General features: G+C 42.2%; 2 protein-coding genes and 1 long non-coding RNA gene across 6 annotated transcripts in view; 2 read left to right on the plus strand and 1 right to left on the minus strand.

Moving 5' to 3' along the window:
- The window catches only part of LOC148125745 (uncharacterized), a 245,161-nt gene extending 218,372 nt beyond the window's left edge, over positions 1 to 26,789 (plus strand). The window contains exon 2 of the long non-coding RNA XR_015743667.1: positions 25,607 to 26,789. This is a non-coding gene — a long non-coding RNA (uncharacterized LOC148125745). The remainder of the gene's footprint in view (positions 1 to 25,606) is intronic.
- COMTD1 (catechol-O-methyltransferase domain containing 1) lies at positions 9,766 to 26,281 on the plus strand. Its single transcript, XM_087933833.1, has 7 exons — positions 9,766 to 9,942; positions 13,827 to 13,969; positions 17,564 to 17,669; positions 19,077 to 19,195; positions 21,105 to 21,159; positions 22,992 to 23,125; positions 24,910 to 26,281. The coding sequence occupies exons 1-7, from the start codon at positions 9,858 to 9,860 to the stop codon at positions 25,060 to 25,062; spliced, it is 795 nt and encodes a 264-aa protein (XP_087789959.1). The 5' UTR covers positions 9,766 to 9,857; the 3' UTR covers positions 25,063 to 26,281.
- A 6,833-nt stretch (positions 26,790 to 33,622) lies between the features above and the next one.
- On the minus strand, positions 33,623 to 50,340 carry VDAC2 (voltage dependent anion channel 2). 4 transcript variants are annotated; one of them, XM_026723690.2, is made up of 10 exons: positions 50,193 to 50,340; positions 47,151 to 47,212; positions 44,986 to 45,057; positions 42,571 to 42,620; positions 41,309 to 41,461; positions 41,172 to 41,224; positions 40,020 to 40,247; positions 38,575 to 38,725; positions 35,538 to 35,595; positions 33,623 to 34,187 (listed from the first exon to the last, which is right to left on the minus strand). In XM_026723690.2, the coding sequence occupies exons 2-10, from the start codon at positions 47,185 to 47,187 to the stop codon at positions 34,096 to 34,098; spliced, it is 894 nt and encodes a 297-aa protein (XP_026579475.1). In that variant the 5' UTR covers positions 47,188 to 47,212; positions 50,193 to 50,340; the 3' UTR covers positions 33,623 to 34,095. The 4 variants fall into 4 exon arrangements, with proteins under 4 accessions (XP_026579475.1, XP_026579476.1, XP_026579477.1 ...); XM_026723691.2 differs by having other exon boundaries at positions 49,971 to 50,293; XM_026723692.2 differs by lacking the exon at positions 47,151 to 47,212.
- Between the last annotated feature and the right edge of the window lie 14,862 nt (positions 50,341 to 65,202).

The following is a 65,202-nucleotide window of genomic DNA, read 5'->3' on the forward strand; positions in this document are numbered from 1 at the left end:
GCTCCCATGCCTTTAAATGTAACATTTCTTACTTATTGTGATAGCCTCCGTATACGTGTCTGTCTGTCCTTCCTTCCATGCATCCGTCCTTCCATCCATCCGTCCGTCCATCCATCCATCTCTCCAGGCCTGGTCAAAGAGATAATGAAACTGTTGTAGGAATTGTGGACAGTTGGTTTTGGATTAAAATTCCAAAGAATAAGTTCCAGGAATAAACATTTCTGATTCATGAATGCAGGGCGGGGGGGAACGAGCTGAAAACAGACAAACAATGCGGGGGAGGCATTCAGGAAGCTTTATTCATTGTGACAAGAATGAAAGTTCAGATTAGCAAGTTCCTTTCTCCCCTCGGCACACACAAACACAAAAGAATATGGAAGCAATTATGCACTCTGAAGATTTAAAAAAAAAACAGTTGTGTAGCATGCTAACGCTCAAGCACATATACTGACACACAAATTCGGAATATTCTAAGGGGGTGGTAGAAAGAAAGTAGAAAGAATGCTTTCTGTTAGTGAAAATTGGGAGGTGAAAAGTTAAACTGAGACGTAGGAGAAAAGACTTACAAAGCTTGTTTGATCAGTGGGGAAAAAAGGGGGTGTCACTTTCAAAGAGGGTCAAGCATCTCTGAGTCTTGGCCACTAGCCAAAGTCTTGGACTTGTAGCTGAAATTATATGTGACCGGATGTCACAAGCCAGGAAAATGTAGCATAGCGTTTGTTCGGAAGGAGCCAAGAAAATGGCTTCCTAGCTTCCGTCTACGTTCACGCCACACATTTAAGCAGGTGAACTAGCAACTACACTACCACAATACGCATTTTCGTTCAGTTGAGTTGTGCAGGGCCATTTTCTGTAGGGAATCGATTGGTTTTCTCAGTTGATCATTCGGTACGTGGTGTGAACCCAACAAAAAATGGTCCTAACCCCAGAATCAGGATTAGTGTGTTGGGTGAGCTCGGCCACCGACCATTTTTCTTTCTGAGGTACACATCTTCATTGTTTCCCGACATTCCTACCACCTACAACCACCCATTTAGCAGGTGGGAAAATTGTAACCAATCAGATTCTTCCTCTTAACTTTATACCAGAGGTGGGCTGCTGGGGGGGTTCGCAGGGGTTCAGGAGAGCCCCTAGCTAAGATTCTGTGCTTTAGAGAATCCCCAAATCCCACTCCTGGCTAGCCACACCCACCCCGCCCCACCCAGGAGTCCCCATGCGGCCTGTTTTGGATGCAGGTAAGAGCAGGGCCCACATGGAGGCTCGGGGAGGGTGAAAAACGGGCCTCCCAGAAGTTCGGGAAGGCTGGAAATGAGAGTCTCCGGAGCCCAGGGAGGCCATTTTCAGACTCACGGAGGCTCAAGAAAAGCCTCCGGAGCCCGGGGAGGGCAAAAACACATCCACTCTGCCGTAGTGCAGGAGGCCGACTAGGCCATGCCCACCATGGCCACGTCCACCCAGCAAGCGGGCAGAGAACCGGTTGCTCACATTTTTGAAGCCCACCCCTGTTTATATACACCATTCCATCTCAATCAGCCCCTTGCCAGGTACATTTCCGAAATCATCTTTGATCTACCGGCAACTTCCCAAATAAAGGAAACAATTAAAGGCATCTCACTGGCCTCGTCCATCACCAAACCTTGACTACAAACCAAAGTAAAAAAATCATTTTGTCTTTCCACAGTGTTGATAGAGTGTCCAGCCAGAAGGAGGAGGAGCAGGAGGAGGAGAGGAAAGAAGAGGAGGAGGAGGAAGGGGAAGGGGGAAAGGAAGAGGGAGGAGGAAGAAGAAGAGAAGGAGAAGGAGAAGAAGAAGAGGGAAAGGAACAGGAAGGAGGAGGAAGAGGAGGAGGACAGGAGGAGGAGGAGGAGGAGGAAGGGGAAGGGGGAAAGGAAGAGGAGGGAGGAGGGGAAGGGGAAGAGCAAGAGGAGAGGAGGAAGGGGAAGGGGAAGGGGGAAAGGAAGAGGAGGGAGGAGGAGAAGGGGAAGAGGAAGAGGAGAGGAGGAGGAGGAAGGGGAAGGGGGAAAGGAAGAGGAAGGAGGAGGAGGAGGAGGAGGAGGAGGAGGAGGAGGAGGAGGAGGAGGAGGAGGAGGAGGAGAAGAAGAAGAAGAGGAAGAGGAAGAGGAAGAGGAAGAGGAAGAAGAAGAAGAAGAAGAAGAAGAAGAAGAAGAAGAAGAAGAAGAAGAAGAAGAAGAAGAAGAAGAAGAAGAAGAAGAAGAAGAAGAAGAAGAAGAAGAAGAAGAAGAAGAAGAAGAAGAAGAAGAAGGAAGGGTTTTTGGAGGTCTTCTAGTCCAGCCCCCTGGTCAAGAAGAGAACCTATATACCATCTCAGACAAGTGACTGTCCAGTCTCTTCTTAAAAACCTCCCGGTGATGGAGCGCCCACAATTTCTGAAGGCAAGCCCTTCCACTGGTATCTATCAAGGATCTATCAATCAACCTATCAATGGCCCAACCTTCCAGCTTTGACTATCTTCAGTCATGATAGAGCCACAAAACCCGTGGAAGGATGGGTTTCAAACTTTGGTCGTGTGCTGCACAAGAACATACTTGCATCTTTTTCACCGTAATGAGCTTTATACAACCTCATGTTGGAAAAGGCAGTAAACAGCTTTTATTTGTATAGAATAGATCTCTCTCTCAAGAGAAAGAGAGAAGGTCTGGATGGGGAAACCAGATCTCATGGAAGTGAGCCAGGCTAATGAAGACTGGGAATGTTCTCTCCTGCATGTTGCTCATTTAATTCACTAAGGCTTTTGCAGAAAAGGAAGCCCGCAAGGTTGTGTTTCGTGGCTCGAAAAGCACCGTTGTAATGCACTTAGGAGTGTAAACGTGACATACGCAGAGCTGATGGAAAGCAAAACAGGCTTGTTTTTTAGCCCTGCAGGGAAAACAACGCCTCGTATATCTTCTCCCTGACAAAACAACTGCAAAAATAATTGAGAGCCTCGCAGAGACCATGGTGTTACCTCAGCATTATGGATTTTCATCAGACATCTTAATTGAGCAGATGACAAAACTTTGGCCCTCGCAGTTAAGATATAGCTTCCCGGGGAGAGGGGGGGAAACGGTATTTGTAGAAGAAGATTGTGGTCCAAGGTATGGATTCTTTTGAAGGCAAGCCCATCTTGGAAGAGAGGAAAGGGGGGTGACTTCTTCCCCCATTTATTTTGCCTCTTGAAGAAAGCCAAGGAAAGAAGATTTGGGGGACTCGAACTGTCCACTCCTAAATTCTTCAGTTTTTTTTCCAACACAAATTGTTATATTTAGAAACAGGTTTGGGCTCCAAAAATCTTAGCAACCGGTTCGCTGCTTGGTTGCTAGTGGGCCTCCTGCCCCACCGTGGGGAGGGCCTTTTTTGCCCTCCCGGGCTCCAGAGGCTTTCCTCAAAAACTCCGGGAGGGCGAAAATGGTTTCCTCAGGCTCTGGAGGCCCTCTGGAGGCCAGAAACATATCTTCCAGAACTTCCAGGAAGCCCAGTTTTTGCCTTCCTCAGGCTCCGGAGGCTTTCCTTGAGCCTCCGGAAGGACAAAAACAGCCTCCCCGGGCTCCGGAGGCTCTCTGGAGGCAGGAAACAGGCAAAAATGGGCTCCCCAGGCTCCGGAGGCCCTCTCCGGCCTTCCAAAACTTCCGTGAGGCCTGGTTTTTGCCCTCCTCGGGTTCCAGAGGCTTTCCTTGAGCCCCCAGGAGGACAAAAATAATAAGGGACTCTTATCGCTTATCTGACTGTGTTACCTTTTTGCCACACCCCAGGTCATCACTCAACCTTTTTGCCACACCCCAGGTCATCACCACTGACCCAGGTGCTCAATTGTCCAGGACCTCCAACCCCATGGGGTCCTGTCCACTATTAAACCATCTTTCCAAAGAGCTTCCAGGTCTCCAAGTGTCTTTCTCCCCACTTGGAACTGAACCCTGAGGGACATTTCTTCCAACACTACCCTCCGAAAATAAAAAAAAAATAAAAAAAAATAGGCTGACGACTTGATCATAAGCAGGCCAATATTTGCCTAACTCCGTTAACTGCTGATGAAGAGTCTATAATTCGCCAAAATTAAGCCTTGTTATTTTTCAACATTCTCATAGCATTTACAACTTACTTTCCACCTATTTGTTAGTTCTGTATTTGATTTTTATTTTACTTCAGTTTTACTCTTCTGCAGACCGCTGTCATTTCCATGCAAATCTCTGGGCATTCTATCACACAATGACTGAAATCATTTTATTCCTTTTAATTCCATTCATGCACAGTATTGATTTATATGTCAGATAGATAGATAGATAGATAGATAGATAGATAGATAGATAGATAGATAGATAGATAGATAGATAGATAGATGTCGTTAGCCTGGCCCTTAGCCATTCCAAGGCATCTAACTGAAATGTGTTTTCTTTGCTGCAATTACTGAGATTTACCACACGATGGAGCCAGATAGTTGCAAATCTGATTTACGGTCATTTATTTATTTTTTTTCTCCCACTCTCTTCCCCCAATTAGCTTTGGTTTGCAAGAATGTCGCTAATCTCTCTTTTGTACTTAGGATACTTTGGCTGTCAGATATTTTTAATTTTTATTTCTGGTTTTCTAGTTATTGAGAATAGGTCAAGCGATGTACAGACCTTGATGATAAAATCCATTTTTTTTGTCAACGAAAAAAGTTGGCCCCTCTGGAAATTGGGCCCAACATTTTTTTAAAAAAGAAAACCCTAATAAAACATAATTACGAAAATATACTAATGGGTGTGTGAGGAGAATGTATAGTTGAAGAACGTGATGTTTTATTTTTAAAAATCATTGTAATAAAGCTAATGCTGCATACACAAACACAAAAATATGAATTAGGCACACCCATTAATCAAGGCTGGCAAAAATCTTGCTGGCCACAAGATGTCAGGAAAAGCCAACTTTTTCTGTACTTGTGATTGCCTGGATTTTGACAGCTCTTCTAGTCCTGGTGAAGGAACATGCTTATAAATAATGTTTTTTTAATAATCTAACGGGCACGATCCAGCAAATATTAAATATTTAGCTGCCTCATTAGGTACATACAGAGAGAGGGAGAGGCAAATTCTTAAATATCTCATATTGAAATGTGGGGTTGGGAAGAACAGCTTTTGCCTGAGCCATATTCAAAACGCCACATAAATTACAAGATAATATCGAAAGAAAATGATTCAGCTTAGCCTGATGTCTGGGAAAAAAAGATATATTTTCTCCTATGAGGACTGTAAATTTCTCACCAGGGCCGTATTCCGATCTTTTAATTTTCCCTTCATCGATCATTTATAATTTTATGCAAAAACCCCTGTACAGGATCAGCTTTCAGGGATTAGAGTAATATATTGCATAAAAAGGTTATCAAATTTAAAAAAAAAAAAAGTAAGGAGGAGAGAAGGCTAGAAGACTGCAAGGCCTTAAAGTCCAGCTGGAAGGAAAAAAAAAAAGAAAATGAAAAGCAGAATGCAGCCATCCACAAAACCTCAGCTTAGCGTGAGGCAAAGATGTCGGCATTGGTGACCTGAGGTAATCTTCTTTCCAAAACAAGATTTGCCTCCGTTGGGGACACAGGAGGTCGATTTATAGCTCTGATCTCGGACTTCCGATGGTTCAAGAACAGGCTACTTTGAATGTGGCCATTTCTAATCTATATATATATATATAAAAAAAGCGAAATACCATTCATGCATCATCACAAAATCTCCAGAACCGTGAAGCCTACAAACTTGAAATTTGGCACGTATGTTTCTCTTGGCTTCTAGGGGCTCACTAAAAAAGGATTTTTCGAAATGACCATCAGAGCATTAATATTTCAGATAGTATTATTAACATGCTAAAAAGTTCTACTCCCCCTCCCCACCTGAAAAGAAATCTCTTCCAAAGGCAAAACACAACCAGAGGAGAGGAGTTTCAGAGCACCAAGAAGCTTTAGTACAGAACAGTTGAGCTAAGCCATGCCCAGGCTCCTTGCTGTCTCCTTGCTGACACAGCAAATACTCTTTCAATTTCCAAACAGCCCTCAACTCTCTCACACACTGACAGAATACCGATGGATGCTGGTAGGCAGAGGCAGATTTTTTTTCTTCCTTATTTTCCTCCCCCAAAACTTAAGCCCGACCACATAGTTTCGTAGTGAAGCATGGGTATAGAGCTAGTAGCAGATAAGGCAAGAGGCAATGTGATATAGTGGTTAGGGCAGCAGGCTTTATAAGCTGGGAGACTGTAAGTTCTAGAGCAATCCTTTGGGCCAGTCACTCTCTCTCAGACCTAAGGAAGAGGCAATGGCATACCCCTGCTGAAAACCCAGGCCAGGAAAACTTCAGGGACTAGAAAACTATCAGTGGTGACCAAAAAAAGGTGACCAACTAGGCCCATTTCAGATAAATGACTGTCCAATACAAAACCTTTGCCAGACCACTTCTCGAATACAGCTCATCCGCCTGGAACCCAGCACTGCATATCGGATATTAACACAATTGAGCAAGTCCAGAAGTATTTCACAAGAAGAGTACTACCCTCCTCTGCTCACAAACAGAATGCCCTATATCACCAGGCTCGAGATTTTGGGCTTGGACAACCTTGAACTATGCCGCCTGCAGTTGGATTTAAGCGAAGTACACAAAATTATCTGCTACAATGTCCTACCAGTCAATGACTACTTCAGCTTCAACCGCAACAATACAAGAGCGCACAACAGATACAAACTCAAGGTAAACCACCTGAGTCTTGATTGCAGAAAGTATGACTTCAGCAACAGAGTGGTCAATGCCTGGAACGCACTACCTGACTCTGTTGTTACATCCTCTAACCCCCACTCCTTTAACCTCAAACTATCCACTATTAACCTCACCCCGTTCCTAAGAGGTCTGTAAGGGGCGTGCATAAGCGCACCAGCATGCCTACCACCCCCTGTCCTTTGTTGTCCCCATTTACTCATACCTATTTCCTGTATTCTTACTAAATGTTTATACTTAAACCTATTATCTTATAAGCGATTGACAAACCAGATCAATAAATTAATAAAAAATAAAACAAACCGCTCCAAACTCCATGGCAGAAAATACGGCCACAGAGTGGTCAATGCCTGGAATGTTCTACTGGACTCCATGGTTACAGCCTCAACAACCCCTTGCAGCTTCAACCTCAACCACCCGCTTCCTAAGAGCTCCTTAAAGGGGGCGTGCATAAGCACACCATCGCGCCTACTATCCCAGTCTTACTGTCCCCGTTTATCTGTATTTACCCCCTTTGTCCTTGTTGATGTTCATACTTACACTTGTTACCTTGTCCATGCTTGACAAACAAATAAATAAAATAAATAAATCTCATCTTAAAAACCTCCAGTGATGGAGCCCCCAGGCCCATAAGCCATTCCACTGGTCACTTGTTCCCAGTGTCAGAATATTTCTCCTTAGTTTAGGTTGCTTCTCTCTTTGATACGCGTCCCTTAGTTACTTCTCATCCTGCCCACCAAAGCTTTGGAGAACATGTTTGTTAGGAATAACAAGGTTACCTAACGTAGTTTGGGTAAAATAATATATATAAACTATGATTGTAACTTTAAGTGTGTGTCACTTTAAATTGCAAAGCATGTAATTTTGGGTGCGGTGTGAAACCGCCATAAGAGGGAGCAAGAGAACTTGCTCGATTGCTGACGATTCCTGACGATTGCTGGTTTGATGGATTGATGGCTTGTTAACTGCATGTTCCCTGCTACTTCTGAGTTGCTGAACGTTGGAGGAAGAAAGAAGGTTTGACTTCTTCATATCTCTACTGCGAGGAGATATATTACTGGACTGATATTTGTAAGTTTTACTAACCTCTTTTTCGACACTGGAATTTGCAACTGAATAATCCCTGGACGGACTGAACTAGTGAATGATATATGGACTGTTTTGACTATGCTATAACTCTTACTGGAATAAACTATTTAACTAGCACAGTGTATCTGTTTTACTGAGTGCAAGCTACAAAAACGTTTATCTCACATATTTTGCCTGCCTGCCTGACTGCCGTGCAGATTCTGCTAGGGTGTATCCTTAACACTGTTCATCCCCACCTTGGCAGCCCTTCAAATTTCAGACCCCTGCTAGCATTTATTTTATTTATTTATTTGATTTGTCAATCGCTTACAAGATAACATGTATAAATATAAACATGAGTAAGAATACAGGAAATAGGTGCAAATAAATAATCATGTCTCCCCTAGTCCTCTCTCTTCTTTAGGCCAGACGCGCCCAATTCCTGAAAACATATTTTGCATCCAGTTTTGGTCACCACGTTACAACAACAACAACAAAAAAAAAACCACATATTGAGACTTCAGAACAAGTGCAAAGAAGAGCAATTAGATTCTTTAAAGGCCTGGAGGCTAAAACATAGGAAGAACGGTTGAAAGGGTTTGGGTTTGGCTTGTCTAAAGAAAAGAAGAATTAGGGGTGACATGATGGCAGTATTCTAGTATTTGAGGGGCTGCCACAAAGAGGGGGGGAGGGTCCACTTATTTTTCAAAGCACCTGAAAGCAGGATAAGAAACAACAGATGGAAACTAATCAAGGAGAGAAGCAACATGGAATTGACCTGGGAGAACAATTAACCCGTGGAACGTCTCGCCTTCAGAAGTTGCGGATGCTCCATCGATGAAGGTTTTTAGGAAGAGACTGGATTAGTCGCTTGTCTCAAATGGTGTAGGGTCTCCTTCTAGGGCAGGGGGTTGGACTAGATGACCTACAAGGTCCTGTAGGAAGTTAGCACCCACCCGTCTCTTAGAAAAATGAAATATCCTAGGAAATATTCAAAAGGCGGAAGATTTCTCCTAAAAAGAGTAGAAACTCAGAAGCAGAAACTCACTTCAGAAGCAGAAGCTCAACCCCCCCCCCGCCCCCCAACACACACACACCTTTGTTACTGGATGGGCCATTAGGGTCTGGGCCAGAGTATTCTACATAACAAAGGCCTCTACCCATCTCTCCACCAGGCCTGGGAAGATTGCATCAGCCAGCACTCAGGTGAAGCCGTGGGGTCCAGACAAACCCTAGGAAGTTTAGACTCCACCCCTGGGAGTCTGACAGCCAATGGGATACATTTCTTGCACAAGAACAGGAAACACTAAGGTGGGACCCTACAGAGGGCATATAGTTAAGGGTCTCTCCGCATCTCTGCCCTTCTTTTCCTGCACCCAACGCCTTGGAGCATGTGATCGTCTTTGGAGCTCCAAGCCACGTGGTCCTGCTGTCCACCATTAAACCCTCTTTCCAAACAGCCTCCATGTTTCCAGTGTCTTTCTTCCCTCCACTTGGACCCGAACCCAGAAGGATAATTCTTCCAACAACAAGTCCTTTCCAACTCTTGATTATCTGCTATCAACTTCTGCAACTTCAGGGACAAACACCCAGTTTGCCACCAAGTATCATCTTCGCATCCCACAAATAACAAAGTTGCATTCAGACGTTCTTTTTATAGGACCGGGACATCCCACCCAGAAGCCCCCTTCTGGGCTGCTTCCCCTTCCCCCTTTGGACCCAAGGCCAGTCCGGGGCACCCCAGATTCGGCTGGTTTCCCCCCTACACCCCACCCCGCAGCACACACACACACACACACACACACCACACACACGAGAGCCTGGTCAACGCCGCGGCGCAGGTTACTAGTCCTCATTGCGCAAACTGGGGGCGGGGTGGGGTTAAAATGCAGTCCTGGCTGAAATTCAAAGTCCCCGGGTTCAAGGAGCCGCCTGCAGGGGCCGCCCGCCAGCCCGGGACACGTGACGGGCAAGAGAGTCTTGCGAAAGCGGCCGAAAAGACATTTATCTGCCAGCGCGGAGCCGCTGCTTCCTCTTCTTCCCACCTGCTCGGGCGCGCGTATGGCTTTCTCCGGCCTGTCCCGCGAGACCCTCCTGGGGGTCACGGCGGCTGGCGGGGCGGCGCTGGCGGTGGGCTTCCTCGCGGGTAAGGCTGCACGTGTGTGGGGGGGGGACGACGGGGAACCCTCCTTTCCAGGTAGAAGGAGTCCCGGGCGCTCGCGGACACGGGTGGGAAGCGTCCAACCTGACGCTCCGCGTGGCTAGATAACCAGATCATCAGAGTTGAAAGGGACCTTGAACGTCATCTAGTCCAACCCTCTGCCCACTCAGGAAGAGGGTGGAAGAGGGGAGCCCCAGTGGGCGGGGATGGCAGTGGGGGCAAGAGGAACATCCCTGTTATATTGTAAGCTTTTGACATAGGTAGGTGAATAGATAGATAGATAGATAGATAGATAGATAGATAGATAGATAGATAGATAGATAGATAGATAGATAGATAGATGAAAAGATAGATAATGAATAGAGAGATGAAAAGATAGATAGATAGATAGATAGATAGATAGATAGATAGATAGATAGATAGATGAAAAGATAGATAATGAATAGAGAGATGAAAAGATAGATAGATAGATAGATAGATAGATAGATAGATAGATAGATAGATAGATAGATAGATGATAGACAGATGATAGAGAGAGAGAGAGAGAGAGAATCCCACCTCAGGAGGACTTTCCTGCCCCCGTGATGAGCTTCTCTCCCCCACCCACCACTACCCCCCCAGCTTCTCTGGGGTGCTCCGTGCACGACTTTGCTCGCCCCCCCGCCCTGCAGTAGTCATCGTCCGTGGGCCACCTGCTGGAGAAAGGAGGCGAGCAGGCATTTGTCCTCCTGCCGCCACCTAGGAGCGATCCGGGGGCATTGCAGCCTGGAGTTGGCCAAGCGCTGAAAAGCCCGGGGTGGGTTAGAAATGGGGAAGGGAAGGGGGTCGGGATTCAGGGACCCCTCCTCCACTTAAAATTGGGAGGGGGAGGAGGAGGAGGGGGAGGAAGAAAAAGAAAAAAGAAAAAGAAGAGAAGAAAGAAGAAGAGGGAAAGGAAGAGGAAAGAGGAGGAAGAAGAGGAGGAGGAGGAGGAGATTAGATTGCAGGGATCTCCAGCTTTTTTTAATTCTGCAGCCCTGGGGTCATCCAAGGTCATCCTAATTCTCTGGCTGGCAGAGAACTCTGGGAAAGGGTGTGTGTCTGTGTCTGTGTATAGGGGTCTCCTGCTTGGGGGGAGGGGTTGGACTAGATGACCTATAAGGTCCCTTCCAACTCCGTTATTCTGATTCTTGAGCCAGTTGAAGTCCGCCCTGTGTTAAAAGTTGGCAAGTTTGAAAAAAAAAATTCTGTAAGGGGATTTAAACACGGTAGGAATCTTCTTCCCTCCAGCATTTTCCAGTGCAGGAGGAAATTTAAAACACACACACACACACACACACACACTCCTGTCTCTGTCTTGAACTGTGCCGTGGACTTTCTTCATAACGACGTGATCCAGACAAGCTCAGTCACCCTTTGGAAGAGACCTAAGCGAACTTTAAAAGCTTAAGCGGCATAGGAGACCACTGAAAGATTAGTAAGGACAAATTGAGAAACTCCCCTACCGATGATAATATAAATCATAAAGATTCTGGATTGTGTAGAAATGGATAGGTTAACTCTAAAAATGAAAGAAAAAGAAGATTCAGAATATTTTATAACACGGGGACCTTGCTACAAATGGCTAGTTGATAGATAACAGAGGTTAGAGGAGTGGATTTATGTGAAATACGGGAGGTCAACCTATTTTCCAAGGCACCCGAAGGCCAGACAAGGAATAATGGATGGAAACTGATCCAGGAGAGATTCAACCTGGAAATAAGGAGAAACTTTCTGACAGTGAGAACAATCAACCCATGGAACAAAAGTTGCCTTCAGAAGTTGTGGGAGCTTCATCACTGGAAGCTTCCAAGAAGTGACTGGACTGCCATCTGTCAGAAATTGGGTAGGGTCTCCTGCTCGGGCAGGGGTGTTGGACTAGATGACCTAGATAGATAGATAGATAGAGTCCCTTCCAACTCTGTTCATCTGTTTGATATCTAACATGAGAAAGAAAAACTGATTGTTAAATATTTTGATGGCTGTATAATCAATGTCAATAGTATACAGATAGTATACTTTTTAACAACGATTGATATTATCTTATATACTGTATGTTTGTAGGTGCATGATTATAATGGTGTTTATATTTTAACCCTTCGGACACTTTAAAAAATGCACTGTTCAATATAGAAATGGAATTCGTGATACAAAACAACAAACATATTTATAATCTAGAGACACAGTAAGGTCAAATGGAAGGCGGCTTTAAAAATGTTGGAAGAAGTTTGAAGACAAACCACTCAGGTGTGTTTTTGCCAAGAAGGTTGTGTCTGAGTGGCCCTCAAAGCAGAATCAGATTGAAAGAAACTTGTGGGGGGGTTTGGGGGGGGGTATTTTTGTCTTAAGCAAGAGGTAGGAACAAACTTTTGAACAGGCTGGCTTTTCCTGGGGCAAGCTGGGATCAAAACGTCAAGGTGCTTTCACAAGTGAAGTGAAACCAGGTCTCTCTGCTTAGGAGGATTGGACTAGATTGGGCTAAGCCCCAATTAGTCTACTTAGTTCCCTAAGCCACAATAGAGGAGTTCAACCAACGTCCCATCCATCTTAATCTTCTGCTCAAAGTTTTCTCTTCTGGGCAGGAGGACGTGTTCACGGTACACGGTTTTTAAGCGCATAGAATAGAATAGAATAGAATAGAATAGAATAGAATAGAATATTGGAATGAAGAATAGAAATAGAATAGAATATTGGAATGAAGAATAGAATAGAAATAGAAATAGAATAGAATAGAATAGAATAGAATAGAATAGAATAGAATAGAATAGAATAGAATAGAATAGAATAGAATATTGGAATGAAGAATAGAATAGAAATAGAATAGAATATTGGAATGAAGAATAGAATAGAAATAGAAATAATAGAATAGAAATAGAATAGAATAGAATAGAATAGAATAGAATAGAATAGAATAGAATAGAATAGAATAGAATAGAATAGAATATTGGAATGAAGAATAGAATAGAAATAGAATAGAATATTGGAATGAAGAATAGAATAGAAATAGAAATAACAGAATAGAAATAGAAATAATAGAATAGAATAGAATAGAATATTGGAATGAAGAATAGAATAGAATATTGGAATATAGAATAGAATAGAATAGAATAGAATAGAATAGAATAGAATAGAATAGAATATTGGAATGAAGAATAGAATAGAAATAGAAATAATAGAATAGAATAGAAATAGAATAGAATATTGGAATGAAGAATAGAATAGAATAGGAATAGGAATAGAATAGAATCTATCTTTAGTGCATGGGTGCATCTAGCAAAAGATTCACACAGCCCACTAAGCTTGGTGTTCATTTTGGTTAGGTTTGAACAGCTTATTGAATGGACTCAATGAACTGCATGGCTACAACAGTGGAAAGTGAGTTAGTTTATTCCAAATTGCCATTTGTTTATTTTGACTTGTGCCTTGAGCAAGGGGTCAGACTAGAAGACTTCTGAGGTCTCTTCTGGCCCTATGATCTGTGACTTTGAACTCCCCCCACACCTGGTAAATTCAAAAACCAGAATATAAGTATGTTGTGTGAACAAAGGATTGATGTTCCCAACACCCACTTTCTTCTGAGCTTATTTTGATGTGTTCTTATCAAGCATTTCAAAGATTACAGATTAACAGAGTTGGAAGGGACCTTGTAGGTCATCTAGTCCACCCCCCTGCCCAAGCAGGGGACCCTATACCATTTCTGACTGATGGCAGTCCGGTCTCCTATTGAAAGCTTCCAGGGATGAAGCTCCCACAACTTCTGAAGGAAACTTCTGTTCCATGGGTCGAATCAAATATTAACACCTATTAAAAGTCATTATATGACTGAGGATGGATTGATTTGCTTTTGAAAGGCAGAAGATACCGCGGATCAGATTTGTTTGCCTTTGGCACCTCCGGCCATTCCTGTGGCTTCTTGCATGGGAGCGAAAACCTGCACAAATACATCTTGGATCATTCGGTACGAGAACACCCACTTTTGAAGAAGCTGAGATTGGTAAGTCCCAGTTGTTCAATGGATCGGGCGATGACCCAGGGCATGGCAGAAAGGCAACTCAGCCAGAGAATAAATATGGGTCCCTTTATTAGCTCCAACTTTGCCCCTAGTGTCCCAGTTACCCTCTGGTCTGGAGAAAAACTCTCCCATGAACCTGCAACAGCTGCAGATATCCCAGTCCAAAACATTGTAAACAGAAAACTTTAAACTATAAATCCAACAAGGCAAAATAAGGTAATTAAATCCAGCAGGGAAAGATAAGGAGTTCCAGAAATGAAGTAACATGGTGGTAGATCAAACCAGTTGGGAGGATGCCAGGAACTCAGATAACCGCAGCCAACACGAGATAAACTCAACATTTGTTCCCAGCAAACGCACCTTGCAACTGCCTCTCCTTTAAACTCCCTCCCCAGGTGTGCCTTGTGAAGGGAATCAGGGCCCTTTCCTCCCCCGTAAGCCATGCCACCCATGTTGCTCTCTTCTCCGTTCCTCCCTGTGTGCCCTAGGATGAAGAAGGAGTGGGCCTGGGTCTTTTTCTGAACTCCCTTGTTCTACCTCTCCCCTGGTCTGCCCAGCCTGACTTTTGCCCTTCCCCAGATTCCTCCACAGCCAATGAAGCCCCACTCCCACTCCCTGTCAACTGTTTGTCTTCCTCCTCGGATTGAGACTCTTGACGGCAGCATGACAGATCCGATCAGATTCTGATGGATCTTCCTCGGGGGTCAATCCAGGATTCATGAACCCCTCCAAATTAACTCCATCTTTTCTGTACTCGGGGGATCTTTCCAGCCCCTTGTGTGATGACCCGGGGCATGGCACAAAGGCAACAAAGTCACCAAAGCAGGTAAAGTCCCTTTAATATCTCTAACTTGACCCGCAAAGTCCAGTTATCTTTGGCTGGAAAAAAAACTCTCCCAAGTACAGTCTTTAAAGGGAAAAATTCAATCCAAACCCAAAGTACATATAAATTATAAATAAAAACCAACACAAACCACGGTTGCAGCAGTTAACGAGACAGGGCAGGATAAGGAATTGCAGACTTCCAAAAGATAACGAAACACACACAAGTTGGGAGGACACCAGAACCCTGATAAGACTTGACAAACAAAGATAATTCACGCTTTGCTTCCAGCAAGATGTTGTGTGCAAACACCCTTTTTAAACCCTGTGTTCCCAGCTGCAGCTAATGAAGGGGATCAGGGCCCTTTCCTCCCCCATAAGCCACGTAACTCACGTTGCTCCCTTCTCCATTCCTCCCTGCATGCCCTAGGATGAAGAGGGGGTGGGCCTGGGTCTTCCTCTGAATTCCCTCTCTACCGCTCCCCTGTTCTGCTCAGCCGGATTTTGCCCTTCCCCAGTTTCTTCCACAGCCAACAGAACCACACTCCCACTCCCTGTCAGCTGCTCGGCCTCCCCCTCCAAATCAGATTGCGACAGGGGCATGACACCTTGTGTGTGTGAGCAAGACACCCCAAATAATGTACAGCTAGTCCTCCAGTTACGACCGTTCGTTTAGTGACCGTTTGAAGTTACAATGGCACTGAGAAAAGGCACTCGTGGCCGTTTTTAACACTTGCAAACATTGCCGCCTCCCCATCAGCCAAAATTTGGATGCTCGGCTACTGACTCACCTGTATGATGGTTGCAGTATCCTGGGATCAAGCGATCCCCTTTTGCAACCTTCTGAGAAGCCGAGTTCCATTGGGGAAGCCAGATTCCACCGAACGGCCACGTTGCTAAATGAACACCGGCATGGATTCACGTAATAGCTGTGGCAGGAAAAGTTGTAAAATGGGGGACAAATTCATTTAACCTATGTTCTCACTTAGCAACAGAAATCCTGGGCTCAATTGTGGTCACAAGTAGAGGACTACCTCAACGTCCTAGAAAGGCTACAGAAAAGGAAGGCTCTTAAAGAAAAAAAAACGAAGCCAGAATAGATGATGGGAGGTTTCAGAAATAAGTTAATTCAGGGGTCTCCAACCTTGGCCCCTTTAAGACTTGTGGACTTCAACTCCCAGAATTCCCCAGCCAGCCATACGACTTGGCCCCTTTAAGACTTGTGGACTTCAACTCCCAGAATTCCCCAGCCAGCCAGCTACGACTTGGCCCCTTTAAGACTTGTGGACTTCAACTCCCAGAATTCCCCAGCCAGCCATACGACTTGGCCCCTTTAAGACTTGTGGACTTCAACTCCCAGGATTCCCCAGCCAGCCATACGACTTGGCCCCTTTAAGACTTGTGGACTTCAACTCCCAGGATTCCCCAGCCAGCCAGCTACGACTTGACCCCTTTAAGACTTGTGGACTTCAACTCCCAGAATTCCCCAGCCAGCCATATGACTTGGCCCCTTTAAGACTTGTGGACTTCAACTCCCAGAATTCCCCAGCCAGCCATATGACTTGGCCCCTTTAAGACTTGTGGATGTCAACTCCCAGAATTCCCCAGCCAGCCATACGACTTGGCCCCTTTAAGACTTGTGGACTTCAACTCCCAAAATTCTGGGAGTTGAAGTCCACAAGCCTGAAAAGTTGCCAGGGTTGGAGACCCCTGAATTAAATCATGGCAAGAGGGAGGCAGTGACAAATTGGCATTTCTACTTTATTTTGGGGGGTGGAGAGGCCTGTTGTATTAAAAAAAATAAAATCACAGCCAGGTGGATCTTGTCATCACCTATTTTGCACTCTCAGCACACAAGTTGAGGCAGGCTAAGCAACAGGTGCGTTTGGGTTGGCGAAAGCCAGCCCTTCGCTCTCGGCTCTTCTCCAGCTCTAACCTTCCCTGCAAAGTTTGTGCAAAGATTACAATTCTTGGATGAAAGCTCCTCAGAGGTGGGTATTCACCCGGTTCTGACCAGTTCTGGAGAACCGGTAGCGGAAATTTTGAGTAATTTGGAGAACCAGCAAATCCCACCTCTGACTGGCCACACCCCCATCTATTCTCCGCCTCCTATTGAGTCCCAGCTGATTGGCTGGGTCTTCTTTGGTTGCCCTACACAGGAGAACAGAGCTGGAAAGCAGGTTAGTGTGGTGGGGAGGGAATGGGGATTTTGTAGTAATCTTTCCCTGCCACGCCCACCAAGCAACACCCACAGAAATGGTAGTATAAAAATTTTTTGAATCCCACCCACCACTGAAGCTCATTCTTTCTCTAGGCTCTCCTTCAGAAGAGCTTCTGGGAAAAGTTGATGGAATAACCCCAAAATGAAGCCTGATATGTAATTAAAAGGAAAACAATTAACCTTGGGGTGGGGGGGAGTTAATTTTCCCAAGAAGTCACAAGAGAAAACCCGGACTGTTGCGGAAGACTCGAATCAATACCATGAAGACATGCATGCTCGCACACACCTTTTGCAAATTTATTTGCATGTTTATTTAATTAATTATTACATTTTTATGCCGCCTTGTCTCCCGCCATCAGGTGACTCTGGGCTTGAAAAGAAAACAACAGTCTCCTTCGAAATAAAACAGAAATAAAACAGCTGTATTTGTGTTCACCGCGTAGACTTAGCTTAACATTTTTTTTTATTGAGTTACAAGGTAAAATAAGATGCAGAAGAACTTCTCACATGCGCTCCTGTTTTGCTTTTTCTAGGCTGCATCTTCTACCCCTGGCAAAAAGCTGTGGATCTCTTGTGATCAGGCGCAGTTGGTAGCAAACCTGATCAGGCTTGTTGGAGCAAAAAAGGTAATTGAGATAGGTAAGTGAGATTGCCTACAACTGGGAAGATTCGGGATTTTGTCCCACAATAAACTGGCCACCCTGTAAGTCACAATCTAATCCAGGGGTCGCCAACCTTTTGGACCTCAGGGACCACCAAACTCATAATTTTAAATCCTGTGGACCGGAGACCCTGGGAAAATCCCCCCAAAAAGTCTGCAGGAAAATTCCCCAGCCCGTTTTCCTACCATTCAGTCATTCTTTATTTGGTATCGCAGGATGCCGTCTCCAGCTCCATTCTGAGGGGTAGAGAGAGAAAGAGAGAGAGAGAGACTTTTGGCTTCATGCAAGGAAAGCAGCAGAAGCAGCAGAAATCTTCTCTCCCCCAAACTCCGCCAGGAATAAGTCTTTGTGAGACTTGTGCTGATGCAGCCTCTTGGAGCAGGAGGCCTTGCAGGGTCCCAAAGACTCATTTCTGGCAGAGTTTGAGGGAGAGAAAGAAAGACTTTGGCTGCTTTCCTTGCGTGCAGCCAAAAGCAGAAGAAGAAAGAAGTGGAAAGCAGAGGCCCGGTGGCCAGGCCAGGTGCGTAGGGTGAGTGGGGCAAGTTGCCCCCCTCCGCCCTTTCCCCCCTCCCCTCACTACCTCGTGTTGTTCGCAATGCAAGCGACACAAGCCTTGTGTTCCCGTGGGCCACGTGGCCAGCACAGCCTTGTGTTCCAGCGCAGCCTGGATTAATTACTTTGCGGAGGGTGCTTTGTGGGTAACATTTCTCTGCAGACCACCAAAATTTTCTCGTGGATCACCAGGCCCATTGGTTGGCGACTACTGGTTTAGTGGTTGCTTCAAAGTTACAACGGTACTGAAAAGAGCGACTTATGACCAGTTCTCACATTTAAGACTGTAGTGGCACAGGAGTTAGAATGCAGTATTGCAGGCTGATTCTGCCCACTGCCAGCAGTATGATCCTGACTGGCTCAAGGTGAACTCAGCCTCCCGTCCTTCCGAGGTGGGTAAAACAAGGACCCAGATTGTTGGGGGAAAGAGGCTGACTCTGTAAGCCGCTTAGAGAGGGCTGGGAAGCACTGTAAAGTGGTATATAAGTCTAAGTGGTGTCGCGATTGTTATCCTGGTGATCATGAGGTCAAAACTCGGGCACACTGGCCTGTATTTTCGACTGTATTTCGATCCGCATTTGTGACCCTCCCAGCTGACTTCCAACCAGCAAAGCCAATGAGGGACACCGGATTTGCTTAACGACTACATGATTCACAGTGGTTCGCTTAACAACCACGGCAATAGAGGTTGTAAAATTGAGCACATCTCACTTTAAAAAAAAAAGGAAATTCTGCTCCCGACTGCGGTCATACGTTGAAGACTACCTGTATGTCTTTATTCATTCGGAAACCCAGAAACCCCTTCAACCGCGTTTTTGTAATTTCTCTGTAGGAGTTTCTGCTGGGTACAATACTTTAAGCATGGCGCTAGTCCTACCAGAAGATGGCAGAATTGTTGCCTGCGAGGTCAATGAAGATATGGCCAGTATCGGAAAGCCAGTGTGGAAAGAGGTAGCGTCAGTTTAATTTTGCACAGGGCTTGTTTTTTGTCTGCTGGAAACATTGTATTGGTAATTAGAACTTATAAAACTTACGCTAGAGCCATGTTGGTGAACCTATGGCACCCGTGCTAGAAGCCATTTCTTTCGGCACGCGAGAGATCACCTGGAAGAGACCCCACCGCCCAACGGCGGATTGTCGCATATCTGGCGGCGCATGCACAGGGGTGCGTGGGAGACGCGCACGCATGCACAGAGACACATAGCGCATGCAAGGGGGATCTCACACGCATGTGCCGGTGGTGTGGGGGGGCAGCGTGCATTGCATTCTGGGTGCTGGCACATGAGCGCACATAAGTGAGCGTGCGCGCAATTATTGGCATGGGAGACGAAAAAGGTTAGCCACCACTGTGCTATTTTATTAATTTTATTATTCCACTGTTGTTCAACCATTTGGCATCCCTGGTGCAATCGAGCGGGTTCAGAAGTACTTCACGAGAAAAGTCTTGCATTCTTCTGTACACACTCGAATTCTGTACACTGCTAGGCTCGAAATGTTCGGTTTGGATAACTTAGAACTGTGTCACTTGCGGCGAGACCTATTTCTATTCTTTTATTTATGTCAATGTAGTATTCAGAGATGTTTCTTTCTCTGTCTTCCATCTTTCACCTGCTTTATTATTCGTATATCCCTTATTTAACTCTTCACATCTGTATATATGAAAGTTTAATCCTTCGTTCTTTCATTGTTCAGTGTTTCAATATACAATTCTAATACCAATCACAATATCATTTCAACATACAAGGTAAAGGTTCCCCTCACACAAATGTGCTAGTTGTTCCCAGCTCTAGGAGGAAGTGCTCATCTCCGTTACAAAGCCGAAAAGCCAGCGCTGTCCGAAAACATTTCCATGGTCATGTGGCCGGCATGACTAAATGCCCGAACGCGCACAGAGCGCTGTTACCTTCCCACCAAAGGGGTCCCTATTTTTCTACTTGCATTTTTATGTGCTTTTGAACTGCTGGGTTGGCAGAAGCTGGGACAAGTAACGGGAGCTCACTCCATTACGTGGCGCTAGGGATTCGAACCGCTGACCTGCCAACCTTTCTGATCAACAAGCTCAACGTCTTAGCCACTGAGCCACTGCGTCCCTCATTTAAACATATAGGGTAGATCTATTCATATTCCTTCCATTCATCCCATCCATGTAATTCTACTATTAATACACATGCTGATATTAAAATATATTCTTTCGTTATTTAATTACTCATTGTTTAATTGTATTATTAATATTTATATTATAGATAGATAGATAGATAGATAGATAGATAGATAGATAGATAGATGATAGATAGATAGAGATAGATTAGATAGATAGATAGATAGATAGATAGATAGATAGATAGATAGGTAGGTAGGTAGATAGATAGATAGATAGATAGATAGATAGATAGATAGATAGATAGATAGATAGATAGATATAGATAGATGATAGATAGATAGATAGATAGATAGATAGATAGATAGATAGATAGATAGATAGATAGATGGATGATAGGAAAGAAGGAAAGAAATGGAGGGAGGGAGGAAGGAAGGAAGGAAAGAAAGAAAATTCTTTACTGGCCAAGTGTGGTTGGACACATAGGAAATTTGCCTCGGTGCAAATTTATACAATAATTATATAAATTATATATTATTATACATTAAATTTATATATTATATAAAATTATATAATATAATAATATTATTAATTTTATTATTTCACTACTAATCATTCTGTTCCTTTCTTGAAATGCCACCACATCAATGGATGGTCTGCACAAGCAAAACACACTCACACATACACACACACATATATATACACTAGATGGGGAGCATTTGGGACCTCATGGTATCTTTGACCTGTTTTCTTTCCTTCCAGGCTGGAGTTCTACGTAAGATCGATCTAAGGATAAAACCAGCCATTGAAACGTTAGGTAGGTAGAAGCAAAGGGTTCAACACTCCATCGCTTTGCTCCATCATACTCTCTCCCGCCCAGCCTCCTTGTTGCTAAGCGACACAGTTGTTAAATGAGTTTTGCCCCATTTTAGGACCTTTCTGGGTACAAGTTGTTAAGCAAAGCACCGCAAGATGGGTGGCAAATAAATTTAACCAATAAGTAATAAGCCAATTGAAGGAGAGACTTTCTGAATCACTAAGGTAGTCCTCGACTTACGACCACAATTGAGAGCAAAAAAGCTCCATTGCTGAGCGGAGCGTTGGTTAAGTGAATTTCGCCCCGTTTTATGATCTTTCTTGCCACAGCTGTTCAGGGAATCACTGCGTTTGTTAAGTGAATAACTCGTTTGTTAAGTGAATCTGGTTTTCCCTCATGGACTCGGCTTGTGAGAAGGCCGCCAAAAGAGATCACGTAACCCCGGGACACTGCGACCATCATAGAGATGAGCCAGTTGCCCAGCATCTGAATTTAGATGAGCGGTCGTCAACCGGTGAGCTGCAACCCACTGGTGCGCCGTGAAAAAAATTTTGGTGGGCCGCAGAGAAATCTCACCCCCAGAGCAGCCCCCCAAAGCAATGAATCCAGGCTGCGCGGAAACACAAGGCTGCGCCGCCCACATGGCCCGCAAGAACCCTCCCCGCCCACTCACTCCTTACCCTGAAAACTTGCCTGCTAAATTGCTATTTTTCCTTTTTCCGACCATCAGCTGTTCTTCTGTGCCAGGAGATTTAGATTAGCCAGGAAGCAGGAAATGGTTGGATTTCTTGCTTTCTAGCTAGTCTTTAGATCTTTGGTTCTGCTTTTAAGCGCAGCCAAACCTCCCTTAGGACTGAAATTTCTATTATTCAGTGCAGACTCACAGCAAGCAAATTTTATGTGACAGACTGAGCCAGCTGATGGCAGATAGATAGATCACTGAATGATTCTGTGAGCAACTCAAGCTGCCTGCCTGCTTTGCCTGATTTTGGGTAAAAGTTGCTCTTTTTTAATAAAAAAATTAAATATTGATATAAATATTTATAATATTTACATACAAGCCGTGCCCAGCCAGTCACATGACCACCAAGCCACACCCACAAATTAGGCCACATCCACAGAACCGGTTAGTGGTCCCTCGGTCTTAAAATTATGAGTTTGGTGGTCCCTGAGGTCCAAAAGGTTGACCACCCCTGATTTAGACTATGGGTAATGGTCGTAAGTGCAAAAAATGATCATGTCACTTTATTCAAAGACTCTGTAACTTTGAACAGTCACTAAGTAAACTGTTGTAAGTCGAGGACTAGCTGTAATGAGATAGATAGTTCCATTTTTAAAAAAAAAAATCAGAGAATTTAAAGTTCATGTCCATTAACCAGATTAGCAATGGAGCTTCGGTTCCATTGCCCAAACAGAAATTAAGATCTTTCAAATTCCATCTTTTTCACAGCCAGCATGAATTGGGTTAAAATGTTCCCTTTTCTCACTTGCATGGAATTATTTGACATTAGTGAAAGTGATGGAGGCCTTTTTGCTAATCCGTTTGATGTGATCAACCCTCCCTGAATTCTCCCAAGATGCAGCATTTAAGCGGGACACCCGAAGACTTAGCTGTAATCCCGGTGATCCCCATTGTTGGGTTGAATCAACCTTGAGCTAGTCAGGGTCGAACTGCTGGCAGTCGGCAGAATTCGCCTGCAATACTGCCTTTTAACCACTGCGGATAAGAGTACCACAGATAGTCTTACTACACAGGTAGACAGAAGGGAATATTTTGCATTAAAACAAAACAAAATCCTTCTCTGTTTGTGTGTGTGTGTGTGTGTGTGTAGAGGAACTTCTAGCCAATGGTGAAGCTGGAACATTCGACTTGGCTTTCATCCATGCTGACAAAGAGAGCTACAACGATTACTACGAAAAATGTTTACGGCTCATTAAAAAAGGGAAGATACTAGTGCTTGACAACGTAAGTACTTCCGAAAAAGTAGAATGTGTTGTGACTCCCACTTGGCCAGGAATGGCCCCTTGATTTTGGATCCCCGTGGAACCCCACCCAGACTCCTACCCCACAACCCATAACACATGAATAAGAACAGAGGGATAGAATTGAGATCACGTGAAGTTCTAGTACCGTTTTACAAAGCCTTAGTAAGGCCACACTCGGAATGCTGCATCCAGTTTTGGCAAAAAAAAAGAAAAAAGATGTTGAGACTCTAGAAAGCGTGCAGACAAGAGCAACCAAGATGATAAGGGGATTGGAGGATAAAATATAGGGAGAATGGCTGCAGGAATTGGGGTATGTCTCATTTAATGAAAAGAAGGTCCAGGGGTGACATGAGAACAGTGTTTCGATATCTCAGGGGCTGCCCCAAAGAAGAGGGAGTCAAGCTATTCTCCAAAGCACCTGAAGGCAGGACAAGAAGCAACGGATGGAAACTCATCAAGGAGAGAAGCAACTTAGAACTAAGGAGGAATTTCCTGACAGTGAGAACAATTAATCAGTGGAGTGGCTTCTCTCCAGGAGTTGTGGTTGCTCCAACACTGGAAGTTTTTTTTTAAAAAAAGAGACTGGACAGCCACTTGCCTGAAATGATACAGTTTTTCCTGCCTCAGCAGGGGGTTGGACTAGAAGACCTCCAAGGTCCCTTCCAGCTCCGTTTTATTTGGTATTTTGCCTTTGGCGACAATTCTGCTTTTGATTACTTTCACCCCAGGAAGGATTAAGGTTGTTGTGCAGCCCGCACAAACTTGGTAATAAACCTCCTCGACTGTATGGAATCTTTGCTTTGGCCTGGGAGGTCATAAAACACAGGTCCAATTGTAAACTTAGTTTCAGGTAAGGATAGGGCAAAGATAGCAGTGTTGTGGTTTGCCGGTGCAGACGGCAGTGGAATCGGACAGTGAGGAAGAAAGGGGACCAGTCAGGGAGTCTGGAGAGGACTCGGAGGAGGGTCCTGCGTCCTATGTAGAGATAGAACCAGGACCATCTGGGAGTGATGTGCTGACTCTGGAGCCACTGGAGTCTGGCAGCAGCAAGGCAAAGGAACAAGGGGAGCCTGTTCCCAGTGCGCATGTGCTCAGAGCTGCTGGAAGGTGAGAGCAGCTGAAATAAAAGGGGCGACTCGGGAGTAAGGCTGGGAGGTGATTGCCTGTCCCATCAGGGATAAAAGTCAGACCTCAATGACAAACTCTTTGCAGGAAGCAAAGTAGTTCAGTAATCTCCGAGTTCTTCGTGAAGCTCGGTACTCTGGTCAGTTGTTTCTGGGTTTTGGGGTTGGTGTATGATTAGCCTTAATTGGACTTCTGTTTCTTGGTAGCATTCTGCAGCACTGAAAAGCGTGCTCTTATCTGGAGGAACTGTGTCTAATGAGTCTTGGCTGGGAATGCAAGTAAATTCCCAGCGTCACATTAACAAAGGTTTTCTTTTTAAATTCAATTTGTGTTTTAATAAGTTTGACGGAGCCTGGGTCAGAACAAGCAGTTTGGAACAGACAGATTGTAGAGGCCCCAATTGCCTGCAACTCACTGAACTGGCCAGCACCGGTTTCCAGGTTCATGTGGTTGCAGCAGAATTTGGATATCCCAGTGGTTTAGTCCTGAGAAAAGAGGTAGCTATTTTAATGAGCCTCAGCCAAGAGTTGCATTGAGGTTTCCAGGCCTCCTCTGACGGTTCTCTCCTGTGTAACAGTGTTGTAATACGTGGTGTGAATCCTGCATGCTCTGTATGGTTTTCTCTCTTGTTTCCAACAGGTTTTCGTATCGGGGAAAGTACTTAAACCAGGCAAAAATGATCGCGCAGCCCAGCATGTTCATCAGCTAAATGAAAAAATCTTCCACGATCCCCGTGTGAACATAAGTATGATCCTGATTGGAAACGGGATAACTTTAGGGTTTAAGCTATAGTTAAGGAGGGAGAAGGAAGGAAGGTAGGAGGTGCTTGAGCACTCTCAGTCCTCAGGGATAATAATTTAGAGACGTGAAATGGTCTGTTTCATCCTTATTTCCTTAAATGTGTTTAGGGTTGCATTGTGTATTACACAATTTTTTTAAAAAAATGAAAGAAAGCCTAAAACGTCCTTTCAGTTTTACGCATCACTTTATTTATCTCAATTATTATTTACAAATAACTCCAGGTGGAAAAACATATCCAAGAGAGATTCCTCCTCTTTCTGTTTTGCCCACAACAACCCTGTGAGGTGAGTTGGGCTGACTAAGAGTAACTGGCCCAAAGTCACCCAGCTGGCTTTCATGGCTAAGGCAGGACTAAAACTCAGAGTCTCCCGTCCCAAAGGTGCTTTTATCAAGAGGCAGCTGGACTTTCTTGTTCTTTTTTCTTTTGAAGACGTTTCGCTCCTCCTCCAAGGAGCTTCTTCAGCTCTGACCCGGATGGTGGGAAAGGGAAGGATTTACGTTCCTTGCAGACAGTTGGTCATTTGCGTCCTTTTAGCAAGTTGAGGCCACTTGGAAGTTTATCTGTGTCCTCAGGTCATTTGCTGCTTTGGGTTTTTCTTTGAAGACGTTTTGCTTCTCCTCCAAGAAGCTTCCTCAACTCTGACAGGGTGGTGGGGAAGTTGGTCAGAGCTGAAGAAGCTTCTTGGAGGAGAAGCAAAATGTCTTCAAAAGAAAAAAAACAAGAAAATTGCCTCCTGAAAAAGCACCTCTGGGACAACCATGATCTGGATGACTTAAGAATCTTTTACCGACTCCCAGTCTCCTGCTTTTGACCTTAAGTCACCTTGATTGGAGTGGTGTATAAATAAATAAATGTACTATATAGAGATACATATATTTCTATTTTCATGTTTTGCAACATTTCGGCTTATTTTCTTTTGAGAGCGGGCATTCGAATTTCCTTTTTTAATGAGTGCCAGTGTGTGCACAGGAAAAAAAAATGGCAATGAAGATTCTCTTATATCCGTCTCACATTTCCTTGTGAAATTCGAGCTAGCATATGTGGGCTGAATGTTTCTGTTGACGGGCTCAAGGTTACCCAGTCACCTCCACAGTTGAGTGAAGGCAACAAGCCTTGGGTAGCTCTCCCAGGCCAATTCCAACATCGTAGCCACTATTCCATGCTTTTCCCTTTGTTACATCTTGTGCAACAGAATATTTAAAAAAAACAGCCGGAATTTGGTAGGTTCTCATTGCAAGAACCCATGTGAGATCTGGGGTTTCTGTACAAAATGCAATATATATATTTTATATGTATATTTTAACCTAAATGCAAAGAATTTTATGTTTACTTTTTAAAATTGTAGTATTGGTTCTCTTCACACATACACACACACACACACACACGCTCGCACATGAACGATGTGTCAGCTTTGGAAGCCACATTGAGACCCAATGCTCCCACATTTTGAGCCTGGGAAAATGGGAGGGAGAGTTTCTTGGAGTGAATGTAGTTAGACATAACGTTCTTTTTCTAATTCAAGGTCATGTTGTTTTGCACGCAAGTGAGAGGAAGTCTCAAGTTGGGACGGTTGGTGATTGGGGCATGTGATGTGATGATGGGTGCAGGGGATGGATTTGTAGTTTTTACTTATTGCAAGGAAGCCTGGAACTTTCACATTCAGGATTCCCCGGTTGTGCCAGTTTACTATCCAATTAAAACAGAACTTTTGAGAAGACGTCTGTCTCGGAGTTATTTCTTGGAGTGGAGGTTTTCTAGAACTCTGACACAATGATTACCTGCCAATGCCTTACCTGTAGTATGTCGGAGGCTGGCCATTGGCCAGAATATTTTTCCAATTCTTGACAGCCAGTTTCGTGGGGGTGTGGGGTGTGTGTGGCAGTGTGGCTGTACACCACGTTAATTTTCTACCTACAGGGGCGGGGGGTTCTGAAGCTGAGCATGGATGTTACCCCCTCAGCTAGAAAACTAAGCCATTACTTACTAATCTCCTTTTAATTACCCCATAATCCTTTGTGGGGTAGAGTCTGAGCAACTGAATGCAGCTGAGTGTTTACTTAGCCCTACCCACCAGGGTTAAGTTTTTATTTTAAAGAGACATAAAACATGATACAAAAGATCAGATGTGCCCGGCTTGTTAGATCCATCAAATTCCCCCAAATTCTGAAGTTAAATTTTAATTCACGTTAGTTAAATTCAGCACTCTCTTCCTGGCCCCATGCCACTTCTACACACAATATCTTGCTGCCTGCAGTTTTCAAGGACAACAAAAAAAATGTTTTTTAATGAGCCAAGGCATTCAACTGTCCGTTGTGTAGATGCAAGAATTCATACCCGAGATACAGATATAGATTAACAGGGTTGGAAGGGACCTTGTAGGTCATCTAGTCCAACCCCCTGCCCAAGCAGGAGACCCTGCACCATTTCTGACAGGTGGCAGTCCAGTCACTTCTTGGAAAGCTTCCAGTGATGAAGCTCCCACAACTTCCGAAAACAACTTCTGTTCCACTGGGTGATTGTTCTCACTATCAGAAAGTTTCTCTTTATTTCCAGGTTAAAACTCTCCTTGTTCAGTTTCCATCCATTATTCCTTGTCTGGCCTTCCGGTGCCTTGGAAAATAGGTTGACCTCTTCCTCCTCTCTGTGGCAGCCCCTCCCTCAAATATTGCAAGCTCCTATCCTGTCTCCCCGGCTGCTTCTCTTCACTAGACTAGCCAGGCCCAGTTCCTGCAACCGTTCATCGTATGTTTTAGCCTTCAATCCCCTCATCATCTTGGTTGCTCTTCTCTGCACTCATTCTAAAGTCTCCACTTCTTTTTTATAGTGTGGTGACCAAAACCGGATGCTCTATTCTAGGTGAGGTCTTACCAAGGCTTTATAGAGTGGTATTAGTACCTCACATGATCTTGATTGTATCCCTCTGTTAATGCAACTTAGGATTGCGTTAGCTTTTTTGGCTGCCGCCACACATTATTGGCTCCTATTTAGCTGGTCGTCCACTAAGACTCCAAGATCCCTCTCACAGTTACTGATATTAAGCCTGCTTTCACCCGGTCTACAGGTGTACTTTTGTTTTTTTTTATTTTTCTCTACATTGAATTTTATTTTGTTAGATAGAGATGCATGAATGTTTCCTAAGAAAGGAAGCCACTTTTCACATCACCAAAAGAGCTACAGTTGGACATAAAGTGATACAGCTGATCAGCCAGCTCGGTGTCGGGGAGCCAACACTACAAGACATCCTCGGGTCCGATTTTACAACATTTGTGTATTGCCCGAAACAAGTTCCAAAGTCGGAAGGGAAGTGCATGTTTCCAGAAATGCAGACAATTCCATAGTGTACGAAATGCGGTTTCAGTTCAGGAATTTATTTGCATAACATTGTATGAAGTTTCATTCAACTTGAGGCCTGCTCCAAAGATTTGCAAAGGCCTGACTCTGGAAAATAAACTCTGGAGAAACCTAGAAACAAATGGATCTGAACTTTCTGAACTGGACTGGACTTTCTAGAAAATCCAGTTAGTTCTTGAAAAAGCACCTCCATAGAATCACAGACAAAATGGACCTGAATGTGCTTCCTTCCTGCTTGACCCAGCCTGAAAACAACTCCTTTAGGCAGGGGTGAGATTCTGCTGGTTCGGACCGCTTTGAGTGAACTGGTAGTTCGAGTGATAGCGTGCTCACCAAACCAGTTGTTACACCGGCTGAATCCTACTACTGCTTTTAGAGTTGAGTTCTACAGAGTCCTACAGCAAATATAAGAGTGGAATTGATATTCAAGGCTGACTAAAATCTCAATCTTTCTTTCCTGAAAGGAGTACATAACTGGTTGCTGCAACATTTACTCTTTTTACAGGAGCAGTTAATATTGCCAATACCTCACTGGTTTTATCCCCTAAGTTATATTTTCTATTTCAGAGACTGATTTAAGTTCGGGGGTGGGGGGAATAAACCCCTTATTGTTTGCATTTCCCTCCTGAGCTGCAAGCAAATTATATCCACTTATATTTTATGGTTTTTTAAAGATAATCAAAACTAATCCTCCCCAGAGTTAGCAACAAGATTATGATTGACTAGCAGTCCTATACAAAAGAAAGATGGAAGGGTCTTTTTAAAGCTTGGTAATTTTCCTGCCAGGGACACGCTAAATGCTGTAAACTCCTACACTGTTCGGGCTCCAGGGAAAAGTGGCAAGTTTGCAACGTTTACCCCATTGTGAATGCCCCATCAGTTACTGAAAACGGCTCGTGTTTATGGCCGCTTGCCAATAGGGGATATAAATGAAATGTCAAAATGTTGGGAATAGTGCTAGCGCCATTGCATTTAATTACAGTAAAACCCAACAGCAATAGCTTAAGTGAACATTTATATAGTTTTATTTAGTATTGTAGTTTGGTTTATGTTGATTACTGATTTAGTATCTTATGACTTAGCACTAAGTGTTGTATCTTATGATGAATGTATTTTTATGATTACATGATTTATCCCTTGTTGCTTGTATGTTCACTGAGAGCTTCTGTACTGGAGACAAATTCCTTGTGTGTCCAGTCACACTTGGCCAATAAAGAATTCTGTTCTATTTCCATTCCATTCTATTCCATTCCACTTTACTCCATTCTATTCCTTATTCTATTCTATTCCTTGTTCCTTATTCTGTTCTATTCCATTATTCTATTCCTTTCCATTGTTCTGTTCTAATTTAATTCTTCCATTCTATTCTATTTCCACTCCATTACATCCTATTCCTAATTCTGTTCTATTCCCTTCCCTTCCATTTTACTACATTCTGTTTCTTATTCTATTTTATTCCAATTCTATTCTATGCCTTATTCTATTTCTATTCTAATTGCTATTCTATCCCTTATACTATTGTATTCCTTATCCTATCCTACTCTATTCATTCCAATGTCTATTCTTATTCTATTCTGTTCTATTCTATCTCTACTCTATTCTACTCTTCATTCCAATATCTATTCTATCCTATCCTACTATATTCTTCATTCCAATATCTATTCTATTCTACTTCTATTCCTTATTCTATTCCATTCCATTATTCCATTCCATTGTTCTGTTCTGTTCTATTGTATTCTATGGTATTCTATTCTAAATTTTCTATTCCATTCCGTTCCAATTCCTGTTCCTATTCCATTCTATTCTAAATAAAATTCTAAATGAATATAAAGCCCCCAAAGAGTCTCTCTGGCCATTTTCCCCCTTATGGAATTAAACCATCATTTGCCCCATCTTGTTGGAGCACAAATCAGCTCCACCCTAAAACTGGACACTCGCATCACCAGGCCTGATGTAATTCCCTGAACTGCAATGCATTGCGGGTAGTCCTTCTTTAGCAACGCCCTTGGTGAGCAACCATTTGCAGTTATGATGTAATGAAATGGAATTTTGCAGCAACGGTCACACGTGTGACCTTTGCAGCATCTCAATCGTGTGTTCACTATGAGTCGGCCAGTACATGTTGACCTGTGCCTGACCAGTCTCCCCCGCAGCAGCAGATTGCTAAGCCATTTCTTCTTGAGGTACTTGTCCGTACCGAGCAGTAAATCCCTAAAATGTATTCAATGAAAGTTAACGAGCTCAGCTCACTGACCTTAATTAGTTGATTAGTTCCCTGCCAGCTCTAAGCTGGTGCCTTACATCAATTTAGATCCTAATCAGTTCAGCTTTTTTGCTTCCTAAGTAGCACGCGAGGCAAACGGCCAGCACGGAAAACGCTGCTCTCTTATGCGTATCCCATTGTGTGTGTGTGTGCATGCTCTCTTGCAATCCCTTTCTCTCCGATGAACGAAAACACCAATATCAATTCGCTTCTTGCTAACAATCCCAGCACTTGGGGTGAGCACACCAAGAGTGGAGGGTGTTGAGGGAAAGAACTATAAGATCTGCCCTTTTACGCAGTTTTCTCACGAGTCAATTTCCAAAAACCTTCCCTGTCATTTGGGTTCACCTAGTTGTAACCTAATAAAATTATCTTGGATGAGAAGCAAAATGTCTTCAAAGAAAAAAACAGAAAGTTCAGCTGAAAGGAAACCACCTTTGGGACCAACCACGACCTGCGTGACTGAGAATCTCCATAGATGTACGGAATTTACATTTTTTTAAAAAAAAAATGTTCATTAAACCTGGGTGTCAGTGGGCATAAAGATACACGTCCATAGGCACCAGGAGCCCTTGTGCACTCTTTGAGGACCTCAGAATGACATGATACAATGGAACAGCAGTTCAGAAACAACCGGCTTTGCATGCACAGCCATTTTGAAAGGCAGAGCATGTTGTTTTGCACTTTCTTAGGGCAGCGGGAGCTATAAAGCTCTTCCAAAGAGAGGATAGGGCAACCCATGATCCTCTGGGCAATGAGGTTAACCCTCTGGAGTGCTGTCCTATCTGCCCCTGTTCAATTGGCAAACCATACACAAGTGCAGGAAGTTAAGATACTCTCTATGGTGCAGTGGTAGAAGGTCACCAGCAATTTTTCATTCAGTGTGTTTTTCATTGACTCTAGCTGCGTTGATCAGAATTGCCTAGCCATCCTAATCAATGCCAGCTGGAAACCCTGGAAGACTAATTCAATAAAACTAGACAGTACCACAACTCAGGCAGAGGGTTTTTTGGCAACAAGGGCCCAAAATGAAATGTGCAGCATGTCACTACATATAAGCTCCACCCTGGCTTCCTTGCATTGTGGCAGTGCACGCCAATGGATTTAGAGACAGGGCTAAACCGCAATGCAGGTTTTGTTACTTACACCTCCCTCTGGTCCCAGATCAAAGTTTGTTCCCTAAGGACTTTCTCCCCAAAGGCCTTCTCCCCTCAACTCACTTTGCGGGGTGTGTGTGTCTAGTTTCATGCCCATTTGTAAACCAGAGAGAGAGACATGAAATCAAGTTTTCTCATTAGAAACATTTCAACTATGAATTATTATTTTTTACAGTTTCCTTCTTGATGCAATTTCTGAGCAAGCTGAAATAGCCCTTTTGCAGCGGACCTGGGGCAAATTGTCTTATGTCCTACGGCAATTGGGAAGCTGACTTTCTGGTTTAAAAGAAAGCTGTCTGGTTTAAAAAAAGCAATTTTTCACACAGTTACTAAACTGCCATTTATTTGCTTTTACTTCATGTGACGTGCAAACCCATCCTTGAGTGGGTTTGTCCCTTAGGTGGTTTGAGCAAGGGTGTTATAGCCTGTTAAACCACAACTTTGCATGTGTCAATGTGGACATCAGAAAAACAAGCACAGCTATGGGAAAGCTCGTAAATTGAAATCCCCCCCTTTTTAAGCCTTGACATTAGAAACAAACATGGAAACAAAGCTTCGTTTTAAATCGCTATATATTTCCAAGCTCCAATAAAGAGGTTCCTAGTTCAAAGCTTGACTCGACCATGGATGACAATTCTAACCAGCTATTCTCGGCTCCCCAGCTCACATTCCAACAATAACGGGATAATGCTTAGCGACTTGTCAGTAGTAGTGAAGCAGTAGTAGGACAGTGAACATATACACATATACTCTCATTTCTCCCCATTCAGGCAAATACACAGACAAAACCTGGGAAGAAGATTGTGATGAAAGCAAAAGAATTGGGAATTTTCCCTCACATGGCAGAGGACTTTAGTATAAAGAGAGCCACTTTAAAGCGCAATTAAGCCTGAGAGGTTAATTTAAAACACAGCAATGGACTAAGAAGACAAAAATTCAGGTAACAGTGAACAGAACTCCCATCATTGAGTCGAAGGATCTAAATTATTTATTATTATAAATTATAAATTATTATCAATTATTTAGCTCAGAGCTAAATAGCGACCTAATTTGGTTTGTTCCTGGTTTCAACCCTGGTTAATAAAAATTTGGGAGATAAACTCACATTAGATCAGTACTTAGTACTGAGCTACAGCTGTCCACAATTAGAGGGGGGGAAAAAAACCACTAGTCATCAAGGCTTGAAAAGACCTGGTCACTTCTGGACAAGGTAAGTCATTCATACCCATGATCAATTCAGGGATGGAGTTCACAGTCTGTAGCCGTGGGTTAATGCAACGGCTAAAAGAACAACCAACCTATCAGATCTTCCCCTTGCCACAAACTCATTGCTTAAAAGTCACGCTTGGCTTCATGGCTTTAATACGCAGTTGGGAAGTCTCACGGGCTATCAAGTTAGATAATTCATGTGAACCTCTAGCCACCACGCAGAAATAAGTTATTTTATGGTTATTTAAAAAAATACTACCTTCAGCAGAGTGAACTTTACCATCCCTTGTTGCGTACATGAACTCTGTTGAATTCTTGTGCACACCTAATCTACATCCAAGACCACCTGCTTCGAAAGCCTACAGTAGCGTTGTCAACGCCCAAACAAGACAGTCCCCAGAGTGAGTGTGAACAACTTAAGCAAACGGCACTTCTTAACAGAAATATCTGAATACTGAAAAGCTAAGGTGTGCTGAGAATAACAGGCAGCTTTGCAAGTAAATCTTACAAGGGGGGAGGGGGGGTGTTCAGCTTTACATTTCAATAACTTAACATATCTGGAGGCAGGAGCATGTGTGTGTATTTGTTTATTCATAATTCTGAATTGCCTTGGGATACCAAAAGTCATTCTAATTTAAGGTGATTTTAAACAAAATTGCTGGCCTCGCTTTTCAGAACATCCATTGATCCATTTTGTTATTTCAATGGGCTACCATGTGTTAAAAGAAACATAACATGCACACATGTGTACAGGTTTCATAAAGTCTATTTCATTATTTGTGGGTACCGCATCCAACAGTTAAATACATTTAAATAATGTATTATGTAGTTACTGCACTAATGCAGAATTGAGAACTAGATAGAGAACCAATTTAACTAAAAACCAGCTAACAAGGAACTGCCTAAATATTCTTAATACAGCTCTTGTTCTAGGGCATCCCACTTGAGGAGGGAAAAAAACCCCTCCAAGTCATACTGGAATTACATTTTTAAGGCCATATTCTTCCGCTATCCCACTTTCTGCAGCAGTTTCCTTCACGCCTTTAAGCCTCCAATTCCAGACCAAGACCAAGTTTGTGTCCGCCGGCATTGATGTTCTTTCCATCCACCAGGGCAGACAGCGTGAGCTTCACACCTGCAGAGGAAGCACAATGAGAAGCAGGTTCCATCACGTTTACCGTTGCCCAAACCTGTCGAGTCTACTCCCTCCCCTTCCCTCTTTTCTATAGCCTCCCCTCTCTTGGCTCTTCTCCTTTTTTCCATGCCTTGCATCAACCTGGAAGCTCCTGTCATTCATTCAAGGGGCGTCCCGAGAGAGAGAGAGAGGAAAAACAAAAAACTTAGCATCGCTTTGAGGATACAAAGGGACAGTTTGAAAGAATGCCAGCTCTTCAGTTATCAATAAGATATTCTCTTGCCAACGTATTTATTTACAACATGCTACTGAGAAACCTGGCAGCTTACCCCAAAGAATTATGACCTCCATTCGTTGAAGGAGGTATCCGGACTGTGTGACCAAAATATTTAGGAAATTTAGTGCTGGCTTCTATAAACCATACAACCCCTACCCCACCCCCCCCCAAAAAAAAGAGGGAGGAAGAGGAGAAGGGGCCAAAAACAATGGGCTCTATACAGTTGTTTTACAAATTTCTGAGCATGAATTGGAGCACTTCAAAGTCTAAATGTTTTATGGATCATTTGTTAGAAATGTAGAAATTTGGAAAAACTCTGAAGCAATGGTATTTAATTGATCTCTATGAGGGAGGGTGAGCTGCTTAGAAATGAGAATACGAAATATGAATTCTTGAAAAGGCAGAAATGTTTGCAATGTTTTCTTTGGCCTCTTTCACAGACATAAATACTCTTGCCAATATTTACCCCGTTTTTGGTGCTCTGGGGCCTGGCACAAAGCAGATCCCCCCTCGCCTCAAGTCAAGAGGAAACAAAGCATTGAGCAAAAGATTTTGTTTTCTACAAAAAGCAAGATTCTCTAACAGAGGAAGGGCATTCCTGCCTTTACAACTGTGGGATCTCCTGCAGGGCAACTTGCACAGAGATATAACAAACTAGAGCTGTAAATAATTTTCTGCTGCACAATTTCTGGTAATCAACTCAGATAGCAAAACCTGGGTAGCAATATACGACCATTTTTCTTAACTGTTTTAGGTATAAACATATAAGGACATATATAATAGAAAGCAAAAAAGTCCTAGTAGAAGAACAAATACCCACTCAGCTGTGTCTTCACACAACGATTGCACATTTTCTGGTAATAAAATACAAATACAAGGAGACCCTTCAAACAGATAGATGGGTATTTGTTGTCTTTATATACAAGAAATATATTAAACCTATTTGTAAGTTAACATCTATTTCGCCTCAAGTTTGGTTAACATCTACATCCAGTTTGTCAGAGCTTCTCAAACACAGAAATTAAAACCGTCACAGTGAAAAGTGCAAGTCTCATATTTTAGCAAATATTTACCTGGCCTCAGGGACTGGGTGTAGCCAATTCCAATTAGACTAGAGTTGTTCACTTTTGTCTGCAAAACAAATGACAAGCAAAGTAACATCCTTCTTTCAATTCTCTCATGCGTAAAGTAACCTACAGAACCCAGTACAAAGATTGAAATTTACCATATCTGCAAGACACACATATAACTTCACCCATATTTGCTTGTTTTAGATATACATGAATGAAGATCTGGGTATTTACATCTCATAAACTTTGAGCCAGTTAAATACCATTCGGTATCAATTCCAGCCAGTGTTATTCTTGGGCTTAGTTAATAATATAATCTAGATTGAGCCAAAACCTATTCTAGGATGTATATTCTCAGGTTCCCATTCATTTCTATGGATATCTTTGTTCTTCAGGGGAGTGGCATGACTCAGGGTGTCTTTATAAATGGGACAGTTCCTACTGGGTTGAAGCATGAGCCTTCCCTTATTTATAGTAAGTTAAGTCACCAAAGACACTCATGAAAAGTCCTCAAGCAGGCTGACCAGCAAGCCACAAACACTCAAAGTTTCCAGGATAGAATTCCCAGGGTGGAAATTTCTGCTTTTCCTCTGGCCCATGCTTATCCTGTGGTTATGGGAATGGTTTAATAGTTTTCCAAAGCAAATTTCCCAAAACAGGAAGTTTTTTATGATATTTTGCTCCAAACGGGCAAAACTATTCCATCCCTCAAACTCTTATTTTACGCAGCTGTTACTCCACTGCAAATGATACAATCTAAAAATTAGCCACAGTTTTTTAATTATAAAGTCTCAGAATACGCCAAGCAAACTAATGTAAGCAACAAACACCTCTTCTGCAACATATACCTGCAGAGAAAGAGAGCTGAACCAAGCACAAAATAGGAGCAGGTGGTTCCACTTCAACACACAGCATAACTTTTCTTGTAGAGTTCAAACCTCTGCTTGTGTCCTTAACTCTACCTTTCCTTAAGCTGCTAATGGCAGGAGGGGCTGTGGTTTATGTTTGCTGTTTAACAGCACACAAATTAAAAGGAAGAAGCAGCCAATCACACAATGGCTCTTTGAAACAATGTAGATGGAAATAACCCCATTTGTCACAAGAAAAGTTCAAGGGATGTTGTTCTAAATTCAGGAAAAAAAACTCTCCAACCTTGTCTGTATGTAACCTGAGCCAATGGAGCAAGACAGCCAAACTCTATAGCAGGGGTGTCAAAACTCCATTTCACTGAGGGCTGCATCAGGGGGCCTTGGGGGGCCCAGTGGGCATGGCCAGGGTGGGTGTGGCCAGCTCAACGTCCCCCGTGTTGGGGGTGCCTCTGGTGGCCCGAATGCTCTGCCAGAGAAAACGGGTCCCAAGCTCTGTTTCCAGCTGCGATGACCTCCTGCAACCCTCTGCCAGTGAAAACGGAGCTTCGGAGAGCCACATCCAGCCCTCCCAAGCTCCGTTTTCTCTGGCAGAGGCGCCACGGGCTGGATTTTTGCTGTTTCCAGGGCAGCCCCACGGGCCTGATCTAAGCACTCCGCTGGCCAGATCCAGCGCCCGGGCCTTGAGTTTGACACCCTTACTCTGTCGTGTATAAAGTGACCTTGACATTCGTCCCAACACCTGAACTGCAGACGGAAACTGTAAATCCCAGATCCTCTCCTGGCCACAATCTTAGCTCTGATTTAGCTGTACGTACAACCACCTCTGCTTCTTCTTTTGGGCTCCAAGTCATAAGAGAAAAGCAGATACCATGGACTGCCAGAAAAACCGGCGTCCCTCCTTCTCTGTAAAGGGAAAGGGGAATGGTATTCGCCTCGAGTTAAGTGCTCAACAGATGACTGAACAGCACTTACCCAGGGCAGATTCCTACCAGCCCGGCTACCTAAGTTGAATACTCTTCTCTAATTTCAGATACTGAGCAGACAGCCAAGATCTGGTTTGGAAACAGTGACAAGCTGCAGTTTTACAATGCTTCACAGAGTCAGGATAAGCAAGCCATAGGTTTTTGATGGCTAATCATGGCTGCCCCCAAATGCCTGACTCCTATGTGAAACAGGAGAAAATTATTGGCAAAGCAATTGGGAAATGCAGACGTAAAAAAGGCGCTTTTCTATTGCTTGGATAGAAAAGTGTCACATGGTTTCTTACTCTTGAATTTACAATGGCAATCAGGTATGTTTAATTTATATAAACTCAAAGGATAATGGCATAAAGCGAGTCCACATTTCAGGAAATGTCAATTCAATGCTGCCAAACACCTGATACTTTAACCATTAATTTAATCAGGCATTAATACGATACATAGAGATAAACCATGTATATATACAACATAAAAAAAACACAAATAAAAAGCTAAGAACAAAAAGCCATCAGAACACATCCTTTCCAGCAGCCTACAATCACATAAATAGGGATTTATGCCAGACAATCAAGCAGAAAATGCCACAATCATCAGCACTCACTGACAGGATCCAAGCTATTGTATATGAACAAGGAGCAAACCCCACACTCACTAATAACCCTGATGTTAGCTACTATAGGCATGAAACACATAACCAAACTCAGCACCAAGGGCCCCGCTTAACTTTTAGATGCCACTTTTATTGGTGACTGAGATTTACCAAATGTTAGAAAGCTGCCCAAGTGCCTTGAACATTCATGTGAACATTGAACATTGCTTATTATAATTTTAGATAAATTCATGTTATTTCCACATGACAAATGTTACTCAGCGGGTTCGCAGCAGGGATAAGGGAATGAAACAAGGAACTTTGTTTTACAAAATAATCCCAAATCACCCAGAGCAGACAGATTGGCCTCTTAAGACTTTATATTCAAGTTTCTAAAACTTATAAAGCAAGCTTGGGAATTACACAAAATCAAGCACAAACCTTGGATGAGAAAGGCGTACTGGCTGCTTCACATCAGACTGGGATCTTTTCAGTGTGAATTAAAGAGGAGTCAATAAAGGGGAACATTTGTAGGTCAGGGTTGACATGAGGGATTCCTTTAAAGAGGAATTTAGCACTGGGACTGTAATGTGTTTACTTACAGAAATGGATGCAGTGGGATCCAGCTGGTATTTTGCTGCAATTCCAAAACGAGTGCTATTGGTGCCAGATACCCAGTTAAGATTTATGGCGGTTTCAAGGTTCTCACTGACCTTCTGATAAATGGAGCCACCAAATTCTGACCCATCATTGCTGAAAAATATGTTGGCCACAAAAAGATACAGGATTAAACAAAACAAATTCAAATGAAAGAGTTCCTGCAATTTACCACAATTTCCCCCACTATAACATGTCAGCTTAAAAAAAAAAATATTGGCAAAATCTTTCCTAAGCACATTTTATAAAGACTGTTTTGGAATATTAGTGCAGTAATGCTAGTTTCCCAAAAAGTCTACACAGATTTGTGTCAAATAGATTTGCCAGGTTTTATCAGAAAAACTGAAAGCAGCAAAATAACTGTGCCCACAGAAACAAATGCAAACAGGATAGAAGTATTTTCTATAGTCTACACATATGTAAAACAGGAAAAAGAAGAGTCTTTTTGAAGGACAGAGAGGAAAGAGCTCTACAAATATCTCATGACTATGTCCATAGACTTGTCCAAATATGTACAAATCCATAAAATGCATAATCATTGGTAGTCGAGCCCAAAGAGATATAGAAATTGTAACAATACCTTCCTTGTACAGGAGGTTATGAGTCAACCTGTTAAGTCAGCCTTTTTTTAAGGTAAAATACCCTTATTTTCTAGAGGAACACTTTGCTCTATCAAAGTAACTGAAGTTGCAGTGTCCATGTTTACTTGCCCAAATATAAAGGCTTCAACTATTCATAGAAACAGGGGTTTCTATGCAGTGTATAAATGTATCTATCAAATGAACAAACTTATAAAATTGGGTCCATTTTATTTTCATAAAAATATGAAGAATTCTAGCATCATAAGGATATGTTGCAATATACTTACTTCTTGCTTACTTCCTTTAGGCCCTCACACTCATAAAAGCAAAATAACCATTTTAGTTTATTTCAAGGTTTGTTTACTACGACATGGAAAAAGGGGAGTTTGCTACCTTAATAGAGTTAAAGCTCCAACTACAATTCATATTCCAATTTCTTAAAAATGTGTGTCACTTCTCTTTTAAAAATCCAGACTGTTCCATAATAAAGCTTCAGTTTGAGGTTAAAAGTTAAAGATCCCTTGCAAAAACAAATCACACATCAGGATTTCTCACGCTTTATTTAGCTCCTCTGACTGAAACCAGCTTCTGTATATTTCTGGCTAACACGAGAACAGAACATGTGACTTAATTCACTTTAATTTACTAATTGTACTGCTGATCACCCTTTCTAATAATTAAGTATTCAGCAATTAGTCCCCACACAATATTCAAGGACATCAGCTCCAGCAAACTGACTTTACTTCCCCAAGAGAGAGAGGTTTAATTTTCTGGCTATCTTTGTGAATAGCTATATGGTTTAAACTTACACATTGGTATGCAATTGGAAGTCTCCGGTCTTGTAACCCACAGAGAAGTTATTTCTTGTCAACTTGGATTTGGCACTATCAAAAGTCATCTGGTAACCAGCGAGCCAGCCCTCGTAACCCAAGACAACGGAACCATGGATGGCCGGTCCAGCAAAATCGAAGTCAACGTCACACCCAAGGTTTATGCATTCACGCTTATAAGCAGATTTGATTTTGCCACTTTTCTTTCTGCAAAGACAAATTCTACAGTAAGATTTATTTTCCCGTCTCATGCACAAAATCCACTTCTCATCTTTAGCAGAGAAATAAGAAAAGGCCAGTTAGAGCTCTTCTGAATTGTGGACAAATAAGGCAGAACTGACATCAAAAAAAGCAATGGCGTCAATGTCCTTAAGGGACAAGGAGGAGGAAAAAATGTTTACTCAGTGCCAAAACCTTGCTATGTCCACAGGAAGAAATTAAAACTGAAGAGAGCTCCATCCAGTTGTCACAAGCAATTGATCAAGCTGGGTCAATCCAGTGATTCTACGAACAAACTAGACAAAATTGCACATCGTTTATATAATATAAAAATAAATATGCACCATTTTTCTCTCTTCATAAGCCAGGCAGTACTAAAAGCAAAACACAAAATGTGAATATAAGAAGTGATCCTTCATATCAACCCAAAATGTAGAAATCAAAGCAGTTCAGACAGGCTTCTTTCCCTTTTCTTTTAAGCCAAGAAAATGCACCACTACATATATCCTTTTAGAGCGGAGATCTCCAAACTTGGCAACTTTAAGACTTGTGGACTTCCACAAGTCTTAAAGTCCACAAGTCTTGAAGTCCACAAGTCTTAAACGTTGCCAAATTTGGGGACCCCAAACTTTTAGAGAAAGGAAACTGGATATTTCAACTGGAAGTAGAAATTTTCATGAGTTAACAATGTCAATTATGCATGATTTATAAAGCACCACTGTCTTGCATCAACTAGTTTTGACATAAATTCTGTTTCTTCCTCAGAAAACAGGCGCTAAGCCAAATAGCCATACATTGTGCGAACATCATAAATAAGAAGCCACTAGCATCCTTTTCAAATTTCAATTCTTTTCTCACATTGGAGTCTCCTACCTGAAATGTGTCAAGACAAGATAAACAGAGAACACTCACCCAGTGTTTGGCGAGAAAGTTGTATCAAATGTTAACTTCAAACCTTTGGCAATCTAGTTTAGGAGAGAGAAAAAGTTAGCTAGGAACTACCTGCATTTTCTCTGTAATTTCTCCTGAAATCTTTAAACACAACTTACCTGGTCTTCGATTGCCATTTCTGTTCCCAGAGTATTGTCTGTGTTCCATTTTTCTGTGAAAGTCACACCATATTCAGCCCACTTGTATTTGGTCTCCAAGCTTCCATTCACTTTCCCTGTATCTGTGTTTGATGAACCAGCTGTTGCAAATTCCTAGCAAAGCAAGAGACATAAAGGAAAAAGGAGACATATTTTACCAATAGTTCGATTCAATTTCATTTTATTTCAGCATCTTTTATTCCAATTTATAGTAACCTATTTGGAAGATTCGGGTACTCTATACTCATTTATGTTAAAAGGTCACCGGTGCACTCTATAAAAATCTCAAATACTCCTGTCAAATGCAGAGCGGAAAATAGCCAGGATGGGACCAAGGAGTCATTACTCTAAACCAGAGTTTAGCAGGCCAAGAATGAGCTAAGTAAAATCCTCAGGATCATACCTCCCTGCTACATTTTTAAGCAATGGTACTCTCTGGTTTATGTTTGAAATAAAATGTGATATATTTTTTCCTACTTTTTCAAACAATGGTAATTTCCGGTATGTATATGTAATACAATGCAATTTATTTCTTCCAACAGAACCGTGGACAAATATCAGAAGTTTCTGAGGACATAGGCAGCATGCAGGCCTGAAGCTTGTGAAAGCTCATTCTTATAAAAAGTATAATCATTGTACAGAAGCTCAATTACATGGGGCCCAAGTTAAGATTTATAATAGTAAAAACTCAGTAACAATAAACATCCTGGCTTAAATTAAGATTCTCTCCCAACCATTAATTGGAAAGTACGAAAAATGTTCCATAATCTATTACTGGATTGCTCTAACTGCAATCCAACAATACAGCTCATCCTCCAGATTTGTGAATGTTATTTCAATTTCTGACTTGCTTTAATTTTCCCTATTAGGACAATGTTCAACTAAGATTAGTGCCGACCAGGAAAGAATGAGATGAGATCCACAAAGGAGGAAAAGAAATGGACCCAGAGCACACTTTCTGACATGACAAGTATCAAGTATCATTATCTTTCTCTTTCACTTCCATCTACCTGGACTGTCTCACTCTAAAGGAAAAATTTTTGGGGGGGAAGCAACAGAATACCCTTGGGAACCATGGTTAGTCACTTGTATTCCTAGAGGTTTCTTGAAAACTGCTTCTCCTGTTTAAATACTTCTGCCTAGGGTTCAAGTATCCCCTTTCAACATAAAAGATAAATTGGCTTACAGTCTAGCCATTATTACTATTACACTTAAGTACTTACCACTCCACTTGTGGATTTAGTTTTCACATCCAATTTCACCAGGCCAAAACCTTGACAAAATAAAACTGAAGTTAATACACCATCTTTCAAATAATTAATACCATAGCCAAGTATTAAGTTTCAAAATAGTGCCATTGTAATGAACCTCTGACTTTAGAACTGTACACAGAAACACAAGCACACACATTCTAACCAACAGACAAAACAGAAGATTTAAGATACTCGATATCCTATTTTCTTTTCAACTCCAAAACTCCTTTCAATGCAGCTTGAGGGAATAAGCATTTAACTGCTATTTCATTTTGAACCAGCAGACACATCTAGAGTTTTGAGTGTTATCATTGACACTTGTAAAATGGCTGCAGAAGTTGTGGTTAGGCACAAACTAATTTACAAGGAACTTGATGCACTATAATACACTCCCTATTATTATAGCTTAAAGTTGTCTTTTTTAAAATTAGGTAGCACACCCACAATTATATACATTTTAAGCATGCCTCCACAATGTATGTATATAACGTATACTGTATATTGGCACCATGCACCTTTCCATTTATATATTTTAAATTAATTTTAAAGCAAAACAGATGAAGTCGGGATCCTGGCAAACACTGAGGAAAGTTTTCATGGGAATTAGATCACTTAATTTTTCCCTACCTGCTGACAGCTACCCTGTATAGGCCTGCTAACATGCAGGTGCAAATGCTTTTAATGGCACAGTGAAGAAAACTGTCTCCGTATTGCCTCTTTAAAAACACTTCCATTTGACAACAGATGTATATAAGCTCTACCCCACAAAAAAGTTCCTCTAGGGCTCAGTGGAGATTTAGAGATTTCTTAATCTTCCTCTCTCCTGTCAGGCTAAACCTGTAGTTCACAGAGATCTTTAAACAGTAAGAATCTCAATACCAAATTTGTAAGAGAAACAGATCAGTTTCCCACTCTCTGTGTATTACTTACGTCATATTCAGGCAAATAAATCAGGTTGACTTCTTATTTGTAAGTCAGTGTGACAGAAAGCGGCTGTAGAGTGCAATGAACTGAAAAATTCAAGTTCGATCTTCTGTCAAACAGGATTCAGATCTCAAACGCTATTCTTTCCTGTAATCAGATAACTGGCATCTTCCTCACACATTACAAGTGCCAAGAAAACCTGATGCCACTTTGACTACTTCCTTTTCGTAGTACAGGCTCTCACCACCCCTCTCCTCCTCCAGTCAACACAAAAGGCATCTAATTTGGGCCCAGAACTATCACTCTGCTGCACCAGGAGCTCCCAGCCTCTGGGCTGCCGCCCACGAGTGGGCCGTGAGTGGTTTGCAACCAAGCCGTGGAAACAGTGGGTGAGTGTGCGTGCTTGCATGCTCCATGTGTGGGAGTGACAGGCGCGTGTGCACGCTGCTCGTGCAAATGGAGCTGCACGTGTGCTTGCATCCCTCGCGTGGAACAATCCCCTACACCCCACCCCACTCCCACCAGACTGCAAGGCTGGGAAGGTTGGGGAACTCTGTGCTACACAAATAACCTGTATCCTTTTTCAGGGGGAAGAGGCAACCTATTAGTGGCCAAAGGCTATACTTAATATTTTGAGGAAGCTGGTGGCCACAGTGGGTTGACATAGATGATAGATAGATAAGATAGATAGATAGATAGATTAGATAGATTAGATAGATAGATAGATAGATAGATAGATAGATGATAGATTAGATAGATAGATATAGATATATTTCCTGAGTTTGGACACTCTTTGGATAACTTTTTATTTTATTAACTTCAAAATGCTAGCCCATTGCAGTGTTTACATTCATTTTTATCTGTTTATGCCTTCAAGCAGGGAGGACCCATGATATCTATTTCTAGTAAAAGGGATCCAAGCAGGCTCTAGGAGTTACTGATAGTCTGGGCCTTTGGGTTCCCGACATCAGCTATGTGTGAAACTCTAAAGCACTAATAATTGCTGGTGTATGCAAAATCTTTTCAGGAAGGAATGTACCATAAAACTCCAATATGTCGTTTTTCCCTGGACCATGGCAAAACTCTACAAATCACTTCAATAAAATTGTCAGGCTGGTACAGTTTTTTTCAGAACACTAAATCGCTACGATATTGGGTTTACTACATCTCCATTGGTTGACTATGACAATCAAAATAATTTCTATTTTCTTCCGATCCTGCATAGAACTTTACTATTCTAGGAATGGCAAATCTTATTTTGAAGTAAAAAGGCAAAAAAAACCATCTTTATCCAAAACATCTGGAGCACATCAGTTATGAAAAATCACTAGTAACTACAGGAAAAAAAAGAACCGAGTAATATGGATTAAGGTTTACTGGCAACAACAGCATAAAAACAATACTATGTTATGGCCAAGACAATTCTCTATTCAAATATTTTTCATAAACAAATATGCATACCGAATCCTTTGTTGAAGATGTCCCGAGCAGACTTGCCAAGGTCCGCATAGGCTGGTGGAATAGCCATTGGCGCTATGGAAACAAAGAAATGAATAGGTTAGTACTGCAAAAAAAAAAAAAGAGAGAGAGAGAGAGAGAGAGAGAATGGGCAGGACAATTACTTGTATGCCAATTCACAAACATTAGTCTACATATTTTTAAGAAGAAAATTGGTTTCAGATGCAGCAAAACGGCCTTGTTAATAATCCAGCATCCTCTATTTTTCACTACTAGGAACTACAAATTAAGATGTTCAGACCCACATCCTGGATAATCGAGCCATACTTTTCCAGACCAACATGTTTGGGCATTTTTTTCAACTTGCATGTTTAGTTGGCTGAAGCTTTTTCTAGTTCTTGCTAACAAATGCAGATTTATCCACATGCCAGTGAAATCCAATATCCTCTTGACTTATAAAGTTTGTATAGTCAGTAATCTGCTTATTCACTCATGAATCTGAACTATACAGAGAAGCAATAAACAACATTCAAATCACGGACCAAGAAATTAGCTGCAATGTTATCAAACTCGCAACACAAGTCCAATGTTATATTTAGGATGTGCATATTTTAAGTACACATCTGTTCTTCAAATCCTAAGATGCAGATATTAAAACATTACTTCCCCACTTGATTTTATACACATCATTTATTTTTAAGCACAATAACTTAAAATCAAACCAATCATTTTCTACTGAGCAACGAATAAGATTACACACAAATCAGCAAATTTTCCATTCCACAAGGAGTTTTTTAAAGTTTAATTATTGTTTTGACTGATGCACAATTCAAAATAGAAGAAAATATCTGTAGCTCAGGGTTGAACTTTGAGGTCTTTAATGTTCTCTCAGCTTGGTTGATTTCTTGGGGCATTTCATCACCCAACTAGGTAACGTCATCAGTGAGAGCTAGCACTGATGATGTTCCCTACTTGGGTAATGAAACGCTTAAGCAATCAACTATGGCGAGAGAGCATCAAGGATGCCACTGATACAAGTTTAGAACATCATCCTCCAAACTCCAAGGACATAAAATAGTTTTAAAAGAAATGTCCTCCAGTTCCAAGGACCTAAAACCAACTAGAATTAAAAGACTTTCAGTTTCAATTGCAAAAGTGCTTTGGAACACACTGGACTGGGAATATAGCGCCTGCCCACAACTTTTAAAGTAGCCATATCTTCTTCAAGAATGATATAATTGTGGAAAGCAGCCATGCAATCCCAAAAAACCCACACGTTTTAATGAATGACAGACAGGTATAATATTTATGTTCCTGCATTCTCCAAACCACTTTTTAACTTTTTCTAAACCAACATATAGCCCCACAAAAAAATTATTTGTGACATTAAAACTTCAACCTATATATCCACCTAGCAGTATTTATATTTTCTAGCAAGTACTATAAAAATATTGGTTCTATTTCCACATTTAAATGGAATGCATTTTCATTTTATTACTTTTATTCTTAGGAGATAAGAGAGGCTAAATAATGGGTTCAATAACCTTAAGAGTAACTCCTGAGCAGCACCTTCCAGTCACAAATGAAAAGGCACTTTCTTTCTCTTTGCCTTTCTATCACCATTCTGAACTGTTTCCAGTTTCAGAATTATTCACTGGTTTATAAAAATGGATAGTTACAAGCAAAAAGCACAATCTGCCCAATTAAATAATTACAAAGGAATTAGAGAAGCAGCTGTACTTCCCTATTTTGAGTAGGTATTACTTCTAGAACCAGCAAATTAAGAGAAAATCAATTCAGAAACCTCAAATCTGAGACCAAAGGCTAGGAAATGTAATTAAAACTTAAATTAGTTAAATTGCATAATTATGTTCCACCTTTCCCTGAAGCTTCACCTCATCATAAAGTGCTCATAAAGAACTGTTAGAAAAGTTTGCAAGTATCTACAACTTTAAATAAGATAGATCATATTGAGGAACAGACATTACAGGAAATTCCTTTAAGTACTCAGTTAAGATGGGTCTAGATTTGTTTTGAATAACTAAATTAAACTAAGAATTATCCCTCTATTAGATATCAGTTAGCCTTCCCTCCAAACCTCAGTATAGCTTATAAAATAGTTAAAATGGTTACTTCAAGATCCTTCCAATAAGTCTTTCCCTACTTACGTCTTGGTGGGCGCTGACATGGTGGATTATAATTCATAGCTATTTAGTCCAATTTACAGTATCTACAAAATGGGGAAGGGGGAAGATTACATCAAAGTTAAGGTTAGTGACTCTTAACAGATCATTTCAACAGTTGCATTGCTTAAAAAAAAATTCATTGTCACAATTTTTTAATATTTGTGTAACTCTTTATAAACTAAGCACCCTTTTGTCTGGGAACCTGCCTCAGCCCTGTGCAGAAACAAAGAGGCTGTCTTAGCTTCATGTATATCCAGGTAGTCCTTGACTTACCACAGTTCACTTAGTGGCTGTTCAAAGTTCCAACAGCACTGAAAAAAGTGACTTATGACCATTTTTCACGCCTGCTTTTGTGGCATCCCGATGGCCACGTGATCAAAATTCAGGCGCTTGGCAATTGGTTACTTTATGACCCTTGCCGTGTCCCAAGGTCATGGGATCCCCTTTTGCGCCTTTTGGAGGGAAGCCAGATTCACTTACCAACTGCGTTACTAAGCTTCTCAACTGCAATGATTCGCTTAGCCACAAAGAAAGGCGGTAAATTTCACTTAAGAAATGTCTCGCCTAGCCACAGAAATCCTGGGCTCAACTACAGTCACAAGTCGAGGACTACCTTTCTTATATTTTGTCTCTCTCTCACACACACCTCAATCATATACACGTGTATATATACATACACATATATCTCAATCAATCAATCCAAGCGCTGGGCTGCCTTAGCGGCAGGTTAAAGGGCATGGGGCAGAGCCCTCCCCATAGCCATCTTGCAGGCAGCTTCCCATTCCACCCTCCTCCCTGGCCAATGCCCACCTGGTGGAAAATGGAGGGGGGGGGGACTCAGCTCCTCCCAGGCCGAAATGAGCCACAAAAAAGGGGACAGGGAGACACCCCCCAACTTCTTGGCTGGCAACCCTTAAAATAATATACCCTGTTTCTCCAACAATACGGCCTCCCCCAATAGGAAGTCCCAGCATGTTTTATAGGCATGAAATGAAATTAAGCCCCTCCCCCCAAATTAAGGCCTATATTAAAACATGCGAAATGGGGGAGGAAATGGTGGGGGGGGGGGCTTGCCATTAGGAAGTACTCTTGTTGCACACCTGGATATGGTGCTGCCTGTGTTGACCCCGATACACAGTGCCCCACCAATGCCGAGGTCAACATCCAAGCCGCCGCCGCCCACCCGCCTGAAGATGCAAGCGGGGGCGGGAATTAAGTCACCCCCGAAAAGACAACCTAGCCATTTTTTCGGGGCTCAAAAAAAAATAAGACCCGGCCTTATTATATGAGAAACACGGTATCAAACGTAACAGATAATAACCAATAGATAACTGATAAGGGAGCAGGATGGAGTCCCTCATTAAATGGTTAGTACAAATGTGCATTGTCATCAGGGATGGAGGTTTTATTATTTTTTTCCCCTTTTTTATTCTTTGTTTTTCCTTTTGCTTTCATGTTGGGTTTTTTAGATCTTTGTAGGCTGCATTGAGTAGCCATGCGCCAGCAGGGTAGCAATGTCAAATTTTCTAAATAAATTATATATTACAATATATTTATGTGCGTGTATAAAATTATCTGTTACTATACACACACACACATACATGGTATTCAGCTTTGTTCAGGTATTCTCCCGTGTCATTATAGTTGTGCTTTTAAAGTTGTAGCAAAGTTTCGGCAGAATCTTATCTGCCATCATCAGGCCATCATCACAAGCCTGATGATAGCAGATGAGATTCTGCTGAAACATTGCTACAACTTTAAAAGCACAACTATAATGACGTGGGAAAATACCCGAACAAAGCTGAATAACATACATGTAAGTACATGAAAACTTAAGAAAACATATATATATGTATGTATGTATGTATGTATGTATGTGTGTGTGTATATATATATATATGTGTGTGTGTGTGTGTGTGTATACACACACACACACACGCACACACACACACACACATATATATATATACATACATACATATATGTTTTCTTAAGTTTTCGCGGGTACTTACATGTATGGTATGTATGGTATTCAGCTTTGTTCGGATATTTTCCCACGCCATTGTAGTTGTGCTTTTAAAGTTGTAGCAACATTTCAGCAGAATCTCATCTGCCACCATCAGGCAAAGCTGAATACCATACATGTAAGTACCCGCGAAAACTTAAGAAAACGTATATGTGTATATATATATATATATATCTTAGGTATATAGGTGTGTGTGTGTATGTGTGTGTGTGTGTGTGTATATATATATGATATATATATATATATATATATATATATATATATATATATATATATATATATATATATATAAAATACACACACACACACATATATATAATTATATAAGATCATAATATATATAGATACATATACACAACACACACATATACACATATACGTATAGATAGATACATATCCACATCAGGCACACTAATAGTAATGATGAAGAGCTTCGTAAAGAAGCCCAGGCAAGCCGGGCAGGGAAATGGAGGTGGAGGTTCCCAATATCCCAACCCCCCCGAGATCCTGCCTGCCGCCCCCCAACCCGAAATAGAGGCGGGAGCCCCCGTCCCCCTTTCCTTCCGCCACCCACGAGGGCAGCCACGAGGCAGCCCCGCCAGGCAACGCCCCAGGGAACCGCCTCGCTTTGCCCTCCACCCCCAGGCCCGTTCGTTCCCCGGAGGGTCTCCCGGAGTCTCTCCTTCCACTCCCCCGCCGCCGCCGCCCCCGAGGCTTTGTGAGGCGCGGCCTGCTCCGCGGGGTCAGAGACCGGGCCACCCCGGCTGCCCACCCACCCCAGGGCGTGGAAGTCCGGGAAGGGGGTCGGCCTGGCCCACTCCGGAGGGCTGGTTTTCAGGAGGGGCCGGAGAGTCTTCTTCGGGGTTGGGGGGGCAAAGCCGCCGCCGTCGTCACCGCCGCGCCGCGAAATGCCACGAGCCCCGCGAGAAGGGCCCCCACCCTCCCCGCGCCGTTGCCGTGGCAACGGCGAGGCCCGGCTACCCTTGCCGGCCTCCTACCTGTCTGGGCAGGGAAGGGGCGAGGAGGGAGCCTTTCTCTCTCTCACTCTCTCTCTCTCTCGCACCGCTGCCGCTCCCACTCGAAGGCCGCGCTGGAGGGCGAAGTGAAGGAGACGCCGCGCGCTTGCCAGCGGGCCAAGACCCCCCCCACCCTTTCCCTCCCTCCCACAGCCAACGACGGGGAAAGGTGGGCTGCCCCGAGCCGCGCCGGATTGAATCCTGTTTTTTACGCGCCGCCCGAGGGGCCTCGCCGCCCTTGCCGGGAACTCCTGAGCTGATCAAAAGGGGAGGGAAATCGCTCCGCCGGAGTGGGGGGAAAGACAAGGCGGAAAACGAGCGGAGGGAGCCGACTCATTCAGTCAGGCACCGGTGTAGACAGCCCCTGGGCTGGGATGCGAGGAAGAGGGCGGGGCTCTGGGGAAGAAGAAAGCGGGAGGGGAGGGGGGAAGAGGGAAAAAGTAGCCCAGGCGACTCGGGAGCCCGGTGCGCATGCGCTGGTGGGGAGGGGAAACAGGTGGTCCGGGGACGCGCGATTTGCTGAGCGTTTGGTGGCGTGTTTTTATTTTATTTTATTTTATTTTATTTTATTTTATTTTTTAAACAAATATTTTTAAACATAAGCCTGCATTTCATTATCGCGCGGCATGCCTAAGGTTGTTTAATGATTCTGTTAATTTAATGTTATTTGAGAGCATTTGCACCAAGACAAATTCCTTGCGTGTTCAATCACACTTGGCCAATAAAAGAATTATATTCTGAGTATTTTGCTCTTGCAAACTAAATGCACGAAAGAAAAAGAGGGTTAAAAAGACAAGGTTTATACAGCCAATACAGTATGTTGCCTAAGAGCTTTGTGTGAGATGTGGTTGCAAGAAAAGAAAAAAGAAAATCCACAAATGCAGTTGTGTCCATTCAGCGCTGGAAATTGCAACGCCACGCCCCCGAAAAAAAAAACACGAGAGAGAAATGAAAGGGCCTTCCTGTTAGATACCCACTGATATGCCTTCTATCAGGTACTGGAAGGTGTCAAAATCTGCAAGATAAGAGGCATTGCTTTGCAAACAAAGCTCTTCCCACCCCACCCCATTGTTTTTATACATGTACAGGAGGGTTTTTGCCTGTACAAACAGGCTGTGGCTTCAAACAATGATGCACACACACACACATGCATTCCTTTATAGATTTTGGCACTCCCTGCAGATGCCACTGCCTCCAGGAAAGACCAGTATTTGCCTTTGCGTCTCTGGAAGAATACTAATGGGCGAATACTGTTGCCGAAGGAAGTTGTTGCAGTGCAAAAAGGGTACAAGGGGGGAACAGGCTGGTATATTTTCAAGCTAGATAATGGAAGAGAGACCCTCAAGGCCAAGCAAGGGAGGCTGGGCGTCAGCCTGGTTCACAGGCCCCCTGGGCCAAGAGCCACACGACCGGCAATAGGAGGCACATCGCAGGCATAGAGAAGCAGCGAAAGGCAACATTTTCTTGGTTAAAAACCAAAGCGGAAAGAATTGGGCAAGGAAGCACCAGGTACTCTACCACCTCCAGTGCTAAAACACGAGAACCCAACAAGAGACAGGCTGCAGGGTCTGCAGAGAAGCCTAGGTTATGCAAAGCAGCACGCATGGCTTTAATCTGTACTTCAGGTTGAAGAGAGTCACATGAGCACATCTGAATGCAATCTTTAGCGGAATTGTTGCGTTCAATGGAAGTGGATCCATACGCCACCATGTTAAAAAAAAAGATGTTGAGACTCTAGAAAGTGCAGAGAAGAGCAACAAAGAGGATTAGATGCAGTGGCCCACAACCTTTTTTGTGCCGCAGCCCGGTACTGGCATCACAAAATCATCCGCGGCCCGGTACCAGCATCAGCACGCATGGCAAGGCGAACCAAGCGACCGGCCAGCCAGCCGTCCCCCATTTCTACCCGCCACCTTCAACTCCTCCTTTGTACCTGTGTCGATGGGCTTCGCGATGGCTTTGGGACGGTCGCTCGGCTCGCCTTGCCTTGGGTGCTGAAAGAATCCTCGCGCCTTAGTTTTGTTCAAAGCCGCCCCCCCCCCATGAAACTAAGGCGCGAGGATTCTTTCAGCACCCAAACGCCGCTTCCTACCTGGAAAAGCTCACCGGAAGCACTTTTTCATCAAAACAAGATGGCGGCGCCCAGCAAACCGGCGGCCCAGTAGAAATTGTTCCACGGACCGGTAGCGGTCCGGGGCCCGGTGGCTGGGGACCCCTGGATTAGAGGACTGGAAGCTAAAACATATGAAGAATGGTTGCTGGAACTGGATATGTCTAGTCTGATGAAAAGAAGGATTGGGGAGACATGATAGCAGCTTTCTAATATCTCAGGGGCTGCCCCAAAGAAGAGGAAGTGAAGCTATTCTCCAAAGCACCTGAGGGTAGAAAGCAACAGATGGAAACTAATCAAGGAGAGAAGCAACCTAGAACTAAGGAGAAATTTCCTGACAGAACAATGAATCAATGCAACAACTTGCCTCCAGAAGTTGTAAATGCTCCAACCCTGGAAGTTTTTGAAAAAGATGTTGGATAATTATTTGTCTGAAGTGGTATAGAGTTTCCTGCCTAAGCAGGGGGTTGGACTAGAAGACCTTCAAGGACCCTTCCAACTCTCTTTATTCTGTTCTGCTCTATTCTAAAGGCTGTGAATGCTCCAACACTGGAAATTTTTAGAAAGGTGCTGGATGCAATGACTGGATCTGAAAGAATGATAGAATGCAACCAGGTGGATCCCCGGGAGGAAGGGATTATATTCCAGAGGATTAAGAGGCAACTCAGCCCAGATGTTAGGCAGGAGAAAGAGGGAGATGACAGACCTCTCCTTAACAGTTTACAGAATGCATGGCAAGGCAGATAGCAGAGTTCTCAGTCGGGCAAAATGGCTGCGAAACGATACAGAACTCCGTTGGGAAGAATTGCCGCATGTTATTCTTGGTTTGGGGGGCAGAAACAAAGAAACTTAAGAAGCCCCAACCCAGTGACAAAAGTGGCAAATATCCTTTTATATCATCTGGCTGAAAGACAGCTGCTGCACCCGAGGGGAAGATAAGGAGTGCCTTCCTACAAGATGAGCAACCTCAGGGCTGCAGCCCGTCGGTTCAGCAACCGTTCAGTTACGATGGCACTGGAAAGACATGAACTTGCTCCCGGGGCTGGGCTTCCAAAATTTCAGCAAGGGTTTCTCTGCCCGGTGGCTGGGTAGTCGTGGCCATGGTGGGCGTGGCCTAGTTGGCCTTCTGCACCACGGCAGGGTGGGGGGTGTTTTCACCTTCCCCAGGCTCCAGTGGCTTTCCTCGAGCCTCTGGGAAGGCGAAAATGGCCTCCCCTGCGCTCCGGAGGCCCTTCAGAAGCCGGAAACCTGCCTGTTTTCACACTTCCAGAACATACGAAAGGGCCATTTTCCCCCCTTTTTCATACGTTTTAGTCTCCAGGCCTTTAATCATCTTAGTTGCTTAGTTCCTTATTACTGAATGAGGCAGGCAATTGCCTATAGTTGGAACACTCTGGTTTTATTATGGCTGGGCTACCACTTATCCTTGACTAATTTTTAGCACTTAAACTACGGTGACTCTCAACCACAGATTATTTTAAGCCTGGAGATGATAGATAGATTAGATAGATAGATAGATAGATAGATAGATAGATAGATAGATAGTTCTATATTCCCCCCCAAAATAAGCCCTAACCAGAAAATAAGCCCTAGCATGATTTTTCAGGATGCTCATAACATAAGCCCTACCCTCAAAATAAGCCCCATTTAAGATTATCAGCCATACAGATGCACTTAGTACCGTAGTTCCCCCAAAAAACCTAACCTGGAAAATAAGCCCTAATTCATCTTTTGGAGCAAAAATTAATATAAGAGTCAGTCTTCTTTGGTGGGAAACATGGATACATCCTCCTCATATCTATATAATAATGGCATCTGCTGAGTCATTCAGATTTAAGAATGGTGACTTCAGGATAGCAGCACTGGTTGTGCAGTTTATTCTGCCCATTCCTCGGAACGGGGCATAAAAGTGTTCTGAGATATACAGAAATCTAATTAAACTTGTCTAAAAACTGTACTGAGGATTGTCCATAAGCAAACTCCAAGATATGTTGGAAAAGACCAGTGGTGGAATTCGTATTTTATTTACTACCGGTTCTGTGGGCGTGGCAGGGGAAGGTTACTGCAAAATCCCCATTCCCTCCCCACCCCACTAACCTGCTTTCCAGCTCCGTTCTCCTCTGCAGGGCAACCAAAGAAAACCCAGCCAATCAGCTGAGACTTGGGAGGCAGAGAATAGATGGGGGTGAGGCCAGTCAGAGGTGGGATTTGCTGGATCTCTGAACTCCTCAAAATTTTCACTACCAGTTCTCCAAAACTGGTCAGAACCGGCTGAATACCACCTTTGGAAAAGACCTATGAAAACCCGCATTTGATTTTCTACAGCAGTTCCCATCAAATGGAGAAGGATGTAGAGTAAATCTTGATATTCTAACAAAGGTTGAGAGCGATGTTTTAGCAACTCCCTCTCAAGCCAACCCCATATACTAAAGATAAGAAGGAAATATTCCCTGTTATTAAAAAGAAAATATTGGTTAAAAATGAAAAAGTGGCTAGAAGGAATGGCAAAACAACAAACCGACTTAAAACCAGAAATGTGCTTCTGTTGGGTATTCTACCGGAAAAAATATAATAAAAGAAATACATATTTAATTTTACATGTGATAACAGCAGCGAGAATTGTGTATGCACAAAATTGGAAAAATGAAAATAATACCTGCAGAAGAAAATGTAATAGAGACAATATTAGAATGTGCTGAAATGGACAGATTGAATATGAAGGATAAGGAGGAAACAGAGTACTTTTTAACTTGGGAACTATTTTATCAATGGTTAGAAAATAGAAGCAGAAGTTAGAAATTTAAAATTAAGGAGGCTATGTAAATAAAAATGAAGCGTGTAATTAAATAATGAATGTTCAATAAATGGGATAAGGAAATATGATTATTAGACTTGGAGGATAATGGTGATGTGATATGATATATATAAGGTTTGATATTAACTAATTATATGATAAAACTGAACAGAGTGTTTAATTAAATAATGGATAAGCGAAGATTATGGTGAATAGATGTAGAGAAATAATGGTTATAATTAATGTGTGTATAAGGTTTGTTACTTGTACTTAAAAGAGATTGTACCCAGACAGTACACTATCATTGTGGATATGGAAAATGTATATATAACAAAGGAAATTGCATAATAATAAATATTTTTTTAAAAAAGAAATCAAGGTAATACTCACATATATATTTGCTTTTGTGTGAGTGTTTATGTCCTTTCTTTTTCTTCTTTTTCTTCTTCTTTTCCACCTCTGTTTCCATGTTTGGCTCTATAAGCACCAGGGGAATTTACACTTTTTAAGACTCAGCTGACAAGATAGAAGTCACTCCTTTTACTAAAACAATGGACAATAGTATGCCGGTCAAAGGCTGTTTTGCTGCTTCTATCTGAGGAAGGAGACGTTCTTTAAATGCTCTATCTTGAAGGGGGATTTAAGAGGCTGCTATTGGTGGACTAAAGGTTAAAGAGCCACCATTGTCTCCTGCAATTTAGAATTCATTGGCAGGAGCATAGTCCTAAACTCCCTGGGAGGGAGGAAATATAGCTAGAGTTATATTTGTCCAACCCAGAATTATCTGGGATTTGGACCAGTACCTATATCAAATAAATAAATTCACTTTTTGGAAGTAAAACCCAGAGGCCAGAGAACTTCCTTCAAAGTAAAGTAAATTTGGTCACTCATATCGAATCAAAATAAGGTTTGGTTTTATACTTTTATAATGTTGGCTTTAGGATTATCGGCCCCCCAAGTGGGCTTTACAATTCACAGGCAGAAATTCTCAATTTGTGTAGCTGAGAGTATCCCAAACAAATGCTACAAGTAGCAAGGCTCATTGGAAAATAAGTATGGAATGCATCAGGCTACAATTGCTAGTAGGATTACTTGAAAGCAAATACCAGGAACTTGCTGTCAGTTTGGATGAAGGATCAGTTGTGACGTTTAGGACAATTTGGAGCAAATGATCATTTGTCCGTGGTGTTATAAAGATGGTTCTAACTTGGGCTGTTACAAACCAAATTGCTAAGCCAAGTTGTACATGAGATCTATTGCTCTAGCTGCATTTTGTAAATATCAGTTACACTTTCCCACAAACAAATCAGTGATACATTCCCGCAAACAAAAAAATTCTATAATGCATGAAACTAAGGTTTAAATTAGGTTTTACAAGCTATGGTTCTTCTCTTTCAAGCATGAAATAATTTATAGGTGAGGCTTTGGAGAACCGGTCAAGGCTACCCCTTTGGGTTACAGTGAGACTAGAAGAAGAAGAAGAAGAAGAAGAATAGAAATGCAATATTTCGAGAGAGAGAAACTGTGACTTGACCAAACTCTCGTGCACTTAGGAAGGAGGGCATATCCCCGAGAAGGTGCATACTTTGAATCTGGGATTTTCTTCATACAGTCTCCAGCCAGAATTAAGAAAAAGTCAGGCCTGCAATCTTGAAGAGCTACTTGCAGTCAGTGGCTATTGTTGGTGTGGAAGCCGATTCCAGAGGCAATTCAATCCTGGTATTGTGTGTGAGAGAAAGAAGGTGAAGAAATTCCCTCCCTAACAATTCACAGAGTACATAGTAGATGCAGATAGTAGAGTCCTCTGTCGGGCAATATTTTCTCTTATCGGTGTGAAACAGTTAAGCACTCAGCTCGATGGCAGTAACTGTGAGAGGGAACTTGGAGTCCTAGTGGGCTAAACACTTAAACACAAGCCAGCCATTGCAGCAGCTGCCAAAAAAGCCAACACAGTTCTAGGCTGCATTAAGAGAAGGATAGAAATCAAGTTCACACAAGTGTTAATACCACTTTATAATGCCGTAGTAAGACCACACCTAGAGTACTGCATCCAGTTTTGGTTGCCACAGTATATAAAAAAAAAGATGTTGAGACTCTAGAAAGAGTGCAGAGAAGAGCAACTAAGATGATTAGGACACTGGAGGCTAAAACTTACGAAGAACATTTGAAGGAACTGAGTATGTCTAGTCTAATGAAAAAAAGAACCAGGGGGTGACATGAGAACAGTGTTTCGATGTCTAAGGGGCTGCCACAAAGAAGAGGGAGTCAAAGCACCTGAAGGCAGGGCAAGAAACAAAGGGTAGAAACTAATCAAGGAGAGAAACAACTTAGAACTAAGGAGAAATTTCCCATTAGTTAGAACAATTAACCAGTGGAACAACTGGCCTCCAGAAGTTGTGAATGCTCCAACACTGGAGGTTTTTAAGAAGTATTGGACAATCATTTGTCTGAAATGGTGTAGGGTTTTCTGCCTGGTTGGACTAGAAGAACTCCAAGGTCCCTTCTAGTTCTGTTATTCTGCTTGGAAGACTTACCACATGTCATTCTTGCCACATGTCATTCTCACTTGCATAGCACAAGAAACGACTTGCTTGTGCAAGCAAAACATCTGCTTTTTTTTTACAAGTTTTATCGTGTTTTTTGTTTGTTTGTTTGTTGGTGGATTAAAAAGGTAAAGGTTCCCCTCGCACATACATGCTAGTCGTTTCTGGCTCTAGGGGGCGGTGCTCATCTCTGTTCAAAGTCAAAGGGCCAGAGCTGTCTGAAGACGTCTCTGTGATCATGTGGCTGGCATGACTAAACACTGAAGATGCACAGAATGCTGTTTCCTTCCCACCAAACATGGTCTCTATTTTTCTACTTGCATTTTTACCTGCTTTCGAACTGCTAGGTTGCTAGGCAGAAGCTGGGACAAGTCACGGGAGCTCACTCCGTTACACGGCGCTTGGGATTCGAACTACAGAAATGCTGAACTTTCTGATTGACAAGCTTAGTGTCTGAGCCACCGTATTCTCCCCCTTTTTTGTGGATTAATTTAGGCTAGCAAAATCCTCTTGCATCATCCTTGGTTGCTAATATAGTATGTTAATAAAGGAAACATGTACCATTAACAGGAAAACAAGTTCCTTTTATTAAAAAAAAACCTTGTTTATTAAAATGCAAAACCAATAATGAGTTATACAGATATTAATGAACCGATGGAACAGTGCACAGCGTTGTGGCTGATGATAGGTATATGCTGAATTAATGGCAAAAAGATAATTCCTTGAAGTATTATCTGTTCCTTCAGGAGAAAATTCTGCAATTTTGCTTCCAGCAGGCAAAATGTGGTTCAGAGCCAGGATTAAAGGTTGTTGTTGTTTTTCCAAGCAGGCAGGAATTTCCATTTGCCTTCACTGCACATGTGATTTCTGGCTAAAAGAAGATGAGTCAGATCTGTGGAATTGCTTTCAGGGTAAAAAACGAAATCTTCTTGCCAAAGTAAAATGAGGACAGCACGATTTCGATGGGTGATTCACTTCGCCTCTCAATACACAACAGATCCAGGCTGGATCCATAGATCTAATTACCCAATCCCCTGGGAGTGAATTCATCTGCAGGTTCTGAGAATAATACATCTGTAGGGTTGTGCCCCACCTCAACAAAACCTTACAACGGTTCATATCAGGGATGGGCTTCAAAAATTTTAGAAAAAAAATGGGGAATAAGTTGTCAAGATACAATATTAGATAAAATATTTTTAAGATCTGAGAAGAAACCAATAAAGAAACTGTACAACTATTTACTAGATTATAAAATGTATGAGGAGCAGGTTAAAGAACCAATGTTAACTTGGGCTAGAAATTTCAGCCATAACATAAATTTGGATCAATGGCAGCAATTTTGGGATTGGGATAAAAAGATTACATTAGCCACATCCTACAAAGAAACCCTGTTTAAGATGTTTTACAGATGGCATCTCCCACCTACCAGGTTAGCCAAAATGTATAGCTCTCAATCACCTGTATGCTGGAAATCTTTGAAAGAACGGGCACCTATTATCATATGTGGTGGGAGTGCAAGAAAATACAGGGACTTTGGCACAAAATATGGCAATGGTTAAAAGAAATGTTGGATCTAAAAATAAATTATACACCATAAATGTTTTTATTGGGAATAATAAACGAGAATTTTAAAAAAGCAGATATATACCTAATCATTCATGTTGTTACAACTACAAGATTATTAATTGCCCAAAAATGGAAGTTAAAAAGAACAACAAATGATGAAGCAATAATAGAAATTTTTTTTCAGTGCACTGAGTTAGATAGTATGACGTTAGAACTGAAGAAATGAGATACTTCAGAATTCTATGCAATATGGGAAATTTTTTTTATGAAAGGGATATGAAAGGAAGTTAAAAATGTGAAATAGAATTTAAGAAGATATTATATTGCAACATAATGTCTAAGATAGAAATTGATACAAAGATTACAATGTGTGTGTGTGTGTGTGTGTGTGTGTGTGTGTGTGTATGTGTATACATATACATATACATATACATATACATATACATATACATATATATATATATATATATATATATATATATATTCTTAAGTTTTCGCGGGTACTTACATGTATGGCATTCAGCTTTGTTCGGGTATTTTCCCACATCATTGGCCAGTAAAAGCCTGATGATGGCAGATGAGATTCTGCCAAAATGTTGCTACAACTTTAAAAGCACAACTACAATGATGTGGGAAAATACCGAACAAATGTGAATGCCATATATATATATATATATATATATATATATATATATATATATATATATGTATGTATGTATGTATGTATGTATATGTATATGTATATGTATATGTATATATGTATGTATGTATATACAAATGTTTATATTGTTTGATGATATTTTGTTCATATAACAATGTAAAGACTGAGATATGTGTCAAAAAGATCACCACATTCAATGTTTTTAAAACCTAATTTTCAATGAAACTCATTATTTAAAAAAAATTAGCAATGGGTCCTCTGCCTAGTTGCTGGGTGGGTGTGGCCATGGTGGGTGTGGCCTAGTCGGCCTCCTGCACCACAATGGTGGGGCTGTTTTCACCCTCCTGGGCTCCAGAGGCTTTCCTCAAGCCTCTGGGAGGGTGAAAACAGCCTTCCCAGGCTCTGGAGGCCAGAAATGGGCCTGTTTCTGGCCTTCCAGAGCCTCCAGGAGGCCCGCTTTTTGCCCTCCATGTGGACCCTGCATTTACATCGCATCGAAAACATGCCACGTGGAGCAGGGGTGGGACGCCCAGTTCTGTGGGCGTCGCTAGGTGGGAATGGCTAGGTGGGCATGGCCATGTGACTGGGTGGGCGTGGCTTTTTTTGCAGGAACCCATCCATTTCTTGGGCCTTCTGGGCCTCAGGGAAGCCTCCTGGGCAAAGCAGTAAGTAAGTGAGGGGAATCCTGGCACAGCTGATCATAGGAACAACAGCTGATTGTCAGGAGGGAGAGAAAAAAGGAAATACCTTAAGGAGTGACTGGGTGGGGAAGAACACAGTCAGATGATGTTGGACATGCACGCAATGTTGCACATGCACGATAAGGATTGACTGGGTGGGGAGTGGAGGGGAGGGCGGAGAGGGGCGGGGCCAGCCAGGGGCACAATTTGCTGGTTTTCCAAACTGTGCAGAATCATAACAACCAGTTCTATAGAACCGGTCTGAACCGGTAGAATTCCATCCCTGCCGTGGAGACTCTGAAAGTAGTGGGGCAGGGTGGGTGGGGCCAGCCAGGCGTGAGAATTGCAAGTACACTGAACCGGCCATAAAAATAGCTACGGGCTCGTCTGAACCGGGTCGAACTGGTAGCAGCCCGTCCCTGGTTCCTATAGTGACCGATCAAAGTTACAATGGCACTGACAACAGTGACTTAGGTCCGTTTTTCAGAGTTACGACCATTGTAGCATTCCCGGGATCATGTGATCAAAATTCAGAGGCTAGTCAACTGGTTCATACTTACGATGGTTGCTGTGTCCCAAGATCACGTGGTCCCCTTTTGCGACCTTCCGACAAGCGAAGTCAAAGGGGAGGCCAGATTCACTTAACAACCAGGTTACTAATCGAGGTAGCCAGTATTCCTCATCCCTTACACAGTCTTCAGGAATAGAAAACTGTTTCAGGTTCCAGAGGCTACATCCGGGCAGGGGTGGGCTGCAAAAATTCCAGCAATGGGTTCTCTGCCCAGTGGCTGGGTGGGCGTGGTACAGGAGACTGACTAGGCCATGCCTACCGTGGCCACGCCCACCCAGCCACCCGGCAGAGAACCGGCTGCTGAAATTTTTGAAGCCCATCCCTGGAGTGAACTCAGTCGTTCTGGCCTTACCCAACCATGGCTTGCTAACCTAATAATAGCTTTGAGTCGGTAAAAGGAAGCTTCTTCTGAAGTGCCTAGGATAAAAAAGGCAGTGAAGTCATGCAGAGAAACAAAAGGCCGGGGTGGAAACCGAAACGATCCAGGCAAGGCACAATGTTTTTGAATTTCTTACTGGGGGTGGGGGGGATGAAAATAAAAAAAGCTGCACAATTCAGCACAACCTGGTTCCTTCTAAACCAGGGGCGTCAAACTCAAAGCCCACAATGTAGTGGGATCTGGCCCCTGGGCTGCCCCAGTCCACCCAATGCGAAGAGGAAACATGCTGGCAGTTTGGGGAGTGGCTTCAAGCTGGCCACACCTACCCCAATTGGTCATGCCCACCCAGTTGGCCACACTCACCCAGTCAGCCACGCCCACCTGCCCCCTCCAAGGTCAACCACATCCCTGATGCAGGCCTCAATGGAGTTTGACACACCTATTCTAAACCATTCCAGTGTATTCATACGTTGTCCTACCGAGACAATGAATCCAAGGAGAAATATTATTTTTTCTTCTTCCTCTTCTTTTTCTCCTCCTCCTCCTCCTCCTCCTCCTCTTCTTTATATATATATTATATTGTATAGTATTGTATAGTATTATATCATATATCATATCATATTATATTATATTATATTAATTGTATTGTACCATAATATGGTATGGTATGATATGGTATGGTATGGTATGTGATATATGATATCTATGATATGACATGATATTATATGATATATGATATGATATATGATATATGATATGATATGATATTATTATATATTATTATATACCTCTGGAACACCTTGAGCAATTTCAACCAAACTTGGTACACATATGATTTTGTCAGGATTCTGGCAGTTACTCCAATTAAATCATGAGCCTAGAGCCACACTCCCAAAACTAAAAAAGATTTATTCGAAGTTAACATTCTACGTCTGGCATTAACCTGGGCATAGCCAACTCTGAAATATATAATTCACTGTCACCCTTGATCCTGCTTTCTCCCCCCACCCCTCTGGGTGTATCATCCAATGAAAAACGTTCATAGACAAGAGTCATCAATCATGCTCTCCAATTAGATTTTTTTTTTTTGCAGCAGAAGCTTCAGTCAAATAATCAGTCTCTGAAGAAAATATGAATGGAATGTACTTTCGATTCCACACTGCTGCCTTCTCTTTGAAACTCCACCCCACTTCTTTCTGTTGTCAATTATAAAATGTGTATACAAAATGTTTTATGAGTTGACAGATGTGCCCTCTGGAAACAAATAATGTGGAGGGTAAAACACCACATTAACTAACACACTAACACCCCGGGTGTGGGGGTGTGTGTGCCTTAAAATGGCTTCTGCCATGGTAACAGCTTCACAGGGCTGCCTCTTGTGGAGGAATAGAAGAATTGTGCAACAGACAGTACAACAGTGTGAGTCACGACTACAGGATTTTCCTAATACAGGATTGGGATAAATAAATACCTGGGCAACGCCGGGTTATCGGCTAGTACATTGATAAATTTATGCCCAAAAGATCTTGAATTTCCCTGTAAATCTAAGAGAAAGGTGGGAATAACCCCTGTGAGCTATTCCTCTCCATATACACTTTAATATTGCTTCAAAGAGAAAGTCAGTGTAGCATAACGGCTAATCAAAGAAATTTGAAGAATGGTGAGATTACCAAGGCAGTCAAAACAGATTGTGTTGCTCAACTGGTTTTAATTAATATCCAAAAATACCAAACCTCCTTTCAACCTTGTTGATTTACCTGCTAGTAGATCACTGATTGGATCATTGTTGGAGAATCTAAATCCAGTTAGTTGCAGTGATTTTGTCTTCTTGGGTGGGGGTGGGGGTATCGTGGTTATGTATAAACAGCAATGTCTTGCTGTGATGTAACTTATGGGACACTGAAGAATTTAAGAAGTGATTTAATATCCCTCCTAATTTAATAGGGTCATCTCTTATGATTTCTGGCAGCCAAATCAAATACAGTATCACAAGTTCAACTAGCAGTTCAGAGGCAATTGTGGGACTAAGGAATTCGTTGATGTCCAAATGCATGCTTCAAAGGCAAATACTGTTTTTTACTTTTTTGTAATAAGTTTTTATTTTATTTTTATAACATAAAAACATTCCAATTTCAATTGAACAGTGTGTTGTCTGGGTACAAATCATTTTAGGAAATAATAATCACAGTATTTACAGCTATATTCATTGCATTAATATTAATTATATTAATATTAATAACCATAATAATTATACTATTTGTTTAACCAAGTTAACGTATCATCCTTATATCACTAATCCTTTCATATATTTCCCTGTTTCTAGCTCCTGTTTTTGTCAGCTAATCATTGATAAAATAAATCCCAAGTCAAAAAATATTCAGTTTCTTCCTTTTCCTTAATTGTAAATGTTAGCTTATCCATTTCTGCACATTCTAATATTTTTCTAATCACATCTTCATCTGTTGGGATCTCTTCGCTTTTCCACTGTTGTGCAAATACTATTCTCACTGCAGTCAATACATGTAAAATCAGATATTCATTCCCTTTGTTATACCTGTCTGGTAAAAATGCCCAGCAAAAATGCCTGTTTCAAATCTATATGTTGTTTTATCATTTTTTTTCAAGCCATGTATGCATTTTTGTCCAATATTTTTTTGCTTTTTGACATGTCCACCACATAGAATAGTATGAGCCAGATTATCTGGTGGCATTTCCAATGTTTTGCAGATTTATCCTTAAGCATCTTTTGCTAACCTTGAAGGTGGAAAATGCCATCTATAAAACATTTCATAAAGATTGCATTGTTGATTTATCATTTCTATCCCATAATTTCTGCCATTGATCTAACTCAATCGAATAGCCAAAAATGTTTAGCCCTTTTTAGAATGATGGAAAGCTTAATTAAGCAAATTCATCAGCAGATGGCAGCAAGCATCTGATCCTCCCAAAAAGGCTAAGCTGAATCAGAACTGATTAAACAGTGGGTTTAATCAAAAGACTGCAAAAGAGAGAAAGAAAGCAACAGTACAACTATTTGGGAGCTGTTAAAAAAAGACACCACACGAGAAAGCCTTATATTTAATATTACATGTACTGACCGCAGCTAGAATTGTATTTGCACAATATTGGAAAAATGAGAAGAGCCCATCAGATGAAAATATAATTCAGAAAATATTGGATTGTGCAGAGATGGATATGTTGACATTGAAAATAGAAGATAAAGGTGATATACAGTATTACTTAACGTGGAATAGGTTTTATCAATGGTTGGAGATAAGAAGTAGAAATTAGATGAAGAAAGAGCATTGTTATGTTCAAGTAAAACATGAACATAGTTTATAACTATAAGTATGCTAATTAATAGATTACAAATAAGCTAATATAATTATAAATATGGTTAGAATCATTTTGTTGTACTATTACTATTATTATCAGTATATATGCTACTATTTCTTTTTTTCCCCTTTTCTTTTGTAAAATGTTATGCCCGGACAATACACTGTATTCAGAATAAGATAAAGGTACCTCTTGCACATCCGTGCCAGTCGTTTCTGGCTCTCGGGGGTGGTGCTCATCTCCGTTGCAAAGCCGAAGAGCCAGCGCTGTCCGAAGACATCTCCGTGGTCATGTGGCCAGCATGACTAAATGCCTAAGGCGCACGGAACGCAGTTCCCTTCCCACCAAAGGG

Source organism: Pseudonaja textilis, chromosome 4 (assembly GCF_049901715.1).
Source record: "Pseudonaja textilis isolate UNSWEBS1 chromosome 4, rPseTex1.2, whole genome shotgun sequence".
Lineage (NCBI taxonomy): Eukaryota > Metazoa > Chordata > Lepidosauria > Squamata > Elapidae > Pseudonaja > Pseudonaja textilis.

Excerpts from the sequence above, each read along its gene's own strand:
- COMTD1 (XM_087933833.1), top strand. The coding sequence starts at position 9,858 with ATGGCTTTCTCCGGCCTGTCCCGCGAGACCCTCCTGGGGGTCACGGCG. Across the intron at positions 13,970-17,563 it reads TTTTGAAGAAGCTGAGATTG|GCTGCATCTTCTACCCCTGG; the intron begins GTAAGTCCCAGT and ends TGCTTTTTCTAG. Across the intron at positions 23,126-24,909 it reads AGATACTAGTGCTTGACAAC|GTTTTCGTATCGGGGAAAGT; the intron begins GTAAGTACTTCC and ends TGTTTCCAACAG.
- VDAC2 (XM_026723690.2), bottom strand. The coding sequence starts at position 47,187 with ATGAATTATAATCCACCATGTCAGCGCCCACCAAGAC. Across the intron at positions 41,225-41,308 it reads AAATGGCAATCGAAGACCAG|ATTGCCAAAGGTTTGAAGTT; the intron begins GTAAGTTGTGTT and ends CTCCTAAACTAG. Across the intron at positions 38,726-40,019 it reads TTCCAATTGCATACCAATGT|CAATGATGGGTCAGAATTTG; the intron begins GTAAGTTTAAAC and ends CATATTTTTCAG.